Below are 67831 nucleotides of genomic sequence, written 5' to 3'. Positions count from 1 at the left end.
GGGGGAGCGGAGACCTGAGCTCAGTCTGGCGCTCCACACTCGACCCGACTCGGGGTTGAAGAGTGGGCCTGGCTGGAACTGTGTGAACTGTGACGGCGCTGAGCTTCACAGTAAAGCACAACAGTATCGGCTCCTGGTTCCTGACCTCTGACCTCGGCCTCACTGACCTGTGGGCGGCCAGACTCGTCCAGGCTGTAATCGAGTCATATTTTGACAAACCACATTGACGGTGAGTGATGAGCGAGACTCCGCCGGCCCTGTGGGACTCGTCCCAACCCGATTACAGGTCTTAATCGTGAGCCGGAGAAAGAGCGCCACGTCGCGCGTGAGGCCCAGTGGATTTGACTCCTAAATCAGAGTGATGAGAGTGGTGATGATGATGGTAATAACAATGATGAAACCGCAGCGTTATTCAGTCAAGTTGAAAAGCCGAAAGTAAAAGTATCGATGAAGTAGATCATGAAACAATAAGGATCAAAACTGAGCAAGGACAAGTGCTAATGTGGCAAAGTGACTGAAGGAAAGTAGCAAAACGCTGGAGAAGAAGAAGCAAGTGATGGAGGAGAGACGGCGAATCACGAAACACAAACAGCAAAGTTCAGCACGACAGAGAAGCTTCCGTTTTTCACCACCAGGACGAGATAAACACGAGCCTCAGAATGAATCAGACAGAAACGTGGAGGAAAAAATGAGGTGAAAAAGCCTCACGACTGAGAGGAAAGTTAGGAGGAGGGGACAAATCAGGCGGGAGAAAAGGCCGCCGACAGAGAACTGGACGGGAATATGAGCAGTGGTCACCACTCGGCACAGTCTGATCGAGTCGTGGAGGGTGGAGGAACCATCTGGTCAGAAACGAGTCAACACATGACGGAGAAGAGCGACGCAGCGTCACGAGTCACTGAGCCAGTCCTGAGTGAGTCCCACAGACCTGCGAGGCTCAGACTCTCGGCCAGGTTTCACCTCCAGCTCAGCTCGAGTCAGCGCCACATCACATGCCACATGCTGGACAGGAAGCGACTCTGACTCGTGCACTTACAGCAACAGGAAGACTCAGACAGGAAGCATCGACTGTGTTGACTCGCTCAGTTGTTTTTGCCGAATTTAATGACTCAACAGGAAGTGCTGAGTCACATCAGTCTGAAGGGCTCTCATGATTTGGATCCGGTTCAGTCCTGATCTGGGTCACACAGTGACGAGGTCCTCGCAGCACACGTTCATCCGATGACTGACGGGGTCAAGCCTCTTCTGAGGCTCACAGACGACTCCTGGGTGTCGATTTGAATAGCAGCGAGCGACTCATCGCCAACTTTAACAAGTCCTTCAGCGCGTGGTCCGGCAGCGCCGCCTGTGGGCCGCCCGCGAGACTGTGGTGTCGGGTTCATGGGAAGTTCACGGCACAATTCCACCTTCAGCTGAGTTGCTGTAGCCTCACCATCCTGGCTCTGACAGCGCCCTCTGCTGGCCGCCACATGGTGGCGATCCAGCGGGGTCACCGGGAGTTCACCGCATGTTTGTCTCTCAAACAATGCTCATCAGGCAGTCACCTTCCCAGGTCCCAGGTCCAGGTCCAGGCCCCGGGCCCCTGGTCCCAGATCCACACATCCTCCCTGCAGGTCCTCACCAGCTCCTGGTTCTACATTTGCTCAGCTGTCGGCGCCCGCTCCTGGACCTGGACCGAACTCTGTGGCTGAAGTCAGCTGTGCGCCCCCTGCTGGCCGCCATATTGGCTGAAGCCTGGGGTCAGGAGGCTGAGTCCTCGCCACCTCATCCGGTCGTGACTCCTGCGGTGGGAACCTGGAGCTCCAGCGGAGCCATGGCAGCCTCTGATGAGGATGTGGTAGTAGGGCGCCCTCTCATGGCCGACGCCCGTAGCGGCCAGTCGAGGTGACTGGAAGTTCATGACACACTTTCCCTCCCAACAGCCCAGTGGTCTCTTCCACAGACTGTGGGTCGACTGGCTCGAGTCAGGCAAGTCCAGTCAGGGACACGTCAGACGCCCGACATGAAGAGTTTCCAGAGAAAGCAAAAACTCATCTGGTGAAACCGTGAAGACGGGGAGGCGTTTGCATCCTAAACTCCTCGGGTCTCTATTCTTCGCTAACGGAAACATCGCGTTTTCGTGTCGCAACACTCTGCCGGGGTCACGGCGCGTTTGCCGCGCGTTTCCCCGCCCAACAGAATGGAAGAGACTAACGCGTCACGCGATGGCGTCCGCGGGCCTTCGGTCCAGTTCCGTGCCGGCTGGTGCCGCTGACACGCTCGACCTGCGCGTCTAGAGCAGGAGGAGGTGTGAAGTTGTGCCGGCGGCGCGGCCGAGCGCTCGCGTGACTTCGCCCACACAGCGCAACAATGGCTGACAAAGCGGCCGCCGTCGGAGGTCGGCGCGAGGTTTCTGGGTCAAGCTCAACTTAGAGCCGTCAGCTCTGGTCAGCGCCGGCGATGAGTACGATGAAGCGCTTGTGGAGGCGAGTTGGCGCCATCTGTGCGGCTCCACGTGCGGCGCTCCAACATGAGCTCATGCCGGGTTCAGACGGAGTTCACCAGGAAGTGCACAATGAGCTTATGATTCATGAGAAAAGGAGGTTTGACAGGGTTCAGCGGCCCAATTAGCAGCAGCCTGCCGTGAGAGGCCGGCGCCGGCGCTCGTGCCGCCGGCTCTGAAGCGACTCCCGCGGCGTTTCCATGGTCGAGGCTTGGCGGAGGAGGCTGTGGCAGGCGTGCGGCAGAGAGACGGCGGTCCGACATCATGTCTGGGACCAGGCCTCAGCTCCGCTCCCTCCCACATCGGAGAGTCCTCGCTGCTCCGTCCCACCTTTAGATCTGAGTTGATATTCACCACGCGACCGTCCAGACTCGGACTTGTGTTCTGGTGTCGCCAATGATGTTGAGGCTTCCCCACCAGGCTAGATCTGCTCAGACTCACCCACACACACAGACACAGCCACTCATGAAACCATGCAGCTATTTACTGCACTTTCATGAGTGAGGGTGAAGAGACCAACATGAGTCTCTTTCTGGTCCCTTGGATGACCCACTGAAGAACTGTGTGTCTGTCACGCAGCTTGTTTTCCGGCATCAGCTCATGGAAATATTCAATACACACCTGTGTCACTGACGGCAGCAGTTGGGATCCGCTCACCAGGAACCACAGCTCTTCTCTTCTTCTTCTCGCTTCCTGTATCTGGCCCAGTTTGGGTGCGGTGGTTCCGAGCGACGGGTCTGGACCTGCACCTGCTGCTGCAGTAATCTCCAGAGAGCTGGGGAGCTGGGGAACCCCCGGGGTGACAGGGCTCTTCACTGCGCTCCGCAGCGGTCCGGACTGGACCCCAACAAGCTGGGACTCCCTCTGCACCGCTCGACCCTCTGACCTCGGGTCCTCCCAGCCACACCCCCCTCCTCCGTCCCAGTTGGGATGCAGGCAGCTCATCTCTCCTCGGGATCATCCGTCCACCTGATCCGGCTCCACGTCGCCGCCTGAGTGATGGCGTATTGATCATCCCAGCTAGTCGAGGTGTGAGGCTCGCACCTCATCTGAAGTCTCTACCGGGGGGCACCAACACAACCAGTTGCCTTCACTCCCCCTTCATCCCCATATTTACATCTCTCCTTCATCTTCCATCATCACCTTCATCCCTCCCTCCCTCACTCTCCTCCCTCTTCATCCCTCCATCACTCTCCTCCCTCTTAATCCCTCCCTCCCTCTCCTCCCTCTTCATCCCTCCATCACTCTCCTCCCTCTTCATCCCTCCATCACTCTCCTCCCTCTTCATCCCTCCCTCTCCTCCCTCTTCATCCCTCCCTCCCTCTCCTCCCTCTTCATCCCTCCCTCCCTCACTCTCCTCCCTCTTAATCCCTCCCTCCCTCTCCTCCCTCTTCATCCCTCCATCACTCTCCTCCCTCTTCATCCCTCCATCACTCTCCTCCCTCTTCATCCCTCCCTCCCTCTCCTCCCTCTTCATCCCTCCCTCCCTCACTCTCCTCCCCCTTCATCCCTCCATCACTCTCCTCCCTCTTCATCCCTCCCTCCCTCTCCTCCCTCTTCATCCCTCCCTCCCTCTCCTCCCTCTTCATCCCTCCATCACTCTCCTCCCTCTTTATCCCTCCCTCCCTCTCCTCCCTCTTCATCCCTCCATCACTCTCCTCCCTCTTCATCCCTCCCTCCCTCTCCTCCCTCTTCATCCCTCCCTCTCTCTCCCTCTCCTCCCTCTTCATCCCTCCCTCCCTCTCCTCCCTCTTCATCCCTCCATCACTCTCCTCCCTCTTCATCCCTCCATCACTCTCCTCCCTCTTCATCCCTCCCTCACTCTCCTCCCTCTTCATCCCTCCCTCCCTCTCCTCCCTCTTCATCCCTCCCTCCCTCTCCTCCCTCTTCATCCCTCCATCACTCTCCTCCCTCTTCATCCCTCCCTCTCCTCCCTCTTCATCCCTCCCTCTCCTCCCTCTTCATCCCTCCCTCCCTCTCCTCCCTCTTCATCCCTCCCTCCCTCACTCTCCTCCCTCTTAATCCCTCCCTCCCTCTCCTCCCTCTTCATCCCTCCATCACTCTCCTCCCTCTTCATCCCTCCATCACTCTCCTCCCTCTTCATCCCTCCATCACTCTCCTCCCTCTTCATCCCTCCATCACTCTCCTCCCTCTTCATCCCTCCCTCTCCTCCCTCTTCATCCCTCCCTCCCTCTTCATCCCTCCCTCCCTCTCCTCCCTCTTCATCCCTCCCTCCCTCACTCTCCTCCCCCTTCATCCCTCCATCACTCTCCTCCCTCTTCATCCCTCCCTCCCTCTCCTCCCTCTTCATCCCTCCCTCCCTCTCCTCCCTCTTCATCCCTCCATCACTCTCCTCCCTCTTTATCCCTCCCTCCCTCTCCTCCCTCTTCATCCCTCCATCACTCTCCTCCCTCTTCATCCCTCCCTCCCTCTCCTCCCTCTTCATCCCTCCCTCTCTCTCCCTCTCCTCCCTCTTCATCCCTCCCTCCCTCTCCTCCCTCTTCATCCCTCCATCACTCTCCTCCCTCTTCATCCCTCCATCACTCTCCTCCCTCTTCATCCCTCCCTCCCTCTCCTCCCTCTTCATCCCTCCCTCCCTCCCCTCCCTCTTCATCCCTCCCTCCCTCTCCTCCCTCTTCATCCCTCCCTCCCTCACTCTCCTCCCTCTTTATCCATCCCTCCCTCTCCTCCCTCTTCATCCCTCCCTCCCTCTCCTCCCTCTTCATCCCTCCCTCACTCTCCTCACGTTGCTGATCCTCCTTTCTTCACCTCCTCTCTCTGACTCCCCTCCTCCATCCTCCCTTCCTTTATCCCCCTCACCTCCACCTTCTCTCCCTCCTCCCCCCCTCCTCCTCATCTTGCTGCATGCTGCTGTGATCAACAGATCAGCATCATTTGAGGCTCCACATGTCACTGACTTTTCATATCCTGCTTCCAAATAGCCTCCCTGCATCGCGGCGCCCATAAAGAGGCCAATCGTCCTCCAATCTTCTCGGCACTCGCCGGCGAGGCCAGATGATGCAGCGGCGGCGACTCACCTTCAGCGGAATGGCTTTTTCATGTCACAGCTCCCCTGGTGGCCGCTGACTTCTGAGGGGACGGGTGTGTGGAGTGAGACGAGAGCGGAGGAAGTCAATCTCACTCCAGGTCAGCGGTTCACACCGACCTGGGACGCCACAGAGCCGTGAGCTTGAGTTCAGCCTCCCACTGTGCTGGTGCTCAAGGAGAACACGGAGACGCCCACGTCCTTCATGCACCTCGGCTGCAAGACCTCCTCACCCTGGTTCACTCTCTCTCTTTCTCTTCTCAGACCAGAGGCAGGAAGCCAGACCGCTCAAGCTCAGGCTTTTATTCTGGAACAGGAAGTGATGTCAGCCAGTCAGTGAGGTTGTTGGTTTGACTGTTGAGCGTCTCCTCCTGGACTCCTGGAGTCTTCTCTGACCTCTGTGGAGGACGGGCAGCAGCCTGGACCCGGGTCCCTCCGGACTGGCAGCAGGACCGCAGGTGTGTGTATGTACGTGTACCGCTTCCTTCCTGCACATCTGTGGCTCCTTTGTCATCCTCAGCGTGTTTTATGTGGCCAGCTGTCATGCGACGACGTGGCGTCAACAGTGGGATTAGGTCCGTCAGCGTCAGGGCCCAGGTCCAAACAGACCTTGAGCAGGAACCGTGGCTCCTCAGCCAGGAAGTGTGTGGGAGATGTTTGGTCACCTAGCAACAGTCCCCTGGTTCCGCCTCTCCCAGGACTGGGTGTGTGAAGCCTCCCCACTCTGGAGTCTCTCTGAGGACACGGAGGCAGAGCTGAGGAGGTGCTGCCTCTGAGAGTCCCGTCTCTTCATCTCAGCCCTGCTGCCATGCGGCTCCAGTCTTCTCAGAGCTGGAGTGGCCCCGTCCTCACCCTCCACTCACCCGCCTCGGCCGTGTCTTCTCTCTGTGGTCAGCTCCGGTGGAGAAGGTTGGGAGCTGAGCCCAGGGCCTCACACATCGCCGGGTGACAGCAGCTGACCCGGGAAGGCGTCGCCGTCCCGCGGGTCAGAGGTCGGCCCGGATCTGCGGCTCACCTCGGGTACTGAGAGCTGCATTAGCGGCTTGTGTCACCGTGTCGCCTGAATAAGTCATGCAGCAGGAGTAGGTGGCGCTGACGAGCCTCCAGCACGGCACGTGGGAGGAAAGCGGAGCGCTGGCGCAGCAGAGCCTGCAGCAGACGGACATGAGTCGATGGTTGTCTTCAGTCCCGGGAAGATAAAAGCCAGTGCGCTGCCAAGGCTGCGGCGGCGGCTGACGGCTGCCTTCATCAGACGGAATTACTGAGCAATAAACACCGGCAGCAGAGGAAGTGGCAGCCCGGCGGCCTCGGCGCGCCGCGCTTAATGGAGAATGAAATGATGTCTGTCCGAGGTCAAGCGGGGCAGATGGGACTCGGGCGGAGTGGGAGCGAGGCGGAGCTTCCTTCCGAGGCTGCGGACGGCGGCGGCGGCGGCGACCTCTGACCTCCAGGTGCCCTTTCCTCCTGTCCTGCTGTCTCTTTTGTTTCTGGTTGTTTTCTTTTCTGATGCAAGGAAAGTGAGATGGAAGTGTCTGTTTCATCTTCAGTCTCGGCGCTCGCTGCGTCCTGTGATGTTGCCATCAACTGAGTCAACTGTGTTGTGTGATTTTAAACTGCTGTTTTGGTTTCTGCTCTTCAAAGGAAGACACCACGGGTCTGATGGGAGCGTGTGAGAGCTGGAGTGGATTCAAATGAAGCGTGAGCAGAAAGGTGTCGTCCATCAGGAGCCCAGGTGAGGGACCAGCGAGGAGGAGGGGGGAGCATCGACCGCTGCTCGCGGTCACGTCCGCCCGACACAATGCGGCGTATTGACCCGCTGGAATTGCTTCTGATGCGAGGGCGGAGGAAGGTGGGCCGGCGGCGCTGGGCTGATTGGCTGACCTCAGGTCAGCGGCGAGCAGTTTGTGCCGCGAGCCTGCGGGAGGTGCCGCGTCCTTCTGTGCAAACAGGAAATTGACCCGTTTCAGACACGTGGATTTAGTGTCAGCCGGAGCCGAGACGTCGGACCTGAAGGTTCCGGCCGGCTTCCTGAACCGAGCCGCTTCACCACGCCAGTGTCACCGGGTCAGAGGTCATCCTGGGGCCGCGCAGGTCGTGTTCTGAGGAGGTTGGGTCCGACTCGGTTCATCGTCGCGTGGTGGAGCCCAGAAACCTCCCCTCACCAGAGTGTGGGGCCGCAGGGGTCAAGGGTCATCCACCGCTTACCTACTAGCTGAAGTCCTGTACCACCTGACGTCTGGAGGAGTCTCTGACAGGAGTCCAGCGAGTCCCCTCCCTGCCGTGTTAGGGGGCGGCGGCGGGGGCTCCGCAGGAAGCAGCCTCCATCTTGGCGCCGAAGCCCGGAGGCTGAGATGAAAGCAGGAATCAGAGCGCTCGGACGTTTGAAGCACATTGGTGCCGACCGTTTCAAAGACATCTGGAGTCCGATCGGCCGGCGTTGCCATGGCAGCGAGGCGCTGCTCCACTCCGCTCCTCATCCCACAAACCTTTGCTTTGAAACTAATCTAATCGCTGCGAATCATATCTGCGGTTGCTGCGGGAGACGGAGGCTGGTCACCCACCTCCTGCACACGCACACACCTGTCTCTCTGGCCATGTGGGGACCCTTTCCCCAGCCTCCCCCCCTCGACACATGGCTCTGGTCCGGACTGGAACCCAGTTACTGAGGAGGTTTACGCCTCTGGACCTTGTGAGGACGGGCCGGACGTCCTGTCACCACGGAGGCAGGAGGCGGGGAACGGTGCGGGAGCAGAGAGCGACAGAAGACAGTGCAGGCGGCCCAGCGGCGCCCCCTGCAGGTGGCCAGAGGCACGCGCTGATGCCGGCGGACGCCTGCTTGACTGACTCTCTCATGAGCCCCGGGCGCTGGAGGCGCCAGCTGGCCTCCGACACCACGCCGTCCAGGTACAAGCGTCCCGTAACGCCGGGCCCGCGGCGCCATCTGCTCGCAATTATGCTGATTTGTCTCTTTTTAACGGGCCGGCGTTAATGGCCCGTTTGCCTGGGTAACGAGAGCCGGAGGAAGGAAGGAGGCGCCTGCTGCGGCCCGGCGCCCCACTACATGGTTTGACTGTTCCCGCTCTGTTTGGACCTCGGTTGAGGATCGGTCACTTTGTTCAGCTCAGGTCAGCAGTTGGTGTGAACATCCCCTCCTGATGCTCTGACTCTGGACGGGCTCCTGCTCCTGCTCCGTTTCCCTCGGCTGGCCTGGACCTCCTGCTGAGCCATCCTCCCGTGACTCTCTGTGTGGCAGAAGGAGCAGCCACTTTGCCTTCTCCTCATGGCTGGGCTGCGAGTCTTTCCTCACGTCGTTGCTTGTTTCCTCTTCTGGCCTCGGCACTTGAGCCGCCTGTCCGTCCTCTGCACTCAGGGATCATCACTGTTTCAAGCAATGTTCTTTTGCAATGTCGCAATGTTAGACTTCACTCTTAACTCTGAAAGGAACAACAGCCAAGTGACTCATGTGACTCGCGGAAAAGATTCGCCCTCTGCTGGACTCTCTCACCATCACAGATTCACCCAGCAGCTGAGGGACGGCGCCTCAGTGACTCTGACTCACAGGTGTCGTGGCAGGCCGCCCACGCTCTGCTCGTGTCTTGCGTTACACCACACCTGCCTGCTGGCCCACCACCCCGCCGAGGCCTGTGTGAGTCTCCTCCCTGAGGAATGGATTCCTCTCGCCTCCGTGATTCACTGAACAAAGTCCATGGAAAGCGGCGGCGGCGGCGGCTCGCTGCGCTCTCCCACTCGTGTGATGGAGCGACAGCTCTAATCAGGAGGCTGCAGATTCCCGGGATCGATGCGGGACGCCATTATCACCACGGTTATCAAGCCGCTGCTGGGCGGGGCCACGGGGGGCCAATCAGGGCCCCGGGATCTGACTGACATGTGATTGACTCCATCGAGCTGCTGACCTCAGCAGGACTGAGACGCTGGGGTTTGACTCCCGAGCAGAGCCAGTCTGTTCTTCCCGCCTCCCTGACTCTCACCCGGACCGCCGGCCTCTTCACCCTGAGGCAGCCCGACCCACCAGCCGACCGGAGCCACGTCACCACGCCACCGACACGGGTCCAAGCAGACCTTGCAACTGTCCAGGCCCCTGAAGCGTCCACCTCCCGAGTCCCACCACGCTCCACTGGTCCAGACCTCAGGAGGTCCAGAGCATGGTGCCAGTGCCTGAGCTGACTGGAGTCATCTCAGCTCCTCCAGCAGCAGCCGTGAGAAGATGAGCTGCAGCGGAGGAGCGGCGCTGGGCATCCGCCTGGACCCGCGGCAGACCAGTGGCTGACGGGATGTGGAGTGACAGGTGGGACAGAAGAGAGGAGCCACTCTTCAGCTCAGCCTCCCAGGAAGACAAAGACAGAGAGCAGAACAAAGACGCCATTTCACATGGGACTCTGTTAGAACTGCTGCACTTGTGGGGACCAAGCCTCAAACACTCCTCCTTTCACCGGTCCCCACAAGGTTAAGCCTCAGTTTGAGGCTGAGGACGTCAAAATAACGTCAGGTTCAAATCCTCACCGCCATGCAGCATCACTCAGCCCCCTCCCCCAGTATTGATTCCTCATGAAAGCCTGAGCACAATGTGGCCGCTCGACCTTCAGTTGATCTACAGCCTGTGCAAACATCTCTGCTCCAGATTTGTTGTCGCCTCGTGCTCCGCTCGCTCCATCCGTCTTCCTCTGCCACCACTCTGGCAACAGCCTGTCGTCCGTCCGGTGACTGGTCGTCCGTTTGGTGACTCGTCGTCTGTCCGGTGACTCGTCATCCGTCCGGTGACTCGTCATCCGTCTGGTGACTCGTCGTCTGTCCGGTGACTCGTCATCCGTCCGGTGACTCATCGTCTGTCCGGTGACTCGTCGTACGTCCGGTGACTCGTCGTCTGTCCGGTGACTCGTCATACGTCCAGTGACTCTTCGCCATCCAGGGTCTGGTCGTCCGTCCGTTGACTCGTCGTCCGTCCGGTGACTGGTCATCCGTCCGGTGACTCGTCATCCGTCCGGTGACTCGTCATCCGTCTGGTGACTCGTCGTCTGTCCGGTGACTCGTCATCCATCCGGTGACTCATCGTCTGTCCGGTGACTCGTCGTACGTCCGGTGACTCGTCGTCTGTCCGGTGACTCGTCATACGTCCAGTGACTCTTCGCCATCCAGGGTCTGGTCGTCCGTCCGTTGACTCGTCGTCCGTCCGGTGACTGGTCGTCCGTTTGGTGACTCGTTGTCCGTGTGGTGACTCGTCGTACATCTGGTGACTCATCGTCTGACCGGTGACTCGTCGTACATCCAGTGACTCTTCGCCATCCAGGGTCTGGTCGTCTGTCCGGTGACTCGTTGTCTGTCCAGGAACTTGTCATCCGTTTAGTGACTCGTCGTCCGTCTGGTGACTCGTCGTGCGTCTGGTGACTCGTCATCTGTCAGGGGACTCGTTGGCCGAAACTGCAGTGAAACTGCTGTCCAGATGTTCCGTTTGACCTTTGGAGAAGTGTGTCTGTGTGTGACTCTCCTGGTGCTCTCCCACGGTTTTGACTCCTCTGTGATGAGTCCGAGTCACAGCCACAGTTTGAACTGTGTTCTGAGATCATCTGTTGGTGATGTTCTCATTGTCCAAGACTCTCTTTGACTTGGTGCGGACATGTCTGCTCTCACTCCCACTCAGACCCTTAAGTCCAAGTCACTGTCTGTGGTGTGTGATAAGTCTGCATGGCCTGTGCCATATTCACAGGGACTCACTTGGGTGTGCAGGACTCCATCTTGTCAGGACTCACAGAATTGCTGCTCTGGCTTGTCCTTGCAGTCGAGAGTCAACTCTACGATGAGCCTGACTCCAGTTCACGTCCATACATGGATGACTCGTGGCTGTCAGAGGACGGTTGCTGCCCGCAGCTGTAGGACTCACAGAAGAGTCCCAGTCTGAGGCTCCTGCTTCCATTGGACCTGCGACGGCTCCGAGAACAGAAGCCTGCGCTGGGTTTGTGTCAGTTCACGCTGGAGATGCAGGACGGTCCCAGCAGCAGTGCTCTCGCGCTGACCACCGTTTGTTCTGCAGCTCAAACCACCTGTGACAGACGGACGGACACGCGAGCGGCTGTCGGCCCTTTGTGAGCGGCACACATGCATAAAGATGAGTCGGCGCCTCTGTCCTGCCATTAAAAGTCCATTTGGGTGACAGAAGTATTGGTGAAGTACTTTATTCTGGGCCTCCCTTTCATCAGCGCTGGACCTTCAGAGAGCTGAGCACCTGAGGCCGCAGGGGTGCAGTGGCCCTCCACCACCTTTGTTCACGGTCAAGCGCTGTTGCACTGACTCGCTCTCTTTCTTCCCTCGCGTCCCCGCTCTTCTGGCCTTGCCCTTGTGTGAGTCCTGACGCTGCGAGTCTCCACCAAGTTTGACTCCCCGCGACTGCGGCGAGTCACACCTGGTCCTCCCTCTGAGCCACGCTGCCGCTTTCACTTGAGACGCAGGGACTCACCCAGGTGTGTGAGACTCCTGCCACAGTAGTGAGTCCATGAGTCAAAGCCTGAAGTCATGCTGAAGTTCACCTGAAAGTTCAACTTTCCTCATGACTTCAGAATCTCTGCATTTGCTATGACTCATCTCAGCTCCTCTGGAGGATGACTCACTGCGTGGGCATAGCTTCTTATGAGTCTGAGTGGGAAGCATTTCCTGTTCACATACACAGGTCGTCAGGTGACCTGCAGGTGTGGACAGAGTCCAGGTCGCTGGTCTGTCCGAAGCTGAGGAGTCAGTTGACTCATGTGAATGCCATCCTGCAATATACACAAACACAAGTGACTCTGACTCACTCTGCTCAGGTGGCTGCTGTGGTTAAACCTGGATAGAAGTGCCAGTGACTCGTGACAATAATGGTGACTTCCACCCGGCTCTGGCTTCGAGTCTGGGTGCTCACGGCTGTGCGAAGCTGTGACTCTCACTCGCTGGAGTCAGCTCCATGATGTTTTAGCAGGAAGCCGTAGCATAGCTACGTGAGGGTCGTCCAGTTCTAAGTTTGAACCCTCAAACTGAGGCCCCACACAGCAAAAGGTCCCCACAAGGAAGTGTGTTTCCAAGAATGGGCCCCCACAGGTCCAGCCATGCCAGCGTCACACACACACAGGCTCCTGTCCCTGTGGGAACCTCTGGACCGGTCTGGATCCTCTGCTTCAGAGGCGGCTCCTCGCTCTTTGATGGCACTTGTTTGAAAAATGACCACCACCGTCACAAACAGCTTTGTAAGTTGCTGTGTGTTATGTTGATGTTGAAACATTTCCACCAGTCGATCTCCTCCGAGTGCTTCTCCCTGCTCTGACTCCAGCTGCTCGGCTTAGTTTCCTGCTTCCAACACTTTCTCCATCGTCGATGGGGACGTGGCAGCACCCGCTTCTTCAGCTCACCCAGCAGGTTTCGCTGCTCAGGAGTCCCAGGACAGGCGTCCTTCACCTGAGCGAGGCTGGACTCACACTCGCTCGGACACACACGCGGCGCGCGCTCCTGACAGTGAGGTATGAGGGCTGCTGTCTGCCTGGCAGCAGCATGATTCATGCCTCCGCTCGCCTGTGTTACTGTGCCTACATCTCTCTGCTGCAGTTAAACACTCGCTCAGCATCCTCGTGCGCTGGTGACAGCTCTGTGGGCCTCCAGCGCTGGAGGCTGCTCTTCCAGTAGCTGAGGTCCTTCGTTCCTCACCTGGGTTTGACCAGACCCAGGGTGGACCCTGACCACCCGGGACATGCCTGGAACAGACCGGGGACGGACCCAGGATGGACCAGTGACAGACCAACGAGGGGCCGAGCTCGGACACGTGGACCAGGGACAGACCCAGGATACACAGGAGACCGACCCCTGACAGTCCCGGCATGGACCCCAGACAGACCCAGGACAGTCTGGTGTCCGATGTTTGAGGGGCTGAGGTCGGACACGTGGGCTCATGAAAGACCCCGGGAAGACCTGTGACCTACCCAGGACAGACCCAGGAAGGACAGGAGACCGACCCCTGACAGTCCCGGCATGGACCCCAGACAGACCCAGGAAGGACAGGAGACCGACCCCTGACAGTCCCGGCATGGACCCCAGACAGACCCAGGACAGACCGGGGCCGAGGTCAGAATCAGAATCAAATTTATTGCCATGGTCAGTGGGGAGCCCACCAACTAGGAAAGTGTTTTGGAATAAAGTGCTGACATAAAATAAACTAAAATAAATAAATAAATAGAATAACAACAAGGCTGTTCACGAATTCAACAGTCTGACGGCCGAGGGGAAGATGCTGTTCCTGTGACGGGAGGTTCTGGACCGCAGCCTCCTGCCAGAGGGAAGAGGAACAAACAGTCCATGACCAGGGTGAGAAGGGTCGGCTCTGATCCGACCGGATACATGGACTCATGAAAGACCCCGGGAAGACCTGTGACCTACCTGCCAGGATCCATAGGAGACAGACCTGTGACAGACCTGGCACGGACCCAAGACAGATCCAGGACAGACCCAGGATGGACCTGGGACAGACCTGACCGAGGTCAGAGACGTGGATCCGTGGAGACACCCATGATGGACAGGAAACGGAGCAGGGACAGAGCCAGGACAGAGCCAGAGGTCAGAGGTCAGAGGTCAGAGACGTGGATCCGTGGAGACACCCATGATGGACAGGAGATGGAGCGGGGACAGGACGGGGACGGCCGGGTCCTTTGATCCGCTCCCTGTAGCGTGTTCGCTCCGCGCTGCCGCGACGATTCGTAACCGTCTCGGCCGCTTCACGTCTCCTTATCTGATGCGCCGTTATCTGGGCGGCGTGCACACGTGCCAGCGGTGTCCAAGCCGTGTTGACTAATCCTCCAGGCTCAGCGGGACGCCGACAGATGTAATCCCCTCCCTGTTTGACTGTGACTCACGAAGCCTTGCCGCACACCTGGCAGATAGCGAAGCGCTCGCGCCGCGTTTTTCTTCTTTGTCTTCTGCGGCTTATCTGCTGGCTCACACTGGCCACGCACCAGCGGCGCCGCCGTCTCTCAGTCCTCCTGCTCAAGGACGCAGGCTGCTCCTGAGCCCGGGCCCCTGGGGCCCCTGCGCCGAGCCAGACTCTTGTCTCTGTCGTCCCAGCCTCGGCCTCGGGTCAGGCGTCGCGGCCCCGCGCAGCATTGCTCAGAACCAAGTCAGGTGCTTCCACCCGCAGCTGCTCTCCTGGTGACATTTGTTCCAGCCCCACTGTTGACGTCACTCCTCACTCCAACACTCGGCCATTAGCGTTTCCTCCAGAGGACGCCAACTTTGATGGACTTGGTTGAGGAGGAGGCATTAGTGGAGATGAAAAAGTCATGACAAGATGAAAGCGATAAAGAGAAGCGGAGTGCGGCCTGAGTGCTTGACTTGACTGACAGCCAACACACTTCCCATGATGCTCCGAGACAGAGGCTCCCGCCTCAGGCAGAAGAGCTCCGCTCGCTGAAATGCTCATTTTGGAGCGAGGAGGGTCCTCCTCACGAGCCCAGGCTCCTCGGCGTGCGCGGCTCTTGCTCTTATCTCCCACGTCTTGTCGCCACTCAGAGAAATATCAATAATGCAGGAGGCCGGAGAGGAGCCGGGGGCCGGGGCCCCGCGCTGCCCTCCGCACGCTCTCGTCCGCGCCAGCTTGTTCCTCGCGCTCCGTCCCCGGGCGCCTGGGGCCCACACCTCGGGTGAGTGCTGCGCTGTGGAGCCTTGTTGCCGTGGTGATTCCACTGCTTCATCTCACATGAGCGTGCGACTCCTAGTTGACTGAACTTTTATACGCAACTGTGTTGCCGTCCGGCCGCTAGGACCTGGCCGCGTCACGTCCTCAGATGTCTCCGGTGTGTTCCCACGTGTTGTGGATCCCAGATCATCTCCACAAACTCCCCTAATTCGTGTTACATTGATCTCAATCTGTTTATCTCCATATGCTGGAGCGCTAACGGCTAATCCGGCGCTCCAGAACGTATTACAGCGGGTGTTTGGCGGGACACGGCGGAGGTGAGCGCCTCATCGCTGTGATGTCATCCAGCGTCGAAGCTGCCAAGTGGTTGGAGGAAGCTTTGGAGCCTTAAGAGGATTAATGCCAGCGCGCGCGTGTGTGTGTGACACGTCAAACGTCTCTGTTCTGACAGCGCTAGGACGGCGTCGCCATCCTGTGCCGGCAGATCCAGGTGCAACGGCGCCATGACATCACTGACCTGCTTCCTGCTCGGCGGGACGAAGCGAGACACGGCAACAGCCTGAGCCACTGGAGCCGAGTCTCTCTGTCGCGAGTGGACACTGACTGGAGGCGGTCCTCACAGTGCTGCGGTGAAGCGCTGCTTTGGACCTGGACGATGGAGTGACCGCTTGATGACATCACTGAAACGGACGACGCGTGTGAGGAGCCGACAGTCCAGTTCCACGCGGCCAGGCCTCGTGGAATCAATCTCCATAGTGACACTGTTGCCACGGCAACCTTTCCGCCCGACCGCAGGGTTTCTCTCCTGCTGCAATAAATAAAGGCTCCGACTTTAACATGTGTGAGTCGCCAGGACTAACAAAGTCCGATCTCATTAAAAGATAACGGACAAGACAGAGAGTCCTCCAGCCTGAGGAGGAAACCTGAGGTTCGCTGAAGGGGCATGTGGACAGATGGAGTGACGACTCGAGACGTGTCAAGAGGGCGACCCGGACCTTCCTGCTCACTCCTGACTCTCCAAATGAAACTCGAATCACGCTGACTCGACCGCAGGTCTTTTCCCGCCAGTGTCTCACCAGTGTGTTGTCAGTGTGTCACCACTGTGTCACCACTGTCTTACCAGCGTGTCACCAGCGTGTCACTAGTGTCTCACCAGTGTGTCACCAGTGTGACAGTAGTGTGTCACCAGTGTGTCGTCAGTGTGACACCAGTGTGACAGTAGTGTCACCAGTGTCTCACCAGTGCGTCGTCAGTGCGTCACCAGTGTGTCACCAGTGTGACAGTGGTGTCACCAGTGTGTCACCAGTGTGACAGTAGTATCACCAGTGTCTCACCAGTGCGTCGTCAGTGCGTCACCAGTGTGTCACCAGTGTGACAGTGGTGTCACCAGTGTGTCACCAGTGTGACAGTAGTATCACCAGTGTCTCACCAGTGTGACAGTGGTGTCACCAGTGTGTCACCAGTGTGACAGTGGTGTCACCAGTGTGTCACCAGTGCGTCGTCAGTGTGTCACCAGTGTGACAGTGGTGTCACCAGTGTGTCACCAGGGGGGGCGACACGCGGGTGAGCTGCCGCCCCCTGGTGACGGCCGGTGCAGCCCAGGAGCGTTTGATGCCAGTTTCTCGCCCGGCGGGCTGAAACTGGACCTCTTGTTGTTAATGTTTGTCACTCTTCACCCCCCTCCCCCCAGCCACTCACCCTGGCCCCACCCAGGGAGAAGAGACCCGCCTGGGTTTTGGGTTCCAGCAGCAGAGCTGCAACATGACAGCGGAGCCGGAGCCCAGCCTCGCTGCAGAAGTGGCCAATTAGGATCAAGTGTCGTCCGGCTGACAAGTGAAGGGTGGAATGTGCCGGTGGACGTGGGGCGGAGGGGGGGTGTGCGGGGGGGGGGAGGATGGATTTAGAACACATGGCCACTTTGCCAGCAGACGGAAACCTTCACTTCTGTCGGCCTGATTGGATGATGTCGATCTGTCAGCGTTTCTTAGTCACATTTACTCTCCCGTCATTTTTCCTTCAGCTCCGCGCAGCTGACGGCCGAGGGCGTGTCACATGACGGCGGGTGCGGGGAGCCGGGTCAGAGCCTGGGCCTGCTGCAGATGCTCTCCATGTTCGGGCAGCACAGGAGCCCAGTCTGAGCGTCATGACGGAGGAGGAGGTGTGAGGTCTGAGGAGTGGGACCTCACACTTCACCTGAAACCATCGACAGTCCTGGCCGCTCCGTGACGTCCTGGACACCGACCTGTCGGCCACGTGGCCCGTCACGGAGCCACAGGAAGCATCGCAACACTGCCGAGGTCCGACGCTGAAGAGAGCTCTCAGCGACGCCCTCTGCTCCATCTGAACAACAACCCGAGCGTGCAACACAAGTTTGGTCTCGTTGCCCGACTTGAGCGAGTCCTTCTCACGTGGCCCAGAGAGCTCTTCTGCTCTGATGACCTCACCGCATCTGGAGCCTTTTCTGGCGAGTGACACTGTCACCAAGGATATTATGGGCTGTCTCTCTCTCTCTCTCCTGTCAAGTGGCGGGCTGTAGCGTTTGTGTTGGACGCCACGATGACAGCGTCGCTCGCCGGGCCCCGTGTTTGTCCAGCGTCGGTGTGAAGGAGCTGGTCTCCTCCTGCTGAGGCATCTCAGCTCTGGACTGGCTGACGTCTGGACCCAACCTGATTATGCTCAGGAAATGGGGTGAGACGGGGTTCAACGTGTGGACGTCTGGGTCAGTCGCCGCCGTCACTCTGCCTCTCTTCCTCCTCTGATGACGCCAGGTGACCGAGCTTTGAGTCGCGCAGGGGAACATCGCCCCCTGCCGTCTTCCTCTGGACCTGCTCGGCTGTCAGAGACAGATCCGTCCGGAAGAGTCTCGCTCTTGCCCTGGTCCAACCCCCTCCACGCCCCACGGACCCACCTGACCTTTCCCTTCTCACCGGCCGGACCTGGTCACCAGCCAACCCACCGTCACGACGCTAACATGTTACCAACCTGCTCCACCTCCTGGCCAGAGGTGTGGTGGCTCCTGCACACTGGAATCCCGAGCACCTGAGTCCCAAACATCTGGATTAGTCCCACAGGCCTGTCATGGTGGTGCTCGTGCCTTGAGTTGACAGACCTCGAGGCCGACACATGCGAGCGAGTCCTTGGGCCGTCCCAGCACCGCGGGCTGAGTCTGACGTGACAAATGCTAGCATGCGTGCTGCCTCACAGGTCCGAGTCACTGTCAGCGAGAACATGAATTAGCGAGTCATGGCCGGCGCCACAGTGAAAAGGTTAAACCAACATCTGTGTTCAGGAAAAACCAGAGCGCAGAGTCAGCGCTCCCCGAGTCCCAGCGCATCCTTGACGTCCTTATTAGCTGGAGCCGCACGTTCCTCTCAGCGCATCCGTTTGCCAGTTGATTTGCAGCGATGCGTTCCATTTCCATAATGAGGCGGACTGACACAAAGGCTCGTCGTGAAGTGGCCATTCATCCTCTGCTTTACTGCCAATCGCCACAAACCATTCATCAGGCTGCCGCCGCCGCAGCTGCGAGGACAGAAGCCGGTCGGGCCGCCGAGTCCCGGCCCCGGCGCGGCGGCCGCGGCGAGGGGCGGCGCCGCCATCCCTCATCCTGAGGCTGCCAACACTCGCGCCAAGAAAACACACATTCAGTCTGTCGGCCAGTCACGGCTCAGAGGCCAGGAACGGCCAGTCAAACCTTCAGACCTGAGAGGTCACTAGGTCATCCCAAGGTCAGAGAGGATCCCTCCCACTGTGCACCTGACCAGGCCAGAGGGAGAGACTTGGCCCTGAACCTGCCAGGTCCGAGCCCTTGCATCCAGTGTGAGTCGACAGTGTGGAGACGCGGCTGGTGACAGGTGCACCTGACGGAGCCCTTCCTGCGGGAAAGACCAGAGAAAACACGCGCAATTGGACCGTCAACGGCTGGCTGCAGCCAGTAACAAAGCCTGCAGAGCAGCAGACGAGGAGTCGACGGAGCAGGAGCAGAGAGAAGCGGCTGCCGTCGCCTGAAGCTCTTCCAAATCTGCAGATGAAACAGTCACTTCCTGGAACGTGCGAGCGACTCACGGGTTAACGCGCAGCGAGAGAGCGCCTCTTGCTATTTAAAAGGCTGTCAGACGGCTGAAGTGTCTCCGACTCCCAGATTAGACGCGGGGACTCGGAGCACCTCATTGTGAGGCGCACAATGCAGCGCTTTGTGCCGCAGGTACTTTCTGGTGACACTAAATCCCGGCGGGCTGATGCAGGGGGGAGACAGCGGCGTCCCCCGGGAGCCCGTCAGCTGCAGAAAGAGCTCTGACAGAAGAGAGGATTTATGAGCCGGAGATCCAGATGAATCGGGACCCCAGACGTCCTGAGTGAGATGGCCTCCTCGCCAAGACTCAATTCACAAGTCAGGAATCGTTGTTGCAGGAGCCATTAATCTGCTGTCGCACACTCCATGTGGAGGCTAAACCGCATCTCTCCCGAGACCCACGAGTCACCACTCTCTCTGCTCTCGAGTGCAGTTCAACTGGAGACCACCAGGAATGAAACAGGACTCGCCCCCCCTCACTGACTCGATTGAAGTCGTTCCTACAACCCAATCACTGAAACGAAAAAACTCATCCATAACAGGAAGTGAGTCAGAGCCAAATGAGTGTCAAAACTGAGGCCTACATATCGGAGCCAGTCCCTGGGACTCCATGGGACTGAAGGGAGAGTCAGTTCCTGTCATGTCTCATGGTGAGTCTCAGCGACTCCATCGGCTGGACAGTGCTGTGAGTCAGAGCCAGTGGTGAGGTGCTCATGTTCTGACTCACTGACTGAAGCCTCTGCAGTGAGTCACTTCCCTGCCTTGCGCCTGTTTGCGACTCGCCCGTCTGACACCCGGGACCTGGTGAGCGCGGCGGACGTGCGGCGACGCCAGCGTCCCGCAGATGAAGCCGCCTCCGGATCCTGGCCAGGAGCGCCGCGTTAATTAAATGGGGAAGATGGTAATCGGCGGCTGGCGAGCGGCGGCAGACGCAGTTTTTCCTGTGTTTGACGGCGGCGGCTGAAAGGAAACGCTGAGGCGCTTGAACGGAGGCGAGCGGCGTCCCAGGCCTTATCTGTAATGAGGCGACTCATCTGCTCATCACGCCGGGCAGGAATTATCAAGGTGAACCATTCCCTCACAGAAAGAGCCGCCTTTCTTCCCAGTTTCCTGTTGAGCGCCAGGGTTTGTGATGGATGTCGTCACTGGGACAGGACCAGGCGCCGTGTCTCCTGAGGGAGCTGATGTTTGTGGTGATGCTCGCAACCGTGGCCGGCGCGTCCTCGCCGCGGGTCAGAGTCACGTGACCCTCAGCCTTGGCAGGGAGTCCAGTCGCTTCATGTGCCACACAAGTCGCTCACGCGGCGCCGGCGGTGGGAAGAGAGTCTCCACAGGACGGCTCAGCTCAACCGTCAGAAGCTGCTGCTTGTGCCCGCACGTCCCCTCTCTGCAGGAGGACCCGAGGCGTCGCTCCTCTGGCCTCCCTGCTGCCGATCAAACCCCACCACAGTCAGGTCGTCCCTGAGGCGGGGTCACAGGCCGCAGGATCTGGGTCACAGCAGGTGCACTCAGGTGAATCCACCATGGAGATCGCAGCGCCACCAGTGGTCCTGGAAACCACAGAGGTGAAAACGGCTGAAGGTGGAGTTGCTGCCTTGCGGGTCGTTGGTCTGGTGGTCTCCAGCAGAAATTGAGGCTGCGAGGCCGGGGAGGTCCATCAGGTCCTGACTGGACTCCCTCCTCACCCCTCATCCTGATGAAGATCTGAGTCTTCCTCTGGACGCCGGCGCCTCCTGCAGGCCGCAGCTCGGGCGTGACAAACAAACGCCCTGTCTCTGTCTTCGGACCTGGGAGCGACACCTGTTGGGGTCCAGTCCCCGACATCTGCGTTCTGTCGCCGGCCTCCCGCCGTCATCACCGCTGTCATCGCGTCGATTAGCGGCCGCGCTGACGACAAGGTCCTCGCCGCGCTCCCCGGCGGGGCCCTTCTCTGCTGACGGACGTCCAGTTGGCCTTGGGCCCCAGAGCACAGACCCGCCCCGCCGCGTCCGAGTCACGTGTCCGTGCAGAGTCACACGGGTTTGAAAGGTTCAGCTCAGCAGGGGTTTGTTTGTTTGTTTGCTGCTTGGACTGAACAGTGAGAAGCAACACAGAAGGTCCTTTGAAACACGTGGCACAAGCTGGAGCCAGTGAGAAACCCGTGTCTTTAGAAGCATAAGTCCACGACTGGGACACAGATGTGAGTGGCAGTTGCAGAGTTTTCTTCAAGTTTAAAGCAGTTGTTTTGAGCTGCAGCCCGCGGCATGTCCCAGCTAGCTGGGTGCTCAGACTGACCGGCTCTCTGCTGCCCCCTGCTGCGGCGCTCCAGAGAGGAGCACTGAGTGAAGCCAGCCACTGGGCTCCGTCGGCGCTGGGACGCAGCGGCGTAAACACTTCAGTGGATTTGGCGTTCCAGCCGTCGTCATGGCGACCAGAGCCCGACATCATGTGAAGCTCATCAAAGTCTTAGCGCTAATGTCCTGCCGCGGGCGGCTGAGCCCAGTCGGTTCTTCACCAACTCCGCGACGTAAACAGCCCACTGCAGGTCCAAATCCCAGGAGGTTTGACGGCAGCGCCCCCCTCTGTCAGCCCACGCCTGGATCCCTTCACACCAGCGGGTCAGCGCCGTCAAGGCTCTTCTGCCAAGGCCGGCGAGCTGCCACAGGTCAGAGGTCGTCGGGTCAGACGCCGCTGGGACCCGACCTTGGCTTTGATCCAACACCGTGGTGACTGAGGACCAAAATATCTTCAGCTCTCTCTGGAGTCACGAGTCCTTGGGATCCTTTTAGCCATCCAGACCTGAAGAGACGTCCAGCTTCATCCCATGATGGAGAGTGGGCCTGCTGATCCAAGGAGGCCCCTGGTGGAGCCCGGCGGCACCACACAGTCGCTGCTGGAGTCCGAGCCCCGAGACCTGATGTGTGGTGCAGGAGCGCCCCCCGGCAGGCTGGAGCATCACCAGCAGTCGGAGGCGATCCGTGACTCACGGGTGGATGAGCTGCTAACAAACACAGGACCATTGAATCCCAGTCTTGTGACTGCAGACAGGATCAGAGGCTCCAGGCTTCCACCCGCCGGCCTCGTCGCCATGGGAACCAGATGACATTATCCTGCGCTCACAAAGGGAAACAAACAAACGTGTAAACGGAGCCGCGATCTGATCCGGCGCTCTGTGGCCGGCGGCTTGGTGCCTTATCACCCGAGCGCCCGGCGGAGGGCCAGGAGCAGCCGGAGGTCCCGCGCCGCACAAAAACCCGGGACAAAAAGCAACTTAGCTGGGACACGGGGGGGAGGAGGGAGTGGGGGGGAAGGAGGGGAGGGATCTGCTTGTAATTACACTAATGGAAGTGGCATTGTGGCTCTGACTGAGGAGCGGCTCAGGGCTGAAGGGCCCATTGTGGCGGGTAAAGCCCGGCTTAGACAGCTCCAGCTGTAATGACTCGAGCTGCCGCACATCTCCCCAGGAGGAGGTTCGGGCCGGGTGGGGGGGGGATCTGACACGCTGCGGCTAAATTGGACGAGGGGCGCGGCGGCGGGATGACAGAGCTAATGAAGAGGGCGGCGAGGTTTTCACCCGCCGACCGGGAAACTGCTGCTGAGTCTTGAATTAAAGGTCAAGAATCCATTAAGTGCTGACGGCCCTTCAGACCAACACGGTAATGAGCCTGGAGGAGCAGGTGAGCGCCGGGGGGCTCACTAGCCGGGAGCACCGCCGCCTCCTCGCTCGCCTTCTCACGCTCGCACGCCCCCGCTGAAACGGGCCGTCGCTGTCTGGGAGTCACTGGCAGTCACAGCAAGTCACTGTGAGTCACTGTGAGTCACTGCGAGTCACTGCGACTCACTGCGAGTCACTGCAAGACATTGTGAGCCACTGCGACTCACTGGGAGGCACTGTGAGTCACTGGGAGGCACTGCGAGTCACTGTGAGTCACTGGGAGGCACTGCGAGTCACTGTGAGTCACTGCGAGTCACTGTGAGCCACTGTGAGTCACTGTGAGTCACTGCGAGGCACTGCGACTCACTGCAACTCACTGTGAGTCACCGTGAGTCACTGGGAGTCACTGCGAGTCACTGCGAGTCATTGGGAGGCACTGCGAGCCACTGCGAGTCACTGCGAGGCACTGTGAGCCACTGCGAGACACTGGGAGTCACTGCGAGTCACTGCGAGTCACTGTGAGCCACTGCGAGACACTGGGAGTCACTGCGAGTCACTGCAAGGCACTGTGAGCCACTGCGAGACACTGTGAGCCACTGCGAGTCACTGCACTGCAAGGCACTGGGAGTCACTGGGAGTCACTGCGAGTCACTGCGAGACATTGTGAGCCACTGCGAGTCACTGCGAGGCACTGTGACCTCTGTGACCTCTGTGACTTGCAGTCACTCACAGTGAGGCACGGAGGTCACAGTGAGTCTCAAAGGTCACATGTGTATGATTCCATTGGTCTCACCAACGTCCTGCTGAGTCACATGCTAATTTTGAGGGTTGGTCAAACCCGGTCCAATCGAGTCGGAGACTCGGCTCTGAGTCAGTCAGCGCATCAACAACTTGTTGATTTTCACGCCACAGACCTGCACGACTCCCACTGGAGACCCGAATCAGAGCCCTCTGGTGGAGGACCTGAGGAGCAGAGAACTTGGACTCTGCAGCAGTCCCACGAGGATGAGCCGGCCGGCGGGGGCCCGGGGCCCTCTGACTCTGATCCTCCAGAGCCCCAGCTCCCGCCGCGCCGCTTCACTCTCATTGAGATGTTCTCTGTGCCGGTGTTGTTTGCCTCAATGCTCCCAGGAGCCGAGTCGGACACTTTCCCAGCCCTCGACCCGCCACCGTCCAAGTCGTCCGGGGGCTTCTGTGGTGGGCGTCTTTGTGGCGCCACCTGGGGCCCTTTTCATCCGCCTTAATTGGGTCGGCAGAGGGTTGGAGCGGGACCTGCTTGTGTTTCCGAGCACGCAGCGCAGGAGCTTCAGGTCCAGGTTCTGGCGGCGCAGAGATGAACGGCGGCTGCATCTGGAGCCCTTGATTAAAAGTGTCGTGCTGGTAGAATAAATGCGCTTGTGCTGGTGCGCCGCGTCGTCCAGGGAGAGTCCGGGTCGATGGATCGATGCTCTGCTGCCGCCACCGCGCCTCCTTTCTCTGCTGCTGCATGACCCGAATACCAGAGGACCGCAGACCCCCCGGCCCGCCGCACACGCTCCTCCCAGTCCCAGGCTCCTGACGGCGCCGGGACGCTCAGTCGTGGGCCTCCGCTGGCCAGCGCCGCCCCTCTCTCTCCCTCCGTCCCTCTGTTCTGTCATCCTCCGTCTCTACCTCCTTCCATCCCTCCATCCCTCCCTCTCTTCCTCCCTCTAAACTTTCATCCCTCCACTCCTTCATCCTCCATCTCTCCCTCCCTCTCCTCCGTCTTCATCCCTCCATGACTCTCCTCCCTCTTCATCCCTCCCTCCATCTCTCCCTCCTTCCATCCCTTTATCCCTCCTCCATCTCTTCCTCCCTCCATCCCTCATCCCTTCATCGCTCCATCCCTCCCTCCATCTCTCCCCCTTCCATCCCTCTACCCCATCATCTCTCCACCCCTTCAGCAATCCATCTCTTCCTCCCTCCATCCCTCGATCCCTTCATCGCTCCATCCCTCCCTCCATCTCTCCCTCCTTCCATCCCTCTACCCCATCATCTCTCCACCCCTTCAACGATCCATCTCTTCCTCCCTCCATCCCTCGATCCCTTCATCGCTCCATCCCTCCATCCTCCATCCCTCCATCTCTCGCTCCCTTCGTCCCTCCACCCCTTCATCGATCCATCTCTTCCTCCCTCCATCCCTCCATCCCTCCATCCCTCGATCCCTTCATCGCTCCATCCCTCCATCCCTCCATCTCTCGCTCCCTTCGTCCCTCCACCCCTTCATCGATCCATATCTTCCTCCCTCCATCCCTCCATCCCTCCATCCCTCCATCCCTCGATCCCTTCATCGCTCCCTCCCTCCATCTCTCCCCCTTCCATCCCTCTACCCCTTCAGCGATCCATCCCTCCATCCCTCCATCTCTCGCTGCCTTCATCCCTCCACCCCTTCATCGATCCATCCCTTCATCCTTCCATCTCACTAGTTCTCCTTTTGTGGTTTTTATTTTGTCTGTTCTTTGTTTGCTTTTTGACACCGTCAACTCTGCCCGACCCCTGAGTCTGTGGTTGTTCCACCAAAGGTTTCAAAGTTTCTGTTGTTTTGCTCTTCTGTTGTTTCTCACCTCTGCTGCTGACTTGTCCACCGCCTGGTTTGTTGTTGTGGTGTTTCTAACTCCTCAACTCTGGTGAACTGGACCTGGCCGGCGTCGGATGAAGCACCTGTGACGTAACTACAGGAGAGAAGCGGGACGTGCGGAGGGTGGTCTCTGGAGGAAGGCCGGCCCAGGGCCAGATGGCCCGGCTCTGGTCGGGATCTCAGCGCTCTGAAGGTTGGAGGCCACCGCAGGGGAAACCTGTTTGTTGCCGCGGCAACGGCGAGGTGGGAGTCAAGTGGATTTAAGAGGCCGATGTTTTTGAGCGTGAGACACAAATCCACTTTCCTTCCAGAAACCTGGTTAAGGTCCCGACAGGTCGATGAGGCAGGAAAACGGATGGCGCTATCGGTTTCACATCAGCGGCGGAGCAGAAGGAGCGCTGGGATCAGCGCAGCCCACCGCGCTGGGCCTCGGCGACGCCATCGATTTCCCATTATGTGGAGCGTCGCTCCTGCTGAGCAGGTCCAGCGGCCTCCGACCCCAGGGACACGCCGCGCATCGACGTCTTCCCCGAAACAAAGCTGCCGGCCTGCGGCGGCACGTCCCTGCCACGCGCACCAGTTAGAGGTCAGATGCGGGAGAGTCCGGGAGACCTGGGCAGGAAGTTCTCAGACTCCTCAGATGGTCGGCTTCTTCTGGCAGTTGATGGGAGAAAAGTGTTGAACTTCCTCCTCAGTGAAAGACCAGATGAAGGTCCTTCAGTGGTCCTCCATGTTCCTTCAGTGGTCCTCTCAGCCGTCTCTGACCAGCGCTCTGAGCTTCTTGGCTTTAAATGCTAACCGTTAGCATCTCCTGACTGGCATGTGTGGCAACAAGGTTCAGAAGCAAAAACCAAACACTTGTGAATGAGACACACTCAGCTGTGATGATGATGGTCCTCTCACAAGCCCAGGGAGGACACCTACTCACATGGACCTGCAGGGGGCGACACTGGAGATCACAAACCTGCGGTTGCTTCCAGGACTGAGTCCCGTGGGTCAAAGCCCGTCCACATCGACGGCTGCGACGGGTCCGACCCGGGATCCCACCCATCAGTGGTCGCGCTGGCGAGCGCCTCTCCAGCTCGGCGCTCTGCCACAGAGGCCCAGGTATTTTGGCTGATGGTGTGAGAGGTTCTGGCAACAGATGTCCAGCCGCTTGCTCTCAGCCCACAGCTGAAGACACCAGCCTCTGAACGCTGAACAGCTCCGGGCGGAGAGGTTCTGATGGCGACGTCACAGCTGCACTCTGAAGAGCCACCAGTAGATGGCGTCTCATCCAACACCAACTTCTGCTTATGTGACATCACATGTCGGTCAGGACTTCCTGAGGCCACGGGAAACGTCTCCTGAGGGAATAAGTTTTGTCCTCGTGCGTCTCCAGAGGTTCTCCATGAAACATCAAGTGCTGTTTGATTTGGATCTGGAGGTGCTGGGTGAAGTCAGCAGCGTGTGGAGACCTCAGAGACCTGACCTGACTACCTGACTCCTGCGGGAAGATAGAAGAGTCACGTGATTGGAGGCCTCACGCCGCGGCCGGGATGATGAAGCCACCAAGGAACGCAGCGCTCCTCTGAGGTGACCTCTAGCGGATGGAAGAGGTCCTGCACCCTAATGTCTGAAGAATAAAAAAGCGGTGTTTCTTCTGACAACAAATGACGGTATTTCCATCCAGACATCTCTCTGATAAAAGAGCAACCTTCCTGATCATCTCATATCTAGATGTGTGCGTGTGTGTTACTGTGGTCATCATTTCGAGTCGCCCGTTACTGATGGAACTGATTCCTTCATTTGGCTCGTTTTCCACGTCCACGTGTTCGTGGCTCAACGATCCACACTGGCTGACAGGGTTCCGCTCCTTCCGTCTCGCCGTCTCTGGCTGAGACGCGCTTCTCTGGAGCTCTACTGCCACCTGCCGGCGTCTTCAGAGGAGGACGTCATGTGGCCGCTGACGACGGTGACGACAGGAAGCTGTGCTGACAGTGAGGAGCAGGAGGAGGAGGCTGTAACCAGGAGCACATGTGATGGTGCTCACGCTCAGCCAGCCGCAGTCATCGCAGCCATCCATCACCTCAGCAGTGGAGCTGGGAGCAGATGGATGAACACATGACGTGAGTGTTGGAGGAGGCTCAGGTCCGTCCACAGGCCTTCACACCGGTGAGGAAGGACGGAGGCATGAAGGCTCCTCACGGTTCCCTTCAGAGACCCCTCAGTGCTTCCATGTGAGACTCGCCCGGGTGCCGCTCAGGTTCTGGCACACTTTGTCTCCCACCCACACGTGAGCCACTCCGTCTGCTTCCCAGCAGGAAGTCACTCCTTCATCCGCGTGGAGGCCTCATCCACACACGTGCCACACAACCAGCCTCCTGCCCGTTTATCCTTCTTTGTGGGGACCAATTCTTGTCACAACGTACGGACCCCACAAGGTTTGAGGAAGAAGACGTCAAAGTACGCGGCTCTCAGTCTGGTCCAGGGTGCTGGTTCAGAGGCGTGATCCTCCTCAACCCTCTGTGAAGGTCTCAACAGCGAGGCGCGTTTGAGGACCAGACTCGGGACACCTGGTCGGAGCCGAAGCAGCTGACGCCCGCTCAGAGGTCGTCCACAGATCAGGCGTGTGGTGGGAGGCGTCACTCGCAGCAGCCTCCAGCTGTGCGTGGGAGCCGTGCTCTAACTACCTCATCCGTCAGCCGCTTCTCTGGAGCCTCCCACCCGATAAAACAGTCATATTTCTCCACACCACCGTCGGCGAAAGGCAAACAAGCGCTGAAGTCTCCGCTAACAAACTCAGCGGGAGTCAATCAGAGCTCACTAATTTGGGATAATAGGATCCAGGCACAAAAACACAGCGGCACTTTCATGCTCCCGGAGTGATGAATGAGCTGCAGATTCCCTGAGGAGTGAGACCTCTCGCTGAGGTTTGTTTGGGCTTTCTTTGGATTCATCCCTGCGCCGTCTTCGTCGTCGTCGTCGTCCCCTCCGCGAGGTGGGGGGCGCCACTCGTGCGTTCTGATCCATCAATCTCTCTCCAAACCTCGGCGTGATCCGGGGGAGAATGGATGTCCCGACCTCTGACCTCTTCATCCGTGTCGGGGCGGCACCGGGGGTCCCCTGTCATCCCGCACACCGGGCCGCTTAACATGCAAATGAGACGTAGTATTGGGGCCTGAGGTCAGCGTGATGAATCCGTGTCACTTCGGTGTGTGTGAGGCCGCAGCTCAACAATGGGGGGCGACGCAGACACGTCTCCTCTTGATTCAAATCCATCCGTTTATTTTTTCCTTCGAGCTCCAGCACTCCCCTTGTCAATCTGGCTTTATTGGTTTCAAACACATTCATTACATTTCATTGGACTTTTTGCCATAGGAGTTACAGGACTATGGCAGTGTTGAAGTACTTTGCAGTGCTATTTGGCCTCTACAGATCCTGGGTCAGTCAAAGCAGCGTCAGTGTTTTGAATTTGTCTTCACTTCCCGAGCAGCGGCTCGCGAAGCTGCTGAGGGTCTCGCTGTCTGCAGGGCTTTGGTCATGTGACCTGCGACCTGCCTTCAGCCGCTTGGATCAGGGACCCACAGCTGAGGGCCCGAGCCAAGGTCTCTCTCTCACACGCAACAGTGCGGCACAGCGACTGCACTCACCAACCCGTCTGCAACTCCCCCCACTCTTGTTGTGAGTCAAAGCTGACAGTAGTGGCGGTACCTTCCCCAGTGGTAGAAGTATCAGCTGGACAGACAGAAGTATTCGTGAGTGCAGTGGTGCAAGTATGAGGAGGCGGAGAAGCTCAAGTTGGGTGGAGAGTAGGACTGAGGAGGAGGAGTGAACGGCTCCGACTCCACACGCAGAATGTGGGTCAGAGGCTCCAGACGTGAAGTGTTGGGGATGAAAGCCACCGTGGTGAACTGGAGCTGGAGTTCACGTGCGTCAGTCCTTGGGAGAGGTGTTTTCTCTGCCGCCTGTGAGAGACTCCAGATGTTTCCACGGCGGGGGCAGCGATCGTCGGTGGGCGGCGGTGACCCCGTGTGGCCGGCAGAAGAAGCGCCGCAGCCTGAGAACTCCCGGCTTCACACCGTTCATCAGCGTCAGATTAGCGCTGGGCCTCCAGAGGGAGCGACTCAGCAGATGATGGCGTAACCTGAGCACCACCCTCCGCCACTGAATTTATGAAGACGTTTCTTTGGCCGGCTCGGCGAATCCTAATCCAGAATAATCCCCAGAAGGTCGGAGACGGAGGACGGTCCTGACAGGTCCGGCTCGTACCTGCTGCCGCCCCGCGGCTCCGCTCCATGCATCACCAAGACGGATGTGCTGCCTTCTAAAAGAGGAGTCCTTCATTACTGCTGCATATCAGAGCGGCGGCGGGAGGAGAGGCGCGGCTGTCAGGCCGGGCATTCGTCAGCCGCCACCTTGAGGTCGCAAGCCTCTCCTGCTCCGTCGCCACGTCTCCAGCTGGCCGCGGAGCAGCAACTCTTCTGTCCGTCTCTGTCTGCCTCTCTCTCTCTCCATCTCTCTGTCTGCTCCTCTGTGCCAGTCTGTCTGTCTCTCTCTCCGTCCGAGCCGAACTTGACCCACTCAGTGGCCGAGTGTTGGTGCGGCTGTGGTGACCAACTGTGGAGTCACCATGGTGTGATGATGTCGCGGCCCGTCACTGCCACCTGCTGCTCCAGTGTGTGTTCTACAGACCATCGAGCAGCGGTATCGGTCCTGGTTTCAGATGAGCTCCGGCGGGTGAGCTCAGAAGATGGTCGGCAACACAAGAGGGCCGTGTGTTTGAGGAAGGACCCAACCAGCAGCGGTCAATTTCCGTCAGAGTCACAAAAGAAGTTCCCATACCGGGAGTCGAACCCGGGCCGCCTGGGTGAAAACCAGGAATCCTAACCGCTAGACCATATGGGACTGGCAGCTCGTGACGTCACAACGAGTGACAGTATTGCAATGCATGAATACGATGCCAAATGAAAAAGGTCAATATATCAACGCAGATGATTCGAAGGTAAAACCGAACCGTACCGGAGAGTTATAAGAACCTCGATGGCTTATTTCTCCTCAGCGGAACCTTCGTTCCGCCGGACCGAGTTGGGCGCTGCACACAAAATGGCGGCCGGGAAGCGGCATGTAAACACGTCCTGACTCGACATCGAAGATACGAAGAAGTAGCAGGTCCAGTCTTCCTCGCCAGGTGAGTCTCTTGTCGCACGTTTCGTTTCAAACGCTTCTCGTGAATATGGAACATATCCACGCATGTTATGCGCTACATTGAGCGCAACATTCACGAGTAAGGACGTTAAGACCGGTACTAAGGCTCATGATTAAACTGGCGTCAGTCGTGTTTTCAGCCGAGCTGTTGTTGAACTGGAGCTGTTGAATGGCTGGTGGTTGGTTGTCATCAGCGGGTTTGCTGTTGAGCTTCTCTCTTCTCTCGTGTCTTGCAGACTGGTCTCGGCATGTTCGCTCTCGGGATGGTGTCTCATCGGTCCTGGGCGTCTGTGATGCGGCGCGGCGTCCACAGACTCGCGTCCCTTCACAAGGTCCTGGCGCTTCCAGCCAAGAAAACACAGGCTTTGCTTTATCCCGTCAGCCACCTGGAGGGCTACCTGGACAGGTGAGGACTCGCGTGGCCTGGGGTCACTGTCACTTCCTCAAACTGAGCCCCCTGCGCCCTCATGCGGTCACTGTTAGAGCCCTGGTCTGAGACTCACGTCTCACAAGTGAGGCACGACAATAATCCAGGCTCCTCTCCAGCTCCATGGACACATCGGACTTCCGCCTCTTCCAGCCCAGCGTTGAGGACATCATGAAGGCGGAGAAGCTCTTCTGCTCCACGCCCACTCACAAGATCGACTACCACACGTCTGCCGAGAGGATGGAGCACACGCCCTCGCTGGCGCAGCCCGAGGTGGGAGCCGTGCCGAGCAGGGACGGAACGTCCGTCGCCACCATTTTGATTCATGTTTGCCATGTAGATTATTCCACTTAATTAAATATTAACCCGCAAAAAGGGCTTCAAACAAAGTGAGTGAACTGTGAACAGCTTGTGAGGCCGAAGCAGGAACGACAGGCATGTGACCTGAACAGTGCAGGAGATGAGATTAGAAAACACTGACTGCACGTGCACGAATCCTCCTCATGGAAGCTCTGACCGCAGGGGTGCCCTCACTGTCATGGGCTCCAGAGTGGGATCGGCACAGGACTTGTTGAGAGCAACACATGAGCCTGTTGTGCATCAGTGTGTTTGATCTCTGGTGTCCAGAACCATCAAACCAAAGCTCAATTTCCAAAATGTCATTCTGTTTCTGTCTCGTGCGTGTGCAGGTCTGTTTCATCGGCAGAAGCAACGTAGGGAAGTCGTCTCTGATCAAGGCTCTGTTCTCCCTGTCTCCAGAGGTGGAGGTCCGCGTCTCCAAAACCCCGGTGAGTCTCGGCTGGTCTGTCAGGACAAGGCCACCCAACATGCCACAGAGCAGCGTTTTTCCTGTTGAAAACCCAAACGTGTGGTGAACCGTGCGATGCTAATGGCTGGTGGGGGTCGTACTGGCTCAGTCATGTGTCTCGGGTGTGTTGATGTTTCACCTGCCTGCCGTGAGACTCTGGACGCTGTTGTGCCGTGGTGGCCTCAGCACGACTGTCAGGTGGGGTGGCACTCGCCCACAGTTGGGTCGCGGCTCAGACGCCCGACACCAGCACCCTTTCACATGCCGCCGCCGCGAGTTGTGTTTGCGGCTGACCTGGTTCTGCTCCACTCAGGGTCACACCAGGAAGATGAACTTCTTCAGGGTGGGAAAGTCCTTCTCTGTGGTGGACATGCCGGGCTACGGACACAGAGCACCCGCAGACTTCGTGGACATGGTGGAGCCCTATCTGCGCTGCAGGAAGAGGTGAGCGTCGCCGTGGCGGCAGTCCAGGACTCGGCTCCTGACGGCTCGTGCTGTGACTCCGCCAGCCTGGTGAGGACCTTCATGCTGGTGGACGGGAGCCTGGACTTTCAGAAGAACGACCTGATTGCGCTGGAGATGTGTGAGGAGATGAGACGGCCGTACGTGGTGCGTACACGCGGAGGTAGACACACTTGGCTCTTGACTCGTTCTCGTGAGTCGAGTCTTCACTGAAACTCCACGTGATGAAACCAGAGCTGCTGGGGGTGGACGCCTGATTCGTCTCTCTTGAGTCCACAGTGAATCAATGTTGAACGCTCCCGCTCAGCTATTTAAATCCTCGGCCCGCACTCAATAATTCATGCCTACTGTTACGAGCGGGTGATCGGTCTGCCGCAGCCGTGAAGCTTCACTCGCTGATGGACGAACCTGCTGGTGCTGTCCTGCAGATCGTGCTGACCAAGATCGACAAGTGTGGCGGGCGAGGGAAGCTGCTGAGGAACCTCATGAGCCTGCAGGACCTGATCAAGACGCAGACCAGATGCTGCTTCCCGCAAGCCTTCCTGGCCAGGTGAGGGCGCCAGTCACCAGCAGCAGTCAGGACTGTCAGGGCCAGAGAGAGAGACTGTGTCAGACTGGCTGGGATTATTGTTGACTTTTCTCACTCTCTGACTGAGACCTGAGGACGACTCTCAACTCCGGTCTCCACCAATCTAATAGTTTAATGATGTAGACCAGGGCTGGCCCACCAGTCCGAGCCTCACAGCCCCGTTGTTTGACTGTGTTGCTGAGCAGAGCCACATGCTACAGCCATGTCAGGCTGTGAGGCTTCACCTGAGCAGCTGCTCACCTGACTCACTATAGCAGTTAAAGCTCCTCCCTGTGTGTCACCAGGTTGCTGGTTCACGTCCAGCGTACGTCTCTGGTGCATGTCTTTTTCAAACTCCTCCATTTGACCCTGATCCTCCTGGAAATATCAAGCGGCGTCGATAGAAATGTGGGCGTCATTGACTTGACTCCTCTATGTTTGGACGTGGCCCCGGTCTGTGTGTGTGTGTGTGTGTGTGTGTGTGTGTGTGTGTGTGTGTGTGTGTGTGTGTGTGTGTGTGTGTGTGTGTGTGTGTGTGTGTGTGTGTGTGTGTGGTGTGTGGTGTGTGGTGTGTGGTGTGTGGTGTGTGGTGTGTGGTGTGTGTGTGTGTGTGTGTGTGTGTGTGTGTGTGCCACGCTGCAGACTGGAGCCTCTCCTCTTCACGGACTTCGCCACCATCAACAGTGAACCACAGGTGGAACACATGCCATAGCTTTAGTGGAGGGAAGGACAGAGTCAGACGTGGACGTGAGTCATGTCAGGGGTGTTGATGGTGGATCTGATGAGGCTCCAAGTCTGAGGACCCACACTCACATCGCCACTGAACCTGCAGCCAGGTTTCAACGTTAAACGCCACTCAAAGTCTTGGAACAATATTGTGACGTCTCACCTGAACAGCTCTGACTTTTTCCTCTTATTTCCTGTATAAACCATCATCGCTCGAGTGCTCTGAGGAAAATGAACGTGAAGCGTATTGTTTAGGGGAGAAGTAGATAACAAAGAATAACTGAGAATTCCAATAGTTTATGTTTGGATTCTGCTCTTAAATTCTTCACAGAATGTCTTTATCTGAGGGCCTCTCCTCATCAGGAGAGACTTGAGAGAAGGAGCTGAGGTCCACTGATGGTTCCTCAGAGACTGGACTCAGTTCCAGCTGCTGCAGAACCTCTTCTCACCCGGCTCTCCTTTCTTTCAGCTCCCTCAACTACTCCGGGATCCACCTGCTGCGGTGTTTCATCGCTCACGTGACCGGAAGCATCAACCTGAGGGACACCTCTCCCAGCTGACGGAGAGCCGGGCCTTCTCCAGGTGCTCCTCCGTCAGGAGTCGGGTCAGAAGGTCTGGGCTCCTGGATCCAGACTGAGGACAGGCGTGGTCTGCTCCTCTGTGGAGCTGAGGTCCGGTCTCGGTCAGTGGCGTCTGGAGCTCAGACCTCCACCTCTTTTCTCTGGAACTGACCTTGTAGAAGTGCGAGGACCACAGAGCAGAACACTGTCCCTCTTCTCCTCGGGCGTTTGGACCCAGCTGGCCTGTGCATGTCGTCTGTGGAGCTCCAGCAGGATTCAGACTCCAGAGCCTGATAGTTATTGATGATCTTTTTTTGAGGTTGTTGAGCGGAGCTGCTGCCATGGAGACCAGAGGAAGTCTGCAAGACAAACATCAGCTGACCAGCGCTTGTTAACTTTACAGGCGCTGCCTGCGCGGGGGTCAAGGTCACCCCCCCCTCTCTCTGTACATGTCCTGTTTAATCATCTGGCCTATAAAAGACGATTCCTCAGCGAGCTTTTACAAGGACACCACATCAAACCCAGATTCCTCTGAGTAGCTATGTGCAGGCCCCTAGCAGCGCCGCCGCGGCCCCCAGGTGCTTCACTGCGGCCCGTCATAACAGGTGACCAGGCGGAAGGAGGCTGGATGAGACTCACTGAGACGGTCGGCCAGTCAAATCCATAACCTGATCCAGAAGGTCAGAAGGACTCATGCCACTCAGGAGAGCCTCACCGGGCCCCTGGTGGCCCCGTCACAGTCACGGAGAAGTTCACAGATAACTGAGCGTGGATCCACTTCATTGCAGCAGTACTTGAACGTTCCCTCTCCGCTTCAGAGTTTTTGCTTTTAGTTCCTCGTGAGAGCAGCGTCCCTGCACAGTGGGAGACCCTGGTTCCAGGTTTTGCCTCCTCCTGTCCCGGCAGAACCTCTGCTCCTGAGGCCGTGGTCCGGACGTCCCCAGGCCGGGCTGGAGAGAGGGAAGTCAGGTGCTGCCCCCGTGACCTCAGGCGGCCTCTGCGGCGGCGGCGGCGACTCACTGTGCCACTCCTCCATCACTGCTTGGGCTGTAAACCTTTATCTTGAGTCGTAATAATGTTCCTCATCACCGTTTAACTGGCTTTATTGATTCCGCAGCAGGTGTGTGGCACGCCGCGTCCCTGCCGCCACACGCACACACACGTGCAGGTCCAGGAGTGCAGAGGTCAGTGCTGTTCCTCTGCCAGAGCGGCGTGAGTCTGGGTCGCTGGTGAAGCCGCACGCGTCACATGACCCTCCTCAGGAAGCAGGTCGGCCCTCAGGTTGTTTCTTCTCACTCGTGAGGCGCTAAAACCACTGACGCAAGTCCATGTCACAAATGGCGTGAGAGCGGTGACTTGGTGGCATTTGACTCTTGAGAGGCGCTGATCCTCAGCTGGAGGCTCTTCAGAGATGGTTCCGCTCCAAACATGGAGTCTCATGATTAAAAAGTCATCAAACCCAACTCAAGATAGAGTCTGTCCTCCAACTTCTCTGCGGTTCCTGATGGACCTCGGAGGCAGACGATGGAGGAACCCGAGGAACCTCCCGAAGGCCTGCGTCGTTCTCAGACTTTGAGCTGGGACCCGTCCATTGTAGCGCTCTGACCTCTGACCTTCACTGGTGAGTCTGTTCTCCTCAGAGACCCTGAGGCTTTAGAGCCAGACTGGTCCGTGACTGTGAGCCCCAGAGTCCGACTCCCTGACCCCTGCAGGAGTGAGGCCTGGCTCCTGACTGGGGGAGGAACACTGAGTGCAACCTCTTCACACAGCGGTGGAGGCTGGTGATGAAGGTGATGACAGTGAACGATGATGGTGATGATGAAGGTGATGACAGTGAACAATGATGGTGATGATGAAGGTGATGACCTTGAACGATGATGATGGTGATGACAGTGAACGATGATGGTGATGATGAAGGTGATGACAGTGAACAATGATGGTGATGATGAAGGTGATGACCTTGAACGATGATGATGGTGATGACAGTGAACGATGATGGTGATGATGAAGGTGATGACCTTGAACGATGATGTTGATGATGATGGTGATGACAGTGAACGATGATGGTGATGATGAAGGTGATGACAGTGAACGATGATGGTGATGATGAAGGTGATGACAGTGAACGATGATGATGGTGGTGAAGGTGATGATGAAGGTGATGACAGTGAACGATGATGATGAAGGTGATGACAGTGAACGATGATGGTGATGATGAAGGTGATGACAGTGAACGATGATGGTGATGATGAAGGTGATGACAGTGAACGATGATGATGAAGGTGATGACAGTGAACGATGATGGTGATGATGAAGGTGATGACAGTGAACGATGATGGTGATGATGAAGGTGATGATGAAGGTGATGACAGTGAACGATGATGGTGATGATGAAGGTGATGACAGTGAACGATGATGATGGTGGTGAAGGTGATGATGAAGGTGATGACAGTGAACGATGATGATGAAGGTGATGACAGTGAACGATGATGGTGATGATGAAGGTGATGATGAAGGTGATGACAGTGAACGATGATGATGAAGGTGATGACAGTGAACGATGATGGTGATGATGAAGGTGATGACAGTGAACGATGATGATGAAGGTGATGACAGTGAACGATGATGATGATGATGACAGTGAACGATGATGATGAAGGTGATGACAGTGAACGATGATGATGAAGGTGATGACAGTGAACGATGATGGTGATGATGAAGGTGATGACAGTGAACGATGATGATGAAGGTGATGACAGTGAACGATGATGGTGATGATGATGATGATGACAGTGAACGATGATGATGAAGGTGATGACAGTGAACGATGATGATGATGATGACAGTGAACGATGATGATGAAGGTGATGACAGTGAACGATGATGATGATGACAGTGAACGATGATGATGATGACGGTGGACGATGATGGTGATGATGAAGGTGATGACAGTGAACGATGATGATGATGACAGTGAACGATGATGATGATGACGGTGGACGATGATGGTGATGATGAAGGTGATGACAGTGAACGATGATGATGATGACGGTGGACAATGATGGTGGTGTTGGTGGAGGTGATGCGTAACAGAGCCTTCTTCTCATAAACCCTCGGGGCCAACAGTCAAGACAGCTGCCAGTAAGTGGTTAATGACTGAAACTTGTGAGCGCTGCCCATAAAAACAGGTTAATTTTTACTTGGCTGAAAAAAGTCCCACCTCCCCGCAGCATAAAGAGCCGGCGGCCTGCCCCGCGGCGTTCGCCTCTCGTGTCAAGACGCCAGCATGAGTCTGGGAGCGGAGCCCCTCAGCTGCCCGGCGCACGCCACCGTGTGCTCCGGCGCCGACTGCGTCTACCCCGCCAGCAACTTCAACGCCGTCCTGAGTGTGGTGCTGAGCACGGTGCTCACCGTCATGCTGGCCATGGTCATGTTCTCCATGGGCTGCACCGTGGACGCCCACAAGCTGTGGGGCCACATCAGGAGGCCCTGGGGCATCTTCATCGGATTCCTCTGCCAGTTCGGCATCATGCCCTTCACGGCCTTCGCCCTGGCGCTGGCCTTCAACGTGCTGCCGGTGCAGGCCATCGTCATCGTCATCATGGGCTGCTGTCCCGGAGGCTCGGGCTCCAACATCATCTGCTACTGGCTGGACGGAGACATGGACCTCAGGTGAGGCTCAGAGCGTCCGCTCATGGCCACCGACTCGGGAGGGGTGGCCAACGTCTGAGCCAGCCGGCTGACGTCGCGGCGTCCTTCCTTCCTAACCCTGCGCCGGACAAGTTTTCCTGCCGTCTTCACATGATGCAACCTGAGCAGCACCTCAGCAGCAGCTTGCCCTTTGACCCCTACGTCCGATGAGAAGACTCATCCTCATCATCACCACCACCACTCCGTGTTCCCTCCCCCAGTCAGGCGACAGCTGCTCTGAGGGCCTGCGGTGGCCCTGACTCTGGGGCCCACGCTGAAGGGCTCAGCTCAGCCTGTACGCTAGGACGAGAGGGAAGACGGCGCCCCCTCCGTCCGCTGACCTTGGTCCCGTTTAACGCCAGCAGAGGCTGCACATATGGGAAACACCTGCCACTTTAAAGTGGCGGCGAGTCTCCGGCCTGACTGACTGACTGACCTCTGACCCCTGACGCTCTCCTCCCCGCAGCATCAGCATGACGGCGTGCTCCTCCATCCTGGCCATGGGCATGATGCCGCTCTGCCTGCTCATCTACACCGCCACCTGGACCTCAGCCGGCACCATCCAGATCCCCTACGACAGCATCGGTGAGTTCGCGACCCCTGGCCCACCCCTGACGGGGCTCACCAGTCACGAGGAGTCGGCTCTGTTCCAGGCATCACTCTGGCCGCCCTCCTCATCCCCATCGGCTTCGGCATGTACGTCAAGCGTCGGTGGCCGGAGAAAGCCAAGAAGATCCTGAAGGTGAGTCCCCTCCCCGGCTGGCGCTCACCCTTTCGTCTGAGCGTCTGGTCTCCTCAGATCGGCTCCTTCGCCGGCTTCGCCCTCATCATCATCATCGCGGTGGTGGGCGGAGTTCTCTACCAGTCGTCCTGGACCATCGCGCCGTCCCTCTGGATCATCGGAACCATCTACCCCTTCATCGGCTTCGGCCTGGGCTTCCTCATGGCCCGCTTCGTCGGCCAGCCCTGGCACAGGTACTGGTTCTGCCCTGCGAACCTGCTCAAGTCGTATACTACTGGTGAAAGTAGTATTTGCTTTGGTGGAGGCTCACTGAGTGGCTGCCGTACTGGTGGTGGCCCCGGGTCACGTGACAGGCAGCGGGCGGTGACCGTGTCTCTCCGGCTCAGGTGCCGCACCATCGCCCTGGAGACGGGCTTCCAGAACTCCCAGCTGTGCAGCACCATCGTGCAGCTGTCCTTCAGCCCCGAGGAGCTGGAGGTGATGTTCGCCTTCCCCCTCATCTACAGCATCTTCCAGCTGGTGGTGGCCGTGCTCTTCGTCGGAGGTGAGGCCGCACCCGCAGCCTCTCGCGCGCACACACACACACGACTCAGGCGCGCTGGGCTCAGACGCCGGGCTGGAGCGCTTGAGAAGCCGGCGGGAGCGAAGGCTCTTGGCTCAGCTCAGCTGCGTGAAGGTGTCACAGGAGACCGTCCCAGCTCTTCTGCTGGAGGCCGTATTTTGGGCGGCTGTCGAGCGCCGACCTTGGCGAGTCTGACTCACGGCCATAAACGGCAGGTCAAGGCTGCCGGACGCTGGCGAATGACTTTACTGCTGCGAGGCTCTGCGCCTCGTTAAAACTCTGATTGCTGCGTTATGCAACGCTGGTTACGACACCGCCCTGACCCCTGACCTCTGACCTCTGCCCAGGCTACCGGCTGTACCGGCGGAAGTGTGGCGGCGGGCCGGGCCAGCGCCTCTCGCTGGAGGACGGAGAGGCCCAGAAGGAGAAACACCTGCAGGCGGGAAACACGGCCTTGGATTCAGGAGACGTGTTCAAGAAAACCCAGCTGTGAGCCGCGCAGGCGTGGACTGTGACGAGCGAAGGCGCCTCCTGCGGGCCGAGAGTGAGAGGTGCAGGCCCCGCGCGCCTCTGCCTTGCTGTTTTGAGTTTATTTAAATGCCATATTGTTGTTGTTTTCATACAAACTCCTGTTTGTGATTCGTGCACTTTTGCTGTGACTTTATTTAAATCCAAGACATTGGCCGTGTTTTTGAATTAGTTTCCAGAAAATAAAGGTGGGAGCGCCTCTTTAGAACCCTTCCTCTCTCGTGTCCTCACAAAGAACCTCCAGCGACACTCGGACATTCGTTGGTTTGTTTTTTCCAGCGTCAACAGTTGCGACAGCAGCAGCGCCACCTACAGGCACCTCTGGCGACAGCACGAGTCTGAACTGTGGCAGCACGGTTCCGTCAAGAGGAAGGGTCACAGTGACGTCACAGTCAGAGTCAAGGCCGACGACATCAAAGCCGCGGAAGCCTCGGTGTTTTCTTGTTGCCTAGCAACGAGAGCACGAAAACACACTTTGAGAGGCATAAAGACACTCTCTGATACCTTAGAATTGCTGTCCTCATAAGCCCGTGTTGTCCACATGATAAAATGTTCTATACTGATATGAAATGTATCGTGTCATAATTCAGGCGCGACGGTGTCGGCTCATGACCATCGCGCCGTTATTCCTCACCGCCGAGATCACAGTCGCAGCACGCAGACAGCGTTGATGTTTGGAACACAGCGGAAGCGACCACTGTTGAACAGAACGTTCTGGTCCTGCTGGCCGTGGTGAAACTCTGGTTTCCGAGGCGCCCGCGAACGCACCGCCACTGGGAGCGCGCGAGCGAGAGGAAGAGGAGCAGCGGGAACGTGAGTGTCAAAGCCTCCGCTAAAACTCTTATCGAACCGGACTCGAGCGGCAGAACTGGACCGGCGGACGCGGTCCGCGCGCGTCTCCTGCGCTCGCTGAGCGCGACTTCCAGTCCGGAGCTCGAAGTTCCGTCCAAGTTCGGCCGCCCTCTTTCCTCCGGTCCGCTTCACTTCGCCAGCGGGCTTTTCATGCCGGACCGCCCGGTACCAGAACCTGAACTCGCGTTCGGATTCATTCGAGTCAGTTGGCTGGAGGTGATGTTTCCGTGGTGGAAAAATAACGGGGGCGGCCCGCCCCTGGCGATGACGTCACGGGACCTCATGGCGACGGTGCTGCGATCAACAGTTGCCAAAGTGCTGTTCGAGTCTCCGTCTGTCTCCAGCGCGTCTCTCCAGCACCATGGTCCAACACGGCCGGGCCTGTGTGTGACCTGTGGAGACATCTGTTGCCGCCTCGGTCACCGGAGCGAAGCAGCAGCGAGACGTTCCACCCGCGCTGGAGGAGCGCGTGCTCGCTCTGGTCGTCACCTGTGGAGGCGTGTTTCGGATCCACGAGTCGGACCTCGTGGGGTCGCTCGGGGTTACCCGGAGTAACCCGGGCCGTGCGTCAGTGGAATGGCGTTTCTGGGACTGAAGTCAAGCTAAAGGGTCACTGGTCCCGTTGCCTCGCTGCAGCCAGTCGCTGCTTCACACCGAGCTTTGCCCCGCCCACTTGAGACAAAACGTGGAAAGACCCAAATGACTCAAAAGCAAAATGGATGAATGCATTCAAATGGAAATGTTGAAATAAGCACATGTGTAAATACATGAAACCTTTATAGAGGCAGAAACAGCACTGATCTCTGAGGAAGATCAAATCGGATCCGGTTTTATTGTGGGTATTTGGCCGTGATTTTCACGTTGATTCCCTCGTGTTTTTATTCTGAACTGTGTCACTGACCGTCCTTGCGATGAAACTGGTGATGCCGTGGTGCGGAAGCGTCTGAGGACGTCTGGCTCGGCCCCTCCTGCGCGTGACACCGGGGTCGGCTCAGGACCGGGCCGCTCCTTCCTGGTCAGTGTGACTCCTGATGAGAGTCACTGCTGCAGAGGCCTGGGGCGCAGGCTGCCACTCGTGGCAGATGGAGTGGGTGACCTGTGATCCGTTTGGACCCTTCTGCCCGCTGAAGTGAAGCCAGCACTGGTCTTCACCCTGAACAAAAGCACATCTGCAGCTTCCTGCCTGCAGCTTCCTGTCTGCTCTCCCCGCCGAGTGAGCGGTGCCGCGGCGGGTTCGTGTCGCTCCACAGCCAGAGAGGTGTGTCCTGTCCCGCCGCTGACCTTTGATCCTGTGACTCAGTGATAAGACCCAGGGACTGGTGTGAGTCAAGGTGTCGGTCAGCAGGTGGAAAATCACGTGTTGCGATGTCATGTGACCTGGACGCCACTGGAGCAGCAGTGAGGAGACGAGCCTCTTCTGTTTCTGGTCTGGACTCTTGAGAAGGATCAGAACACGCCGGCCACCACTGACCTCGGGTCCCGGCAAACCACGCGCTCAGCTGTGTGCGGAGGGGCCCACACACCCGTCTGTGTGTCTATCTTTGTGGGGACCGCTCTTTGCCTCTCACAGAAGTCTGAAGCCAAACTTCCTGAACAGCTGAGAACCTTGGTCATGTGATCGCTGTGGGGAGGCGTATGGGAAGTGAGACGCGGTCTGGGTATTTGCTCTGGTTGAGTCCCGCCGGTGTCACCTGGTGTCTGGTGTCACAGTGAACCTGACATCTGAGGCCTCTTCGTCTCCTCGGTGTGTCTTACAGAAGATGCTCCTCTGACACGGAGGCGATGCCCGTCATGAGTCACGGCGCCCCCTCTCTGTGGACTCAGCTCCCCCAGAGTGGCCGCACGCCATCTGACCGCTACAAACACGCCTGCTGTGGCTACGACGGCAGCGTCTACATGCTGGGAGGACGAGGCAGCGGCTGCCTGAGGGACTTCTGGAAGTACAGCGTTGGTGAGTTGCTCACTCACTCACTCACTCACTCACCCTCTCACTCACCCTCTCACTCACTCACTCAGTCACTCACTCACTCACTCACTCACTCACTCACTCACCCTCTCACTCACTCACTCACTCACCCACTCACTCACCCTCTCACTCACTCACTCACTCACCCTCTCACTCACTCACTCACCCTCTCACTCACTCACTCACTCACCCACCCACTCACTCACCCTCTCACTCACTCACTCACCCTCTCACTCACTCACTCACCCACTCACTCACTCACTCACTCACCCTCTCACTCACTCACTCACTCACTCACTCACTCACTCACTCACCCACTCACTCACTCACCCTCTCACTCACTCACCCACTCACTCACTCACCCACCCACTCACTCACTCACCCTCTCACTCACTCACTCACCCACTCACTCACTCACTCACCCTCTCACTCACTCACTCACCCTCTCACTCACTCACTCACTCACCCACCCACTCACTCACCCTCTCACTCACTCACTCACCCTCTCACTCACTCACTCACTCACCCTCTCACTCACTCACTCACTCACTCACTCACTCACTCACCCACTCACTCACTCACTCACTCACCCTCTCACTCACTCACTCACTCACTCACCCACTCACTCACTCACCCTCTCACTCACTCACTCACTCACTCACTCACCCACCCTCTCACTCACTCACTCACCCACTCACTCACTCACTCACTCACCCTCTCACTCACTCACTCACCCACTCACCCTCTCACTCACTCACTCACTCACCCACCCACTCACTCACCCTCTCACTCACTCACTCACCCTCTCACTCACTCACTCACCCTCTCACTCACCCTCTCACTCACTCACTCACCCACTCACTCACTCACTCACTCACCCTCTCACTCACTCACTCACTCACTCACTCACCCACCCACTCACTCACTCACTCACCCTCTCACTCACTCACTCACCCACTCACTCACTCACTCACTCACCCACTCACTCACTCACTCACTCACCCTCTCACTCACTCACTCACCCTCTCACTCACTCACTCACTCACCCACCCACTCACTCACCCTCTCACTCACTCACTCACCCTCTCACTCACTCACTCACTCACCCTCTCACTCACTCACTCACTCACTCACTCACTCACTCACCCACTCACTCACCCACTCACTCACTCACTCACTCACCCTCTCACTCACTCACTCACTCACTCACTCACCCACTCACTCACTCACCCTCTCACTCACTCACTCACTCACTCACTCACCCACCCTCTCACTCACTCACTCACCCACTCACTCACTCACTCACTCACCCTCTCACTCACTCACTCACCCACTCACCCTCTCACTCACTCACTCACTCACCCACCCACTCACTCACCCTCTCACTCACTCACTCACCCTCTCACTCACTCACTCACCCTCTCACTCACCCTCTCACTCACTCACTCACCCACTCACTCACTCACTCACTCACCCTCTCACTCACTCACTCACTCACTCACTCACTCACCCTCTCACTCACTCACTCACTCGCTCATTCACTCACTCACTCACTCACTCACTCACTCACCCTCTCACTCACCCACTCATGTCCCACCTCTTGCTGCTCCCCTGCAGTCCGTAATGAGTGGGCGGAGCTGAGCTGCGAGGGCGACGGCGCTCCAGAGGAAGTGGAGGGTCACTCCATGGTGGCGCATCAGGTGGGTGCGCGTGGCGGCGCTGATGTTGGCGGCGGCTGACGCTGTGGTCCGCAGGGCTTCCTCTACGTCTTCGGCGGGATGTTGGACTCCGCCTACAGCCAGAGCCTCTGTCCGCTGTGGGTCTTTGATGTGGGTGAGTTGGCGGCGTGGCCTTCAGGAGCGGCGTCGTCATGGCGACGGCGAGGGCGCGGCTCCTGGAGACATTCCTGCACAGGTCCTGACCTGCTCCCTGTCTGGTGTTGCAGCACAGCAGAAGTGGGTCGTCTGGCAGGGGAAGACCCCGCAGGTACTGAAGCCCCGCCCCCCCACCTGCACTCCAGACCCCGCTGAGTCAGAGCGGCGCCGCGGTGGATGAGTGACCTGTGATGATGTCATCACCGCGGCCGCCCACTAGGTGGCTCCCTCCTCACCTCTGTAGGAGGTCGGACCCTGAGTCTGAGGCGCCGCACCTCCAAGTCTCTGGGCCTCAGAGGCTGGGGGAAGGGTGATGGCCCGCAGAGGTCCTCACAAGGCAGCGCTCCAGACGAGTGAGTGAGAGAGTGTGTGTGTGTGTGTGTCCAGGCTCAGCGTCCGGGCAACAGGAAGGGCCACAGTGCTGTGGTGCTGGGCTCCAGCATGCTGCTGTACGGGGGCCTGCTGGACATGAGAGGCTCCTCGCAGGAGTTCTGGACTCTGGACTTGGGTGAGTCCGAGTCTGACGCAGCAGCTGATGGAAGGGACGTGGACCATGGCGCCGTGTGCGTGTGTGTGTGTGTTCCAGGCTCCATGGCGTGGTCCCAGCTGGGCCCCCAGCAGGCCGCGCCGGGCCCCGGCCCCAGGCACAGCCACTCGGCGGCGGCCCACCGCGGCTGCATGTACCTGTTCGGGGGTCTGAAGGGCCTGAGGGAGCAGAGGGACTTCTGGAGGTGGAGCTGCGTGGGCCGCACCTGGAGCGCGCTCCGAACCAAGTCAGTATCAAAGGATGAGCTCATCATTCAGCGAGTCGGGGTTTGTTCAACATGAGTCCGTGAGGTCAGGGTCAGGGTCAGGGTCGGGGTAACCCTGACCTCTGGAGCAGCCGCTTGTTAGCTTAGCATTAGCGAGTGGTGATCAGGCTAACCTTAGCCAAACCGTAAAGCGCTTAAAGAGATGGTCACCAAGTGCTGTCTGTACTACTGCAAAATCAGGACATGAAAAACAGTAGAAGCATCAGTTGAAAACAGAGCAGACGCACTAGGAAAGATCAGCTGTGCGGGTGGAGAGAAGCCAAAGAGAAGTGGGGGCACAGACTCCAGGAGCAGAGGCTCAGCGGAGGAGCGTAGCGGGTCGGAAGCTCCGCTGGCTGCTGAGGAGCGCTGGCAGAAGAACTTGCCTCTGGACAGTAACGGCCACAGCGCTCAGGTGGGTTCGAGCCAGAGCCTGTTAGCAACCCGGCTGCAGCCTCCTGGACCACACTGGCTGCACTCCAGTCGGCAGGCGGCGAGACGGACGGAGGCAGTGACACACTGATCTGACATTTAAAATCACTGTCCCTCCCAAAACCAAGGTTTCCACCGCCGTCGAACGTGGTCAGACGGACGCGGTGAGCGTGTTAGCGCTTGAGTGGCGAGCCCTCGCTAACGCGGCGGCTGGTGCGCTGTCGTCGGCAGGTCGGGTCCGTCCAGGCTGGTGGGTCACGCGGCGCTGGTCCACCGGGAGCACATGCTGGTGTTCGGGGGAGGCCCGAGCCAGAGCGCCGCCCAGAGCCGCCTGTGGAGCTTCGACCTGAGCAGCCACACCTGGGCGCAGGTGCCCTCGCTGTCCGGCGCCCCAGACCGGATCCAGCACTGCTGCGTGGGGCTGGGCCGGGGCTACCGCTCCCACCCGCCCCCGGACCTCCAGCCGGGACTCCCCCAGGGCAGGCTCCGCCCCTTCAAGAACAAGTGCTTCCCTTCGCCGCTCAAGTTCCTGGGCTCAGAGGGGGGCGCCATCGAGCTGCAGACCTTCAGCCCGAACGAGTGCCCGTGCGGCCGAGCCAGGGAGGAGTGCGGCGCGCCGGGCCCCTGGAGCGGCAGCTGCTTGACCTTTGAGAACAAGGCCTTCTGTGGGCAGTGGAGCTGCGGCGAGGAGGACGAGGACGAGGCGGCGCAGCACCTGCCCGACCTGCTGCTGGTCCTGGGCGGTCGGCCCTGCAGCCCTCAGGGGCCCATCGCCGTCTGGCAGATGACCCTGGCCGACTCCTGAGTCGACAGTGGAGTCACGCCTCGCATTGTCACACGGTCTCCACTGTCGGAGCCTCTGGTGTTACACTCCGAGAGGAAGCGGCGTGGACTGGCACGGCGCTTCAGACGCATTCACAAAGAGGAGATGGAACTGTTGTTTTACCATGTGTTTTAAGATAAAGTGTTTCACGGCCCTAGCGTCCGTACTGGTCCCAGTGGCTGTTGTCCAACGGGCACACCTGCCGCGTCCGCAGCCACCTGGAGATGCAGTGGAAGTGGAAGGCGTGGTTGCACACGCCCCAGGCCACGCTGCACTCCTCGCCGGCGCCCCCCGCCTGCAGCGCCTGGCACTCGATGCACAGGTCCATGATGTGGTTGCGGCAGATGGCGCAGTTGTCCACGGCGATGTCCCAGGTCCACAGGGACACGGCGTGCCACCTCCTGACCTCGAAGCGTTTCCTGCGCGGCGCCTGGAGCGAGGTGCTCGGCCACGCCTCCATCGCCTCTGCCATCTTGAGCGATCCCGGTAGATGATGTCGTCGACTCCTGAGCGTGCGCACGCCGGCGGGGTCGCTGCTTAAATAGAGCTGCCGCGTGGCCCGCTTTGATCCGACGCGCCGCCACTTTGATGTCGCTGCAGCGAAGCCCAGCGACACTGTGTGCTATAAGTCACGGCGCCGGAAGGAAACCCGCACGCATCAGCGAAGGAAAGGAAGCGAAGATGAGGTCACGACCCCTGAGCCGGCTGGCGAGCGTCAGGGCGCCAGAGGGTCGGCGGCCCCCGCTGGTCCGGCCGAGGCACCCCTGGGCCGCCCCCCTGCTCCCCTGGATCCGACCCGTGCACCCCTCCGTCCTGCCGGTCCACCCGTGGATCCTTCCCGCAGACCCCCGGATCCTGCCGGTGCAACCCTGGTTCCTGCCCGTGCACCCTCGGCTCCGCCCCTTCATGAGACCTGCAGCAGAGGCCGGGCGTGCGGCCTTCACCCACACACCAGCTGCCGCTCTGGACCGGAGGGCGGCTCACGGGTGAGTGGTGGAGCGGGGGTCCAACGTCGGTGCGCCTTGAGGAGGTCATGAGGTCAAGAGCACCAAAGCTGCCAGACGGGCTCAGACGCAACGCTCACAGCGAAACAATGTGCGTGAGTTCTGTGACGTCAGCCGCGCTAATAAAAAAAAAAGGTGCGGTTGTGATGTCTGACCACCAGATGGTGCTGTCTGACATGACTCATTCCGTCGCGGGTCAGCGGGCTGGACGTGTCACGTGACCCCGCTTCCAACACGCTTCTCTGTTCTGTTGTCGTCGACCTTCATCCCTCCGTCCGCCCGCTGGTTTGCACCTGAGCTCCGAGTCTGTTTTCACTCGTCCTCTGACGTCACTCGCCCCGGGGCAGGTTGGGCCGGTAATGACGGGCCGCCGCCAGCGAGTGTCGCTGCTGCGCCGCTGGTGACCGGAGGCGGCGGAGAAGTGGCCTGAAACTCAAGTTTGTCGACGCGGGCGAATGTTTGCGTCGGTGTGCAGCGAGGGGGTGCGCGCGGCGGTGGTGGAGGTGACTGCGGTGACGTCACCGCCCCGCACTCTGCCTCCCCGACGGTGTGGAGATGACTTTATTTGGAGCGCGCGCAGAGAGCGTCCCGCTCGTGTGTGCGTCCAGACTCGAGAGCAGCTCGGAGTGGGACCGTCAGATGAGGCGTCGCAGTAACGAGTCGCCGCCTCGGGGGAGAGAAAACAGCCGGCGCAGCCTGCCAGCGCCGCCGCAGTCTGGGCTGGCGGCTGCGGGACACCTCTAATCCCCCGCGCCCTGTTGGTGGAAATCCCCACGTGGTGCTGGAGTCCCGTATAAAAAGTTTGGGTGCGCGGAGCCCCGCTTGTGGTGATTGCAGAGACAGATCCGGGTCCCAGTGAGCGGCACTCGCAGACCCGGGGCGCCGGTTTGAATGGAGACGCGGACGCGGCGCGGGTAGCCGAGCGGAGCCGGAGCCCTGGAGCGGACCTGCCTGTGGAATACCGCGCTTTTGGGACACGGAAACTCCAGTCGCGTTCGAGAGCGAGCCGCCATGAGCGTGTACGCGCTGCTCCTGTGCTGCCTGCTGGCGGCGGCGGCGGCCGGAGCGCAGAGCTCTGCCCCGGAGTCGTGCGCCTCCTGCGGCTTGAGGGCGCCGGACCAGTCGGAGCGCGTCAACGTGGACTTCCTGGAGGCGGTGAAGCGGCACATCCTGAACCGGCTGCAGATGCGGGAGCGGCCCAACATCACGCACCCCATCCCCAAGGCGGCGATGGTGACGGCGCTGCGGCGGCTGCACGCCGGGAAGGTTCGCGCGGACGGGCGGGTGGAGATCCCCAGCCTGGACGGGCAGGCGGCCTTCAGCAACGAGGTGCAGGCGGAGACCTCGGAGATCATCAGCTTCGCCGAGTCAGGTAGGTGTCCCATCACGGACGGAGCGCGAGCCGCGGCTGACCCGCGCTCACCTCCTGACCTGCACCGGAGTTCGGACACATCGGCGTCCTGAAGTGACCCCGGCGGGTAGTCTCGGGGACAAAAGGAGCCCCCGCATCCAGTCTCACCCTCTTTTACATTCCGACCAGCTCCCTCGGCCGGAGGGGACCCGCGCGCCCCCCTCGCGCTCACACGCCCAAAACAAGCGCTTTGACTCAAACGAGTTACTTGAACCAAGCGCGACTCGGACGCTCCTGTCGTGCGGTACAATTAGCAAGAGCGCGCCGTCGCCCCCCTTCCTCCGGCCGCCCCCCCCCCCCCAGCCTTGACAGGGGGAACAAAGCCGAGCAATTATTATGAGAGCACGACGTGTTCCTGGTGGAGCATGTTTTCAACCAAGAAGGGCCGGAAAACAAAAGCAATTGCTCAGAATAATGCATGAGACATTGGAGTCCTGGACCGGGGGGAGTGAGGGGGGCGGGGGGCGATATTGTGCCCATATCGCAGTGTTTGTGAAGAAATGCTTTTGTGGCTCTGGAAGCTTCACTGGGCTCCTTTTGCTGCTGCTACTTCTCTCTCTCTCTGTGTGTGTGTGTGTGTGTGTTTTTGCTGCCATTCTTCCCCACACCTTTGAGCCTTTGTGTGGCATTGTAGCGCGGCGCTGGCGGGACGCCCTGCTCCCCGGACCCTGCGTGGCCAGCTGGCTCGCGACCCCCTGCTCCGGCGGGCCGTGCCAGGCAGGTGACGCCAGCGCGGCGAGCGGCGGGATCCGCCGCCTCCACGCTACTGTACTTGACTGCTGGCCGTGGCAGCGAGGACCCGGTGAACCCGGCGCCTCCAAGACGGGGAATTAAGACTTCATTAACGGGAGGTAATGAACTCGGGCCGGGATCAGGTTGGCAGGTTTACTTCAGGACGCGACGCTTTCATGAGGAGCTGTCAGTCACGCCGCCGCTGGATCCGGGCCAGACATTTTCCACATTCACTCACAAGTGTGTGTTTCAGCCCTCAATGGGCCGCCCGGCTCCCATAAATCATTCATGCTGGGCCCGGACCGCGCTCCAGGTCACGGCTGAGGCCTCGCCAGCGCCACTGCTTCCTGTTTCCCTGGGAGGAGTCCAGCGTTGCTTTCCCTCCAGACTCGCCTGCACCCGGTCTTCAGCTGCCGCGGCTCGTGCGCGACAGACAACCCAGCCTCGGTGTCGCTGCGCTCTGGCGCGACTCCAGGTCCTGCGTCTGACCCTCGAGCGTGGAACCACCGTCCAGGTCTTGTTTGGTCTGGACTCAGGTGGTCACTGGTGCTGGTGACCTCTGACCTGGAGCGTTGTCCTCCAGGTGCCCGGCTCTCTGAACTGGAAGATGATTGTCTCACACACACACGATGGCGCTCGTGCTTCATGGTGACCTGTGACCTGAAGAGAGGTCACGTCTGGCAGATCAGTCTCTTCTCTCTCTTCTGCGGACAGTCGCCAGCCTTTGTGAAGAGCTCAGTCGTCTGGCAGACATGCGGAGTAGAGCAGCTGGAGGTTTTGTGTCTCCACTCTGGCTGAGTCACAGCTCAGACCCCTCAGCAGTCAGAGCCGAGTCGTCCGGCTGAGACTCACCGTAGACTGCTGATGTGCTCGTGTGAGTCCGAGTTTGACTGTTGAGGTCAGAAGGTCAGAGCTGAAGGTCGACGCTGGGATCAAAGGTGCGTTCAGGCGTAGCCAGGAGCCATTTGTTGCCGCTGGTTGTGGTGGTGACCTTTGACCTTTGGCAGGGACTCGAGGACTGAAGCGACTCGACACTGACTGGGCATCACGACCGACGCTCAGTGACTCAGTGATTCCTGACTAGAACCACGCTGGAGTCACAGCCCATCAGCCGTGAGCCAGCACAGAAGCGGCGACTCAGACTCACTGAAGCAGCCGCCACACTGTGTTCACCGCAGCAGTCGGTAGCCCCCCCCAACCCCCGGCCACACCCGGCAGCGCCGCGCGGCGTGTGGCCTGCTCGACAGCTGTGGTCCCGAGGCCCGGCCCGCTCGGGCTCCTCAGGTGGGGACACGCTGCAGCAGCGCCGGCCCACCCAGGTGTCCCGCCGCGGCGTGTTGGGGCCAGTAGCCCAGTATCAGAGGGGAGATCTGTCTCCCTGCCTGTCCCCTGACAACCCGCCACATGCAGAGCGGCTGGCTGTGACTCACGTTCCAGCAGCAAAACTCAGCTCACGCTCGCTGAGGAGCCAAGAAAGGTGCAATGTGAGGATGATAACAATAACAATGGTCTCATTCTGAGTCCGAGGACCCTTCCTCTCTGACCCTTCGGACTTGGACTCCGACATCGAGACGCGGTCGTCTCCACCCGCTGCGCTCTCTTCTTCGCCTCCCTCACTGTCGGTCTCGCTCACTGTGCTTTCCACGTGTCACATGACCTGCGTCCATGTGATGTCATCATTAGCTGGGCTTCGTCCTGCTGCTGTCCAGGCTCTGCTGTCACTCTCTCGTGTCCAACATTGTGTCTTGTCATGTTGTGACACTGGACAGTGGCAGCTCCTCCGGCTCCTCTCTTGGCTCAGACTCCTGACTCTGACTCTGTGTCCCGCCGCGTCGCAGCTGAGCCAGGACGGCGATGATGTCACTTTGACTCGCCAGAGTCTTGTAAACAGTCCAAACAATGCTGGCGCTGCCGTGGCCCTCCTTAATCGCCGCTCAAACCACTGGCAGGACTGTGGCGAGCGCCGGGGTCTCGCTGGCACCCCCCCTCCCCCCTCCCAGCCTCTGATGGGCGTGTGCGAAGCGCCGGCGCTGAGGCCGCGGCGAGCTGGTCTCAACAGGTCGTGAATGTAAAGCTGTGGTTTACGGGAGGAAGGCGCCTTTAAGAGGCGGGGGGGGGAGTAGGGGGGGTGTCCTGAGAGGTGGCCACATGTTGACACTGACACACACTAATCAGTCGGCAAACAGAGTGCTTTAGTGGCCTTTCAAAGCGCGGCGCGATGCTCCAAATCTCCGGCAGCCTGTCAAGTGAGCTCAGGGGCAATTTGGACGCCATGGTGAGGCCTGAGCGGCAGCGAGCGCCGCCGCCGCCTTTGAGGCTGCTCAGAGCGCTTCATTGTGCCGGCACAGAAAGTGGCCAGTGTCATGTAAATGGCTGTGACCCCCCTCGCCCTGAGACGGTGCTTCCTCGCCGGAGAGCCGCCCGGCTGCAGCGTCTGCCGGAGCCTCTCAGGGAGGAGGGCCAGGGGTGGGGCTCACACCTCTCCTGGAGTCTCCGCCCACCTCACCTGAGCTAATAACCCAATGCCATGTGTTGAAGTCTGCGAGGACGAGGCCCAGCTAGTCGGGTGCAGCTCCACAGCACTCGCCGGCTGAGTGGTCCGGCCCCACGCGGCCAGCCGCCAGCCGGTCCAACAAGCAGACGCAGGCTTGTGACCTCTGAGGCCTCCAGACCGAGCTCCGTTTTCCTGACCTCTCTGTCTCTGTGTCCGGCAGACGAACGCACCAACTCCAAGTCGGGCCTCTTCTTCCTGATCTCCAACGAGGGGAACCAGAACCTCTTTGTGTCGCAGGCCAACCTGTGGCTGTACCTGCGGGTGCTGCCGGCCGGTCCAGAGAAGGGCGTCCGGCGGAAGGTGACGGTGAAGATCCACTACCAGGAGACGGGCAAGGCGGCGGACGGCGCCCGGCGCTGGGCCCTGGTGGAGAAGCGGGTGGAGCTGAAGCGCAGCGGCTGGCACACCTTCCCGCTGTCGGAGGCGGTGCGCGCCGTCTTCGTCGAGGGCGGCCGGCGCCAGGACCTGGAGGTGCACTGCGAGGGCTGCCCGCCGGCCGGGGTGGCGCCGGTGCTGGTGGACCCCGCCGACCCGTCTCACCGGCCCTTCCTGGTGGTGCGCGCCCGGCAGCTGGACGGGAAGCACCGCATCCGCAAGCGCGGCCTGGAGTGCGACGGCAACAGCGGCGGCCTCTGCTGCCGCCAGCACTTCTACATTGACTTCCGCCTGATCGGATGGAACGACTGGATCATCGCGCCGGCCGGCTACTTCGGCAACTACTGCGAGGGCAGCTGCCCGGCGTACATGCCCGGCGTCCCCGGCTCGGCCTCCTCCTTCCACACCCTGGTGGTGAACCAGTACCGGCTGCGGGGCATCAGCCCCGGCGCCGTCAACTCCTGCTGCATCCCCACCAAGCTCAGCACCATGTCCATGCTCTACTTCGACGACGAGTACAACATCGTGAAGCGGGACGTGCCCAACATGATCGTGGAGGAGTGCGGCTGCGCCTGAGCGCCCCCTGCCGCCCGCCGCCGCCACCCCTCCCCCCCCGCCGCCTCCTGTACAAACCCAGCTGCGGGACACCTCAACCTTGTATCTCTAGCCACTGGACCTGCGCGCTGCCCGTGGCGCGTTCCCCCGTGCCTGAGCTCCGCCCCCCCGGCACCGGAAGGGAAGCGCCCCCTTCCTGAATGAAGACTGACCCGAACAAGCGCTTACAGCGCCGCAGAGCGCGGGATTCTTTCACTTTGTTTTGACTTTTGAAAGCACTGACGACTCATGCGCCGACACCACTCCGAACACCAGCACTTCCCGACACCCCCCCCCCGGTGGAAGCAGACCCGCGGCGCTGAAAGCCTCGCAGGACCACGGCCTCCACGCAGAAGTGCACTTGCGCAGCGCTCGCACCGTCTCTAGCACTTGTACAAAGCGATGCCTTGGAGGGGCCCCAGTGTGGGGGCCGCACCAGCTATGCAAACGTATCCCAGCAGCCTCTCCCTCAGACTGCTTCCCGTTTCCGCCTCTCTCTCCGTCTCTCTGGGTCCGGCGGCGGCGGCGGCGGCGGCGTGCGGGCCGTGTGAAGGACGCCGGCAGAACCAGACAATCAGTGGACAACCCTGAACCTGAACCGCTGCGAAGGAAGCCGCCGTGAAAGTCAGTGACCTTCAGTGGGCGGGAAACAGAAGAGACGGACACACGGTGGCACGGTTTTCAGCGGGAAATATTTATGAAAGACACGACGGAGGAGTGAACGGCTCCTTGGGAAAAGAATTGATCTTTCTGTCAAATGACATTAAAAATATTGTAAAATAATTTATATCAATCTTTTTATAACCCCGCCCCTTTTTTTTAAAAAAAAAAGAAAATGTTTGTTTTTAGAAAGAAAATGAAAAAAGGTGACTGTCCAACGCAAGGTTGCTGGTCCAAAAACCACGATGTAACAATCAGATCAAAGTTGAAATGGAAAAACCGGCTCGCGGCGCTCGCGCCGTGGCGGCTTCCTCCTGTTTTCACCTGTCACTCAGAAGAATCTGTCTCCAGAAGAGGAGCGTCCAGCAGGGGCAGCCGCTGGGGGCGGGGACTCCTGGCATGGCGCCCCGTCGCCCCGTCGCCCGCTTCAGTCCTCGACTCTCTCGATACTTGAAATGTGATCTTTCGCTTCCTTTCCAAAGCGAATGATTGTCGTGACGTTTGCACTGAAAAGTTGCGGGATTGGAGAAAAAAAAAAAGAGAAAGAGAAATGAAAAAAAAAGAGAAAAGAACGACTGCCATTGAAAAGGTATTTTTATAGAAGCTCAATTTGTTTCAGATTTATTTCTAATTGTTGGAACCAAAGAGGCCAAGAGTGGAGCTGTGGTGTGCGCCGCGACGGCGCCGCCGGCAGGTTGTTGTGCGCTCACGTCCGTCTTCTTCTTCTTCTTCTTCTTGTGGATGAAAAACACGGCCGACTGTATCAGGGTACCATATATATATATATATATATATATATGACTTCATTTCTACGCTCTGTTTTCATTCTGTTTTGTACAAGACGCAGCGCTCCATGTTTTCATCTTAATTCTATTTTTGTTTCAGTTTTCTATTTAATAATAAAGTTATTTTTAGTTCCTGTCTAAGAATCATTTAGTGGAAGAAATGTCACCTGTACAGTTGATGTCAAATAAAATGTTTTCTTAAATATTTTGCAACTGTAACAACCTGCTGTTGGTTTGGTGTTTTGGTGTGAGTGAGTGTGAGTGTGTGTGTGTGTGAGTGTGCGTGTGAGTGTGAGTGTGTCTGTGTGTGAGTGTGTGTGAGTGAGTGTGTGTGTGTGTGTGTGTGTGAGTGTGAGTGAGTGTGTGTGTGTGTGCATGTGTGTGAGTGTGTGTGAGTGAGTGTGTGTGTGAGTGTGTGTGAGTGAGTGTGTGTGTGTGTGTGTGCATGTGTGTGAGTGTGTGTGTGTGTGTGCATGTGTGTGTGTGTGTGAGTGAGTGTGTGTGTGAGTGTGAGTGTGTGTGAGTGTGTGAGTGTGTGTGAGTGAGTGTGTGTGTGTGTGTGTGTGCATGTGTGTGAGTGTGTGTGTGCATGTGTGTGTGTGTGTGAGTGTGTGTGTGTGTGTGGGCCCTTGCGCCGGAGCCCACAAGGTTCGGCCTCAGTCTGAGGGTTAAAGCGAACCGGGTCTCAGTCCGGTCCAGAGTCCTGGTTCAGGTGAGCCAGGTGTGTCGAGGCTGGGGAAAGGGCGATGGCCAGGAGAGGTCCTGACAAGGACGTGTGTGTGTGTGTGAGTGTGACTGGGTCACTGAGAAGCAAAAAGAAAAAGAGGAGAAAGAGAGAACTTCACTGGAGGCAGGAACGAAGAGACACGTCTGCTGAGGGTGGAACAGCACCAGCACAGAAGAGGCCTGAGCTCCAGGCAGAAGGTGAAGAAAGAGGGGAAGAAAACCAAACAGCTGGGAAACAAAGCCCAGAGGTGCGTGGCAGCCCTCTGGCTCAGCTCGCCGCCGGCGGCTTGTGACACGCCACTCGCCGCAACTCGATCCTCCCAAAACAAGGAAGGTGTGGCTCCGACGCCGGGAGGAAAACAGAGTGGCTGCGACACAGAAGTGCGTCTCTCGCGGCGCTGCGGTAATGATCCATCCTCACATACCTGCCTGATTCCTGCTTGGCGGCGGCGGCGGCGGCGTGCGAGCGTGTGCGTGCCACATTCCTGCGGCGCATGTGTGAAGCCTGTTACAACATTTCTGACAAGGTTTCTGGACGGCGTGTCAACACTCTGATCCAGCGGTGCCGACGCCTACCGACGGCGCCGCGTCACGCGCCCAGTCACCACAACACGTGTGGCGAGCAGATCCCCGCCGCAGGAAGGGATCTGCTCGCCAGGGAGGCGGAGCTCCAAAACACCAGCGGGCAGACCTGTCACGCTGACGTGGACCGCTGGGCCGCGGCGCTATTTCAGGCAAGGGTGTCGGCGGCGAGGAGAGAAGCCTCGCGCCAAAATCTCATCTTACTGCCTGGAATGTTAATGAGCCAGCGCCGCGGGCGTCCAACCTTCGCTCTCGCTCTCTCTCCACTGCGTCACCGATGCTAGCAGTTAGCAAACAACCTGTCTGCAGCGTGACCCCTGACCTCTGGTCCACCAGCAGAGAGAGAAACGGAGGCGTGAAGAGAAGCAGCTGCTCATCAGAGGAGGAAACACACAGTCAGTGGAGGAGTCGGCGTCGCCAGGTGGACCCCAGACTGGAGTCGGAGGACATGAGCCAGCTGCAGAAGCACTGAGGGGAGCCCAAAGCAAAGCACCTGCCGGAGCTCTGCATGAGAAGGTGTGGAACGTCGGAAGTGAAGGACGGAGCTGAGAGGAACGAGCCAGGGACACATCAGAGACGGAGAGCGCCGGGACTCCCCGTCCAGCGCGGCTCCCGCCAGCCCAGACGCAGGAATGTGCTCCACAACTTCTGCTTATCAGCCAGAGCAAATATTGGCTCACGCCGCCGCAACCTGAGGTCACCACAGCCGCCCAGTCCGCCAGGTCAGCTGGTTTATGGCCGCCGCCGCCGCTCGCCGCTCCACATCAGATCCATAATGAATTTATGAGGCTGCGTGGCCCCGGGCCTCACATTCCTGTGCCGCAGAAGAAGAGCGGAGAGGAGTGGAGAGAGCGAGCTGGAGAGAGCGAGCCGGGGAGAGAGAGAGAGAGCGAGGGGGTTACAGAACGAGCTGGAGAGAGCGAGCCGGGAAGAGAGAGAGAGAGAGAGAGAGAGGGTTACAGAGCGAGCTGGAGAGAACGAGCTGGAGAGAGCGAGCCGGGGAGCGAGAGAGAGAGAGAGAGAGCAGCGAGTGTTTCCGCAGGCTCTTGTTTGGCCAGGCAGAGATCCTGTATGGGACGTTTTATTCTCAGGATTTATGGCGCGGGGCCCCTGAGACAGGCAGCTTATTTACTCGTGCTGCGAGCCGGAGTGACCTCCCGACCTCTGCAGGAACGTGGACTGTGGTCCCTGCGCGCGGCTCACGGGCGGATTACCGCGCAGCTAAACTGACTTCAAGCACATTTGCCATGTTAACCAGCGAAAAACTGGAGTCCAGTTGGGATGAAGTGGCAGGAAGTAAGAGGTTCTCAGAAGGCTGGTGTTGGGATTCAGAAAACACCGAGGGATCGTGTGACCGGTGTTTTCTTAACGCCGAGGCTTGAGCTGCCGCAGCAGAGCGCGGCTTCTCTCAGGACTCTTTCAACTTGGCGTCCGTTGTCTGCGACTTTCTCACGTGCCCCATCGACACGAGCCGCTCAAGTCGCACAGGTCGACATCCCATCTGCAACTGACTTTGGTGCTTCGCCCTTCGCTTCAGCTTCCCTTCACGCTTCCTTCATGTTTCCTTCACGCTTCCTTCACGTTTCCTTCATGTTTCCTTCACGCTTCCTTCATGTTTCCTTCATGTTTCCTTCACGTTTCCTTCACGCTTCCTTCACGCTTCCTTCATGTTTCCTTCACGCTTCCTTCACGCTTCCTTCATGTTTCCTTCACGCTTCCCTTCACGCTTCCTTCACGTTTCCTTCACGCTTCCTTCACGCTTCCTTCATGTTTCCTTCACGCTTCCTTCACGTTTCCTTCATGTTTCCTTCACGCTTCCTTCATGCTTCCTTCATGTTTCCTTCATGTTTCCTTCACGTTTCCTTCACGTTTCCTTCACGCTTCCTTCACGTTTCCTTCACGTTTCCTTCACGCTTCCTTCACGCTTCCTTCATGTTTCCTTCACGCTTCCTTCACGTTTCCTTCATGTTTCCTTCACGCTTCCTTCATGTTTCCTTCATGTTTCCTTCATGTTTCCTTCATGTTTCCTTCACGTTTCCTTCACGTTTCCTTCACGTTTCCTTCACGCTTCCTTCACGTTTCCTTCACGCTTCCTTCATGTTTCCTTCACGTTTCCTTCATGTTTCCTTCATGTTTCCTTCATGTTTCCTTCACGTTTCCTTCACGCTTCCTTCATGTTTCCTTCATGTTTCCTTCACGTTTCCTTCACGCTTCCTTCATGTTTCCTTCACGCTTCCTTCATGTTTCCTTCATGTTTCCTTCACGCTTCCTTCATGTTTCCTTCACGCTTCCTTCATGTTTCCTTCACGCTTCCTTCACGTTTCCTTCATGTTTCCTTCATGTTTCCTTCACGCTTCCTTCATGTTTCCTTCATGTTTCCTTCATGTTTCCTTCACGTTTCCTTCACGCTTCCTTCATGTTTCCTTCATGTTTCCTTCACGCTTCCTTCACGCTTCCTTCATGTTTCCTTCATGTTTCCTTCATGTTTCCTTCACGCTTCCTTCATGTTTCCTTCATGTTTCCTTCACGTTTCCTTCACGCTTCCTTCATGTTTCCTTCACGCTTCCTTCATGTTTCCTTCATGTTTCCTTCACGCTTCCTTCATGTTTCCTTCACGCTTCCTTCATGTTTCCTTCACGCTTCCTTCACGTTTCCTTCATGTTTCCTTCATGTTTCCTTCACGCTTCCTTCATGTTTCCTTCATGTTTCCTTCATGTTTCCTTCACGTTTCCTTCACGCTTCCTTCATGTTTCCTTCACGCTTCCTTCATGTTTCCTTCACGCTTCCTTCACGTTTCCTTCATGTTTCCTTCACGCTTCCTTCACGTTTCCTTCACGCTTCCTTCATGTTTCCTTCACGCTTCCTTCATGTTTCCTTCATGTTTCCTTCACGTTTCCTTCACGCTTCCTTCATGTTTCCTTCATGTTTCCTTCACGTTTCCTTCACGCTTCCTTCATGTTTCCTTCACGCTTCCTTCATGTTTCCTTCATGTTTCCTTCACGCTTCCTTCATGTTTCCTTCATGTTTCCTTCACGTTTCCTTCACGCTTCCTTTATGTTTCCTTCATGTTTCCTTCACGTTTCCTTCACGCTTCCTTCATGTTTCCTTCATGTTTCCTTCACGTTTCCTTCACGCTTCCTTCATGTTTCCTTCACGCTTCCTTCATGTTTCCTTCATGTTTCCTTCACGTTTCCTTCATGTTTCCTTCCATCCTTTTCCTTTCCTCACACATTGTTGTGTCTCCATCAGGCGCAGGTCTAATGGCGCCTTGATGTTAGCCTCCGATGCTAACATGTTAGCAACAGATGGCGCTCCGTCATCCTGAAGTTAGCCTTCCATGCTAACAGCGAGCGGCAAGGCGGAGGCGGGGCCGGTGCAGTCTTGTCATAATGTCACGGTTGTTCCCTGCCGCAGCTAACAACCGCCGCCTTGTCAGCTTCACCTCCTCACCCCACCTTCCACCGGCTTGACCTCTGACCCCCCGGCTCCGCACAAAGCCCCCGTTTGTGCGTCTGTGTGTGGAGTTCCACAATCGCTGTGAACAACGAAGCACGCCGTCGATTCACCTCGTGTTTTGATCCCGGGGCCACAATCGGCCGCCATCTCGCCAGGAGCCCCGCCCCTCCCCCCAGCCCGCTCCACAGAGTGAGAAAACAAAGTTCCTCAAACCAACTTGACCTTTCGTGTAGCTGAAAGAAAAACACTGGAAACTGACGGCGCGGCACCGCTGTAGCGCCAACAGCTGGCGGCGCGAGCCCATGAGCCGCGACTGCTCTGGACGAAGAAAGAAGAAGCTGCACATGAGCCATGAGAGCGGAGAGGAACGGAGAGAGCAGAACCGGCGTGAGAGGGTCACGTGTCCACCGGGTCAACCCACTGCGTGGCGTGGCGTGGCCGCCGGTGAACGGCTGAGGAGCCTTGGAGCCCTGACTCTGACCACTTGAAAGCCTGGCGGCCGTCCTGCTCCACTCCCGGCCAGCTGCGGCGTCTCTGAGGGCTCATTATTCCGGCAGGTGCCCTATTGTTCCGTCGCTGCGGCGCTTTTCATGCGCACGAAAACACAACACCGAAACACGCAGGGAGGGTGTGTGTGTGTGGGGGGGGGGGGGAGTCAGAGACAAGCAGAGAAGAAGAGGCCTTTTTCTTCCCTTTGAAGTTGGGCAGCGGCGACCACAACACAGCAGCAGACTCTGGATGAACGCGGCGCCGCGGGAGGCTCCGCCCGCAACAGTGGTCTTCACTCTTGGCGGTTGTGGTTGCGGAGATGTTGAGGACTTCCTGCCCGGGTCAGCCTCGCTCGCTGCACTTCATGCGCCTCCACCCACCGGCGCAGGTGATGATGTCACCCAGGTGATGCGCTCTGGTACCGAGTGGCTGGGCCCAGGGAGTCACAGCGCGAGTCACTCACCGCGGCCCCCTCCAGCAGGGCCGGCTCAGATTGCAGCGCTGGAACTGGATCCGGGCCCAGCGAGCGGCAACAAAGGCCGGTGTTGTGCGGCGCGGCGGCGCTGAGCGGGAGATAGTGTCTCCTAAACACTGGCATTGTTGGCGGCGCTCAGGTGCATTCTGAACATTCCTTGTGGCCGTGCCAGGAAGCCTGAGCCGCCGACTCCAGCTCAGTACGCTGAGACTTTCCTCGGGTCCCACTTGGACCGGACTCCCATCCAGGGTGGCCCCGTCTGACCGGGACACGTGACCGTTGGATCCCTCCAGCGATCGAGCGGCGGCTCTGAACTCGGAGGCCGGCCTCCGGAGCCTGGCGCTGGCTGCTTGCTCCGGCCCGTCAGGTCGGAACCTTCCATCCCCGGCTGGGCTCCTGTGAACCACGGACAGCCCTCGCTCCGGCCCGGCTCTGAGACCTGTTTGGGTCACTGCTCTGACCGCAGATGACTCGGGTCCCATCATCCAGCCGCGGGTTTGAGCGGCAGCTCCCTCCATTCATCACAATCAAAACTGTTTTGCTCCTTCTCTTCCTGTTTTCATCCGCCGCAATCAAATGCTCATTTCAGCCGAGTGTGAAATCACCGAGCGGAGCTGGGCCCGGGACAAGAACAGACACGACCCGTAATTACACGCCAGCGCCGTCCAAGCCCAGGCTGCGTGGGATGACTCACCCTGTTTTCTCCAGACGACCAAAAATAGGCCCTTGGAGCCGGCGGGCTGAGGCACGGCCCCCGCAGATCCCTGCCGTCGTATCTGCGCCACATGCTCCTGAGCTGAGCTCAGGGCCACTGGAGCTGCAGGTGAGGAGGAGCCCGGGACCTGGGCCGAGCGCGGCCTACTCAGCGAGCCCAGGACTGAGCCCAGGACACCCAGTCAGTCAGAGTCTGCTCGACCCAACGCACCAGAGCGACTCGGTCCCGGTCACAGTCATGAAGACTCGCTCCACTCGTGACTGGCTCATTCACCACCACACTGAATCCCTACATGTTTCGATGACTCGCCAAGAGAACAAATCCAAGCCAAAGATCAAAAGGACTCGAAAGAGTGAGATTCGGGCCGTAAACACGACGTGGACATCGTGTCATGAAACAAGATGCTTGGACAGCGGCCGAGTCCAACGAGTCACTCCATGCCGACTCCACAGCCGCGTCACGTGACCACAGGCGCCGCGCAGCGGTCATAATGTTTGGGCCGGCCGACGGTAGCCAGCGAGCAAATGTTTTCCACAGGCGGAGGGGAAGCGTGAGGCGGACTTGGAGCGGCTCCTCGTCTCCCCTCCCCAGGTGCCGGGCTCTTTCCTGCCTCGTCCCTTCTTCTCCTTCCGTCGTCCACCCTTCTGCTCTGGGTGTGTTGGGCTGAGCCTCTTTACAGGACCGGCAGGACTCGCTCCATGAGTAATAGGCCTCGCGCTGGGACTCCAGCAGATGCTTCACATGCTTCCCAGAGCTGAGCCAGAAGCTCTGGCAATAACAGGGTTCAGCCGGGACGGCTCGCGCGGCCACGCCTGCCAGCGCAGGAGTGGGCTCCGGCGGACCGGCTTCGTCCTGGCCCGACCTCAACCTCACCGAGCTGTGACCCTCCAGGCTCCAGACACAGGTCAGTGCGTTCGGACTCTGTGAACAGCAACCAACCAACCAACCAACCGCACAGCGTGGTGAAGGTGAAGACACAGTTCGACAGCCTAGACCTGTTTACACGACCAGCAGTAAACAAACAAACAACTCGGAGTCACAGCAGCGGGTTTAGCGCACAGGTGAGTCAGGCGCTTGTCTTCCCCAGTGTGGCGGATCATCTCTGATGCTGGGGATCCATTTCAGGACCCTGAGTCACAGTGAGTCACCGCAGCAGCAGCAGCAGCAGCAGCAGCTCTAATCTAATCTCACACTTGTGGTGAGGTCACCGGGCGCCAGAGCTCGCGCCTCCACGCCGGCGTCTCGGGCCCTGGAGTCTCTGGAGGTCCTGTGTGGGACACGTTCCTCAGGTGGCAGGCCAGATCCTCTTGTTGACTCCTGGAACCCTGGGCCGTGTTGAGTCCCAGGTCCAGTACGTCGTGGTCTTTAATGAGCCGTGAAAGCATGTGGACGCCTCTGGGCCCCGGAGCCTCGCGCTGTTTATCGCCGCTGGCTCCTCCAAATGTTGCAGTTGCAGCCTGGAAGTGAGACAGGAGGCGCAGAAGGGCTGTGTGGTGGAGCCTTCCATCTCCTGGATGGGAGCAGGTTTCCAGCTCCGGCCGCCGGGTCCAGTTCCACCTTGACCCGCCCGACCTGGACCGACGGACCCAGTGTGGCTGGATCAGCTGACCCGCCGTGTCAAACACTTCATCTCCGTCACTCCTGACCCCAAGGCGGCCGCGACCTCTGACCCCGGCGTGCTCACTCTCCCTCCCTCGGACATGTTTTCCACTGCAGGACCGGAGCGGAGCTCAAATATCCTGGAGTCAGTGGTGATTGGCAGATGTGTGTGAGCGGAACTCCCCGCGCCTGCGTCAGTGTGTGTGTGTGTGTGTGTGAGTGAGTCAGGCTTCAGCTTCAGGTGCTCCACCTCTGGGAGCAGCTGGCCCGGGCCTCAGACATCAGTCTGGAGCTTGGCTCGCTCAGATCCGGACCGGAGCCACCAGAGGGGAGAGGTTTTACGAGCCGACCCGGTACCTCACACCTGCAGCAGCGTCAGCGTCTGACCGTCCGCTGATGTCATGGCACCGAGGCTTTGATGGCTTCACCGTGACGTCATCGCTCTGATGGAGCTGCTCACATGTGAAGGAGCAGCACATGGACAGACGCGCCGGAGCCAAACACTGGGAAACATCTGGAAACAGCAGTGCGGCCCAGGAGAGACGCAGCAGACAAGACACGCCTCCATCAGAGGAGCAGGCTTCCAGCCCCGCCCCCGGCACCTCCTCCTCACCAGCGACATCGCAAACGTCAGACTCAAATCATGGTGAACAGAGACAAAGTCAGTCGCCGTCGCAGATGCAGCAAAAAACACATTTCTATCCGGATTCTCTCCCTGACCAGCAGCCGAATGTGCACAGGTTTGTTCCCCGTCTCTCACGCACTGATGCAGGAGTCTGTTTGATAAGCGTTGGCCCTGCCTCTTGGTCCCCGCTGAGCTGACCCCTGACCCCAGCCTGCTCTTGACACACCACCACTGTCTCAGAGAAGTCAAACCACAGGACAGCACAACCGGCTGACTCCCTGAGCTCAACAACACAAGACAAAGGTGACGGGAAGGAACAAGCCAGAGCAGGAGGTGACACAGGAAGCAGCGCAGCAAAGGTGGGAGGAAGCTGAAACACGCCGATGAGTGTGGAACCCCGGGACACAACACTCAGCAAGGTGGCGACCTCTCGGGTGCCACTGCGTCAGTCGGGCCGGGCCGTGACCATCGAGGGGCTTGTGGGGACCGTGGTGGTGGGAAGAGGCGCCAACACCAGACATCACACACGGCCGCCTGAAAGGCAGGCCAGTAGCGCGCCCTGATACCCGCGGACCTGACTCTCCGTCTGGGCTCCTCCTCGCCGTGGCAGGCTGGATGTGTGGCCCCTTCATTAGAGTAGTCCTCCTCAACAACTGGGCCTGGAATTCTCCTGCTGAAGACCCTGGTTGTCAGCGCGCTCATAACTCAGGCCGTGTGGGGTCAGCAGGGGTCGGCGCTCTGCTCTCCGTCCTCACACACCCGCCAGTCATTGGCCCTTTCGCAGGTTATTTTTGCTCCAGAGGAGCGACACGTCCCCATGTTTCCCCAGCGCCTCCTGCTGCGGTGGAGGGACCCGGGTCCCTCCTCACTCGGGGGTTCCAGCCACTTTGGATCACAAGCTCTGCTTCTGGGCAGCATTCGGATCCAGTGACCACATGGGTGTCGCGAGCATCTTGGCATGTGCGACTGGTGGCGTTCACGTGAGAGCGACCAAGCACCGCAGCCTTTGTTCGCATCTCAGTCCATCCAGCACTTCTGGAGCTGCGGGTCAGGATCAGGGACAGGAGCCTCCCCACGCCGACCGTCCCACTCAGCCGCCGCCGTCACCTGCGCTGAGGTCCGGCCTGTTGCACCTGAAGGTCCCGTCCGTACGGCAGCAGACGTGGAGGACCGCTCCAAAACTGCGGGCCGCGCCGCCATGGTGACTGTTGAGGTTGCGTAACACGCCCTGAGATGCGAGGTGAGGCTCTGAAAAGGGCCCTGGCAGCCTGGCGCATGTGTGTGTTGCTGTGTGGTCATCTGGACATAAAGAGCAGCTCTATTGTCTCCATTCAGAGGTGAGGGGGGGGAGGGCCGGGCTCCCCAAAAGCACCTCTCATCCAAAGCCACGGCTACACTTGACATGCAGGGGACAATTCCTTCAGCCGAGATTGAAAAGGTGCTGGCCAGCTGAGTGGGACCCTCCGAAAACAGCCAGACAGAAGGAGCCCGGGGGCCTGACAGAGGATCGCGGCGGCGCCTTCGACTGGGAAGAAAGAGCTGAACTTAAACGTGTACGTCGCGGAGAGCGGGGGCGCCGTGGGGCCGCCAGCAGGGACGGGCTCTTTAAAGGGCCCGGGCCGCCGCCGCAGGAATACCAAGCGCCGGGAACAATGAGGGGAAGGCAGAGTCAGAGGGCGCCGCGCCTCGGCCGCAGGTCACCGACGCGCCAGTCACCGAGTCACTTCAGGTCCAGCCAGGCGGCAAACAGCAGCAAAGTTGGGCCGCGACCAAGTCCGTGTCCTCTGGTGACTCTTGGCTGAGGCCAGATTTCTTTGGTGGGACGCTGGAGTCCCAGCCACCGGAGAGACTCACACACGCCTCTCGTGGCCTGTGAAACCAGCCCCGACATCATCTCCGCTGTTGCATCTTCAGACCTCAGCTCCACAGCCTCACGCAGCGGTTGAAACCAATACTGGCTCCAGACCTGGACAGGAAGCAGAGGACTTCCTCGCAGGCGGCGGCTGCCTGACGTCTCTTTTCATGGGCTCTAATTTAAAGCTACAAGTCTTGGTCCCTGCTTCTCCTCAGGATCCAGCGTCAGGAGCCACACAGGCGGCCGCTCCTCCCGCCTCCACGCCTCGCTCAGATCCAGAGGTTTGTCCAGCTCCTCCCGGACCAGCGCGGTTTCCCACGTGACGCGCTCGCTCAGACGAGCCGCCGGAGCCGGACACTTTAGAGAAACGGAGGCGGCGGCCCTTGTCCTGGAGGGGGAAGAACTGAGATGCGCCGTGAAGGTTTAACAAGCTGCTCTCCAGATTTGGGCTGAGAAAACAGGAGCCATCAAAGCCACGGCTTCGTGAACCTTTCACACGCCGTGAAGAACCAAAGAGACACAGATTCATATCTCACAGTTAGGTTCTGTTTAGGCGGGTGCTGGCAGGGCTCCGCCGTGGAAGGTCCCAGCAACAGGTCGTCCCCCGCGCAGCGCCGGCGCAGGCTTCGGGGGCGTCCGGGTGGTGGTGGGCAGCTGTCACCGCGCTCCCTGACATTATGCATCCTCCATATCTGCCGTGCTGTTTTTGCTCCACAGGGGTAATTTGGGCCACAATAAAGCACTCTAGTGGGTAACAGAGCTCTCTTTGTGGAACGGGCCCCTGGGGGCCGCTAATCTCTGCCAAGCACAACAATGGCTCATTGCTGCGCCGGGGCCCGGTCCTGTCAGTAACGCTCGGGGTTCAAACACACACACACACCCCGTCCTTGTCCTGACAACCACCGGAGCAAAGCACCTGGCTCGCCACCCGACCGCTTGGCGAGGAAGCGGCTCGCTCTCCGACAACAGCACGTCGCCTCCTCGCCGTGGACGCAAACGACCCCAATCTCTCCTCCACGCCGTCAACCCGCGAGCGCGTCGGATGGGACGGGGAACACAAAAGTGCAGATCCTGTTTCGGCCGTAAATCTCTCGCCGTGGACCTGAACTGGCCCAACAACAGCCACTGGCAGCGTCTGCACATGAAACCCAGCCCAACTGCATTTTTGGCAGCACTAGAAAGAGTCGGACTCCTCGGCTTGGCCAGTCGCTGGTGAGCGTTTCACTCGCGCATGCTCACGGGATCACCCAGAAGCACGTCCTCGGAGGGTCCCAGTCCAGCGGAGTGTCCGGTCCCTCGGAGTCCGCTCCGTCGGAAGCACGGAGAAAACCGCATCCGTAACTCAAAGCCCTGAGAGTTGGCACCAGAGGTGAGTCATTTGGAAGATGATCCGCTCGCGCGGAGCCAGACTCCCACTTGGTCTGGCAACATGTGGTTCTGGATCCCAGCGTCACCTGCCGCGGCAAGTTTCGCAGGCCCGGTTCCCACACCAGCAAGTCCGGAACGCTCCGACGCGGCGCTTTCTTGTGTTTCAGTTTTAGCTTGTGACATGTTCCTCCTCCTGAACTTCTCAGGAAACATGACTTGTTCCTTCATTTCTTGGCGTTGTCCTCCTCACCGACCTTTCCCTTCCAAGGTCAGACCTCTTGTCGGAAGGAAAAGAAGAACTTGGCGGCTAACGGCCAGCTAGCGTCACAGTGATGTCACTTCCTGTCGCGGCTCCACGAGGAAGACGGCGGCGCGGCTGAATCAGTCTGGAGCTCGGGTGAAGTGGCCCATAAATCAGCGCGGCAGACACAAGGACGGGACTCCGCCGCTAAATCAAAGGCCGCGTCGGCTTCTCGCGGCAATAACGGCTGAGCGGACCTCAACACAGGACCTGCCATCAATCTTCCTCAGACAAGAATGTAACCCCCCACGTCCCAGCGCGCACCTGCACGCCGCCATCAATCACTGGCACTCTAGCGCTCGGAGTCCGAGTCGCTCCGGCCGAGTCTGCCACTCCACATCTGCTCCCCGCATCAGCAGAAGGCTTGGACGCTGGACAGGAAGCCGCTCAGACTCATGGCCCGGAGTCTGGAGACCAGATCGGCTCCTGCGAGTCTCAAAGCTGTCGCTACTGCCCAGCTGCTAACAAGTCCTTCCTCGTGAATCAAGACCCTCCTGGACCACGAGAATTGTGTCCAGCTGCAGCGGCTCCTGATGACGCTTCTGTGAGAGCTTTGTGACCGGAGGACTCGAGGAGTCAAAGATCTGACAAGTCCTGTGCAGAATCCAGGTTTTGATCAGGAAACATCTGGGCATTAACCCTTGAGTCACAAAAGCGGCTTTTCACGACTCAATTTGCTGACTCAGTGAGGAGTCTCACACACCTGAGTGAGTCCCTGCAACTCATTCCAGTGTCCAAAAGGAATCATTTGTAATGACTCATGATCAGTTTGCAGGTCATGCAACAGAGCCAGTTCTGAGAAGTGACCCATGAGTCAGTCGTCAGCTTCTCCGCCTATGAGACGCAGCCACAGCTTGAAACGCTGAGGAAACGAGTCAGACTCATCTCAGTGAGTCATACTGACAAGAGGCAGAAACACAGAAAGGAAAGGCTCATCCGCAGTGAGACTCAACATCAGGACTCCTGGGCGGCTGAGGGGCCCTCAGACCGAGCGGTGTGAAGCCGCAGGTTCAGCGCGAAGGGTGGACAGCGGCGG

At 58.7% G+C, this 67831-nt stretch overlaps 5 protein-coding genes and 1 non-coding gene across 8 annotated transcripts; 4 read left to right on the top strand and 2 right to left on the bottom strand.

The window, feature by feature from the left end:
* Nucleotides 1–30306: 30306 nt before the first annotated feature.
* Nucleotides 30307–30378, bottom strand: trnae-uuc (transfer RNA glutamic acid (anticodon UUC)). Its single transcript has one exon. It is a non-coding gene; the product is annotated as a tRNA-Glu (tRNA).
* LOC128765690 (GTP-binding protein 8-like) lies at nucleotides 30336–34274 on the top strand. Of its 2 annotated transcripts, none has more exons than XM_053876654.1 (9): nucleotides 30336–30446; nucleotides 30533–30661; nucleotides 30915–31084; nucleotides 31225–31378; nucleotides 31795–31893; nucleotides 32227–32357; nucleotides 32423–32522; nucleotides 32804–32925; nucleotides 34139–34274. In XM_053876654.1, exons 3-9 carry the CDS (start codon nucleotides 30927–30929, stop codon nucleotides 34227–34229), a joined length of 855 nt encoding a protein of 284 aa, XP_053732629.1. In that variant the 5' UTR covers nucleotides 30336–30446; nucleotides 30533–30661; nucleotides 30915–30926; the 3' UTR covers nucleotides 34230–34274. The 2 variants fall into 2 exon arrangements, with proteins under 2 accessions (XP_053732629.1, XP_053732630.1); XM_053876655.1 differs by lacking the exon at nucleotides 30336–30446 and adding an exon at nucleotides 30461–30475.
* Nucleotides 34275–35820: 1546 nt separating this feature from the next.
* LOC128765689 (ileal sodium/bile acid cotransporter-like) lies at nucleotides 35821–39959 on the top strand. 2 transcript variants are annotated; one of them, XM_053876653.1, is made up of 7 exons: nucleotides 35821–35850; nucleotides 37460–37901; nucleotides 38386–38504; nucleotides 38573–38661; nucleotides 38719–38894; nucleotides 39048–39205; nucleotides 39571–39959. In XM_053876653.1, the coding sequence occupies exons 2-7, from the start codon at nucleotides 37516–37518 to the stop codon at nucleotides 39714–39716; spliced, it is 1074 nt and encodes a 357-aa protein (XP_053732628.1). In that variant the 5' UTR covers nucleotides 35821–35850; nucleotides 37460–37515; the 3' UTR covers nucleotides 39717–39959. The 2 variants fall into 2 exon arrangements, with proteins under 2 accessions (XP_053732628.1, XP_053732627.1); XM_053876652.1 differs by lacking the exon at nucleotides 35821–35850 and adding an exon at nucleotides 37226–37370.
* Nucleotides 39960–40316: 357 nt separating this feature from the next.
* si:dkey-3d4.3 (kelch domain-containing protein 3) lies at nucleotides 40317–46011 on the top strand. Its single transcript, XM_053876656.1, has 6 exons — nucleotides 40317–40564; nucleotides 42361–42554; nucleotides 44187–44269; nucleotides 44324–44402; nucleotides 44515–44555; nucleotides 44831–46011. The coding sequence occupies exons 2-6, from the start codon at nucleotides 42386–42388 to the stop codon at nucleotides 45269–45271; spliced, it is 813 nt and encodes a 270-aa protein (XP_053732631.1). The 5' UTR covers nucleotides 40317–40564; nucleotides 42361–42385; the 3' UTR covers nucleotides 45272–46011.
* A 99-nt stretch (nucleotides 46012–46110) lies between these two features.
* On the bottom strand, nucleotides 46111–46987 carry LOC128765692 (RING-box protein 1-like). The gene has a single exon (XM_053876657.1). It carries the CDS (start codon nucleotides 46959–46961, stop codon nucleotides 46644–46646), a length of 318 nt encoding a protein of 105 aa, XP_053732632.1. The 5' UTR covers nucleotides 46962–46987; the 3' UTR covers nucleotides 46111–46643.
* Nucleotides 46988–47602: 615 nt separating this feature from the next.
* On the top strand, nucleotides 47603–55086 carry inhbb (inhibin subunit beta B). The gene is made up of 2 exons (XM_053876651.1): nucleotides 47603–48865; nucleotides 52351–55086. The coding sequence occupies exons 1-2, from the start codon at nucleotides 48505–48507 to the stop codon at nucleotides 53139–53141; spliced, it is 1152 nt and encodes a 383-aa protein (XP_053732626.1). The 5' UTR covers nucleotides 47603–48504; the 3' UTR covers nucleotides 53142–55086.
* Nucleotides 55087–67831: the final 12745 nt, after the last annotated feature.

This window comes from Synchiropus splendidus, chromosome 10 (genome assembly GCF_027744825.2).
Source record: "Synchiropus splendidus isolate RoL2022-P1 chromosome 10, RoL_Sspl_1.0, whole genome shotgun sequence".
NCBI classification, from domain to species: domain Eukaryota; kingdom Metazoa; phylum Chordata; class Actinopteri; order Syngnathiformes; family Callionymidae; genus Synchiropus; species Synchiropus splendidus.
The sequence above is the reverse complement of the archived record's forward strand: the minus strand, read 5'-3'. Positions and strand labels throughout refer to the sequence as shown.

Bases quoted from the DNA above. Each gene is read 5' to 3' on its own strand.
- LOC128765689 (XM_053876653.1), top strand. From the start codon at position 37,516: ATGAGTCTGGGAGCGGAGCCCCTCAGCTGCCCGGCGCACGCCACCGTG. The intron at 37,902-38,385 runs GTGAGGCTCAGA...TCCTCCCCGCAG, and splicing joins GACGGAGACATGGACCTCAG to CATCAGCATGACGGCGTGCT. The intron at 38,505-38,572 runs GTGAGTTCGCGA...GCTCTGTTCCAG, and splicing joins GATCCCCTACGACAGCATCG to GCATCACTCTGGCCGCCCTC.
- si:dkey-3d4.3 (XM_053876656.1), top strand. From the start codon at position 42,386: ATGCCCGTCATGAGTCACGGCGCCCCCTCTCTGTGGACTCAGCTCCCC. The intron at 44,403-44,514 runs GTGAGTTGGCGG...CTGGTGTTGCAG, and splicing joins GCTGTGGGTCTTTGATGTGG to CACAGCAGAAGTGGGTCGTC. The intron at 44,556-44,830 runs GTACTGAAGCCC...GTGTGTGTCCAG, and splicing joins GGCAGGGGAAGACCCCGCAG to GCTCAGCGTCCGGGCAACAG.
- LOC128765690 (XM_053876654.1), top strand. From the start codon at position 30,927: ATGTTCGCTCTCGGGATGGTGTCTCATCGGTCCTGGGCGTCTGTGATG. The intron at 31,379-31,794 runs GTGGGAGCCGTG...GTGCGTGTGCAG, and splicing joins CCTCGCTGGCGCAGCCCGAG to GTCTGTTTCATCGGCAGAAG. The intron at 31,894-32,226 runs GTGAGTCTCGGC...TGCTCCACTCAG, and splicing joins TCCGCGTCTCCAAAACCCCG to GGTCACACCAGGAAGATGAA.
- inhbb (XM_053876651.1), top strand. From the start codon at position 48,505: ATGAGCGTGTACGCGCTGCTCCTGTGCTGCCTGCTGGCGGCGGCGGCG. The intron at 48,866-52,350 runs GTAGGTGTCCCA...TGTGTCCGGCAG, and splicing joins CATCAGCTTCGCCGAGTCAG to ACGAACGCACCAACTCCAAG.
- LOC128765692 (XM_053876657.1), bottom strand. From the start codon at position 46,961: ATGGCAGAGGCGATGGAGGCGTGGCCGAGCACCTCGCTCCAGGCGCCG.